We start from the raw sequence: 72089 nt of genomic DNA, 5'->3' as shown, positions 1-72089 counted from the left end.
AAAGTATCCTTGTTAGTTGTAGCGAAAGACCCAGGATTATCTTCAGTACACAGATCTTCAACTTCATTTGTGACCATCAAAAAAAGTGATTCGCCAGACGCGGCACTTTTGAAACATCAAGACAGCCAATCAGCGTCAACGTACCAATACACCCACCAATCAGGAAGTTCGTCTGGTGTTGACCGCACCCAGTCACGTGGTATCAGTGATACGCCAACTGGCCAATCATCTGGAAGTTACCACTACAGTAGCAAACGTACATACACGTCACCTGGAGGGGGAGGAGTACGACATGGTCAGCAGACTAGACAGAGTAAGAGTCCGTCTTTTAGGTAGCAACTGTATAAAGTTAAAACAATTGTTTTGTTTAACGACAATGGAGCACATTGATTAATTAATTGATCATTGACTAGTGTATGTCAAATATTCTGAACATAGCCCTTAGAGGAAACTTAATTTTTTCGTTAGCAGAAAGGAACCTTTTATATGCAATGTCAATCAGACAGAACATTACATACAACGGTCATTGATATACCAGTCGTGATATACCCGAAGTGTTTGCCAAAGTGTATGACTCAAGCACCTTGGCTGAGCGCCGTAAAGAGCTAGATCCCCCCCCCCCCACCCCCCTCCCCTGGATAAAGTGTTTCAAAGCCAAAATCTTTTCAGCTTAACTTGTCTAGAGAAATCTGATATGAAACAAAACTTTTCTAAACAGAGAATGATTTCTTGTTCAGTTTTTCAACTGTTTTACGGGTGCAAATATAAGAGGAATAGCAAAACAATTTATTATCGCAACCAAATTGTACGCTCACACGGTCAATTCACACCTGCCTATTTGTTGAAAAATTTACTTTCACTTCAACATGTACGATTTTAAGCATACTAAATATTCTAGTACCCTTACCCCCTTTGTCAAATTATAGATATTCTATTTTTATTTTATCTATATTTTTAATGAATGAATCATATCATGTATATACTTTCTTTTCATTATTTATAGGCGGCTCTAGTAAGAAATATGGCACTCCTGGTGTCTACCAGTCGTCAACATCATTTGTGGAAATAAAGGAAGGAGGGACTGATGATTCTGCGCTCCTTCAACAGAAAGGGAGCCAATCAGCGACCTCGTATCAGTACACTGGCAAATCACAAGGCAGTTCACAAAAAACGCAAACACGCAACCTTACTCAGCATCATTCGACACGTACCCAACAGGGTGAATATAAATTAAAGCGCCAGGATCTTATTCTTATATCTAAACAAATGGAAGTTAAAATTAATTTGCTAAACATGCACCTTATTTATATCACGTTGCGCATATGTAGCATATTCAGTATCACATCGTTATAACTTAATATTTTCTGTCGATTCCCCGGATCCTTTTATTTTACCCTACTGTCACCATACCTTTCTCTCTTTTGAATTTCATCTCATTTCTTCCCGATCTGGCAACTGCTCCTATCTTTCAACTTTTGTGACTGTCCACCACATCCACACACCTGTCATTTCCCATCAGTTTAGCTGTGGGCTTAGTCTGAGAGTTTTCAGATCATAGTTTGAAATTGTCAATGGTCATTGGTGTGGCATTGCATTTATATACGATTTTTGAGTTAATATTGCTCATTGCATTGTCATTATCTTGTAAACATTCCCTTCATTACGTGAAATAATACTTACTTTTAAATTGGCTAAATAGTTTCAAATCAGCGATCAAAGCTGAGCTTCATTTTAACGTGAAGTTTCAATTTGCGATTGTTTGTGCCTTATTTAACAAAATATCCCATAGTTAATCTTTTACAGAGATACGATTTTGGAGGAAATAACGACTGTTGTTGTTGTTGCTGCTGCTGCTGCTGCTGCTGCTGAGATGGTTTAGTAATCCGCTTTTTTCCCCTTCATTAGGATGCACACCCTGCACGGTAGACGGAAACACATACAAAGGTCACTCCAGGTTCGAGTACACTTCTGGCTGTTACAAGATGCGATGCATATGTAACTGTGACGGGTCATACGACTGTCCATCCCAGCACACCGTTAACATATGCTCTACTGAAAGAACAAGAGAGCGCCAACAGCAGGGTGAGTGAATGGGTAAAATGACTGATGGTAATGGCACGCTTGAACATTCTATTTTCTCTGATTATTGATGATGATGATTGATGATTATGATGATGATGGTCGTGGTGGTGGTGATGAGGATGGTGATAGTTATTGTGACGTTTATAATGGGGGTCATGGCCCTCGTCGTGATGGTGATGATGATGATGATGATGATGATGATGATGATAACCACGACAATCATGCGCAGACATTGGTAGATTCTGTATACCCAATGCTTGTATAATACAGAGAGAGCTCAGCTAATAGCAACAATGCAATATGACTGTGTTGACTGGTTCCGTATCAAAATTGAAATGCCGTACCTTGATAATTTATGCTATATGCATCATATACATGTATACGTCTCTGATTCTTTGAACACACGTCTCTTGTTATGTTTGTTTGTTTTTGAAAGGTGTTGTTGTTTTTCCCACAGGAACTCATTCCAAATACGACCAGTCGATGGGAAACCGCGGCGAGTACAGTCACCAGATGGCTAAAGGTACAAGAGGCACGCAAACAGTGTTTGCAAAGATGGAATACGTGGCCACACCAGACGACACAGACGCTGAGTCACGGGTAGACCGCCAAGAGAGAGAAAGACAGCAACAAATAGAGCAGCATCAAAGAGAGCAGCGACTAAGAGAGCAGCAACAAAGAGAGCAAAGACGACTAGAGATGGAACGAGTTGAAACAGACAGAAGGCCTAAGCCATCCGGGGAAGGTATGTACCTGACAAACTGATATAGACTTAAACCATTTGATAGCAATAAATATCTTGCAAGATTTCGGCCTATAGACCTCAATCTCAGGTAGTATAAGTATCTGACAAATCCAAATTGCTCTAAATCATTTTTATTTATAGTAGAAAATATCTGGAAAGTCATTAGAACTCTAGTAGTAGTTGTACCTGACAAACTTGTTTATAGTAGTACATATCTGAAACGTTTGTATGGACCTAAATATCACTAGTATAACTCACCACACAAATATATAACAGCGTTAAAGCCAATAGTGTGTTTTGTCTATTGGTAAATCTGCTGAAATGTATTTCTTTTAATGCTCGCATTGTTTATAAGTATTTTCATTTTTAATGCATGCCAACCAATTAGGGGTAAGTAGTTGGCTACAAATGTGGTTTTGGATGAACGATTCAGACATAATTGCTTAATTCAACAATAATAACAAAAACACTCACACAAATACTACAAGCACATAAATTAATATTTCTAATTAGCATATATTATATGTACACGTCATTTAACTGGAAATGATCAACGTGATTCACTGATGGATATGGATATCACAACCCATCGCACAGCTACCCTGTTCTCTACAATATCATTATAATCAACTGTTTTAATCATTCTTCTCATATGTTCTTGGAGCAATAAATCATAGAATCCATCGCCCTTGGCGGACATAACTGGTACACCAAAGGCTGTGGTATGTGCTGTTCTGTCTAAGGGATGTACATATAAAACAATCTCGCATTCCTTAGATCAAGTTTCGACGTAACAATGCACAATAGTCATTTGTTTACTCATGTATTGAGGTATCGTTAAACAAATATTCCTTTCTTTTAGTATGCACACCCTGCATGGTGAATGGGACTGCTTACAAAGGTCATTCTCGGTTCGAGTACATATCCGGCTGTTACAAGAAGAAATGTATTTGCAGTTGTGACGGATCATACAGCTGTCCATCCCAGCATACCATTAACATATGCTCGGTGGAAAAACGAAAACAAGAGCGCCAACACCAAGCCCAGTCAAAAGGTAAAATTAGTAATATTTAAGTCTTGGTGCCTTGAAACAATATGTAGTTATAGTACGATTAGTTGCTAGAGGTAAAGCTAGACTGTGAATTCGGACCTAATGACGTAGTAGGTTTTGACAATGGAAATATTATAAACAAAACTGGGATAGTTAAAGATACACTGACATACTCAAGTCAAAGGCCTTGAGGACCAGGTTTCCCTTCATATTATATCATAAATTGGATTATGATGAATAATATATATATTTGTTTTCGACTCTTCCGTTTTATATAAAGTCCGTTTTTGTTTAACGACACCACTAGAGCATATTGATTAATTAATCATCGGCTACTGGATGTCAAACATTTGGTAATTCCGACTCGTAGTCATCAGAAGAAACCCGTTACATTTTTCCATTAGCAGCAAGGGATCTCTTATATGGACTTCCCCACAGACAGGAAAGCACATACGGCGGCCTTTGACCAGTTGTGGTACAGTGGTTGGAATGAGAAGAAACCATTTGGTTGAATGGAATCACTGAGATAGTTCTATCCTGTGACGCAAGCGCCTCAGGCGATGATCAACCTACTGAACTAAATCCCGCCACCTCTACTGCATGGCGAGATACCATTTAACAGTTGTGTGTTATAATAATTAAGATTATTAAAAAACACACATTCTTATCGAACACAAAGATTACTATTATCTTGTGTAAAAAATAATCAGTAACGTTCAAGACTTCATTACAGTATTTATTGAATCATTCCTTTTTTTTATATATAAAATAAAATATTGAATCTAACTTAATTTTGATAAGCTTTTAAACTTTGAGCAGTAAAGAAATATTTAAAGTGGTTATTTCTGTGAAATCCATGAAAGTGTTACCGTATATAAATTTCGTGATATAACTTAGATAGAGCTATATTAAAATGGTAGGTGGACATGGGGTCTAAACGAGAGGGCCAATAAAAATGCAAGTCATAAGGAAGACTACAAACGTTTTGCCAAATAGTTCTCATTTCACAAGAGGCTAGGGAGTTGTATGAAAACTACAAGTTACGCGTTACCACCTGGCATCAGATTCACATGTCACTGCTAATTAAGTGTATGTTCTGTTTTAGGCTGCACTCCCTGTGTGGTAAATGGAACCTCATACAAAGGACACTCCCGCTTTGAGTACACAAGCGGTTGCTTCAAGAAGCGATGTATCTGTCATTGCGATGGGTCACACACGTGTCCATCCCACCACACAGTTAACGTGTGTAGACAACAAGAACGAAAGCAAGGTCCAGTTCAACAGGGCAGATCCACCTGCTCCACTTGCAGTGCAAAGGGGAAAATAGTCAATGGCAATTCGTATTTTGATCTGAGAGATGGGTGCACACAGTACAAGAACTGTATCTGTCGATGTAATGGAAGCTGGAGCTGTTCGCCAGACAGGGCAGAAAACGTATGTGTGACGCCAGAGAACCAACCCGTGTGTAGAGAGTGTGAGGTGTATGGAAGCTTCTACCCAGGAAACAGCAGGTTCAAGTATGAGGAAGGGTGCTACGAATACAACTGTGACTGCAAATGTGATGGCTCTTGGGTCTGCCCACCTAACCGCACCAAGGACATATGTCACACAGGATGTGGAGAGTGCGAAGTCCAAGGTGAGTTCTTTGAGGGAAATGCTTACTTTAGGCAGGAGCGTGGCTGTATTGAGTACACGTGTTTCTGTCGCTGTAACGGAACGTGGAACTGTCCCAGTGATCAGGCCAGGAACGTTTGCCGATCAGACGGTGATACAGCTTGTAGTAAATGTCATGTGTCGGCCGTTGAGACTCATCCTGGTAATTCCACGTTTGATCTTCGAAAGGGCTGCATCCATTACCAGTGCACATGTAACTGCGATGGGAGCTGGGATTGTCCCGGTCAACTATCTAAGAACGTATGTAGATCAGAAACACCAGGGAAATGTGTAAACTGTCAAGTTTCAGACAATGAGTACTACACAGGTGATTCTGATTTTGAGATGAGGAAGGACTGTATTCACTATCAGTGCAGATGTAACTGCGATGGTACCTGGAACTGTCCAGGTGAAAAAGCCAGGGATGTCTGCAAAGGTGAAGTACCAGGAGGTTGCAAAAGCTGTAGACTGTCCGATACTGAATTCTATAGAGGAGAAACAGATTTTGAAATGCGAAAGGAATGCATACACTATCGGTGCCGTTGCAACTGTGATGGAAGCTGGAATTGCCCAGGCGAGGACGCGAGAAATATTTGTTTAGGAGAGGTCCCTGGTGGATGCAGAAGCTGCAAGGTCGACAACAGTACTGTCTATCCTGGTAACTCAAGATTCCAGCTAACACGAGATTGTAACAGGTTTGACTGCATCTGTAGATGTAATGGCTCGTGGAACTGCCCTGGTGACACTGCAGTGAATGTTTGCGACCGGAAACCAGACAGCACAAATCCAGTCACCTGCACAGACTGTGTTCTGGAGGGGAAATCTTACGAAGGTGGCAGACAGTTTCAGTTAACTCGTGGCTGTTACGCTTACCAGTGTAAATGTTCTTGTGATGGAAAGTGGACATGCGACACGAACAACGCTCAGAACATATGTACCCAACCAAGCCAGTCACCAGTGCAGTGCAGCACGTGTGTAGTTCATGGCAAAGAGTACGCTGGAGGGTCAGATTTTCGCATACGAAGAGGCTGTATATCATACCACTGCAGGTGCGCATGTGACGGCCGATGGGAATGTCCCAGTGACAGGGCATCGAACTTCTGCCCAGGGTCGAGAGAGCCGACTGAATCGTGCAAGCCGTGTATTGTAGATCAGAAGAATTACACTGCTGGAGAACATTTTGACATGAAACGAGGTTGTGTAAGGTACAGATGTCGATGCAGATGTGACGGATCGTATGGGTGTCATGTTACCGAAGATACTGCGTGTGGAGCAGGAGAATTGCCAGCTAAATGTGGAAACTGCGTTATTGATGGATATGTGTATCCAGGTAACATGGGCTTTCTAACACGTAATGGGTGTATACAGAAGGCTTGTCGGTGCAACTGTGACGGAACCTACGACTGTCCACCTGATGCCATTCAAAACATCTGTACAGGCGAGGGCGCAATTCAGAATCCAGGGTCACAGTCTCTGGGACAAGCAGGTACACAGTCTCAGACTCAAAGATGGAGTTCGGGCACAAGCCAGTATGCTGCGACAGGCACACACAGGGGACAGTTTATACCTGGTACAAATGTACCTGCCTATACAAACACAGGCAGGTACTACTATACAGCTGGTGGTCAAAAGGTCCTTGCACGTGGTCAGTATGTACCGCCAATTGCTCCTGACGGTACACAACGGATTGTGGCTAATGCTGGAGGCCAGTATTTTATGCCAGACCACGTTCCCGTTTCTGCACTGCCAAGTGCGAAAGCAGGACAGTATTACTACCAAGGAGGAAGGCAGTTCATACCAAGAGGTTCAAGGGAATTTTACAGCAAAAACATTGCACGCCCTCAATCAGTCTACACCCAGACTGTACACACTCAGACAAGTTCCGGCATCAATAGCCGACCATTTCCCCCTTTACCAAGGGGATATCAGACATATGTGCAGTCAAGGGAATACTCAACCGGCAGAGGCTGCCATAATTGTACTATTGAGGGAAACACTTATGCTGGGAATTCGGATTTCCAGATTACAAAAAAATGTATTCAGTATCAATGTCGGTGTGAGTGTACTGGCACATGGACCTGTTCTGGCGAGTATTCTTGGAGTTGCACACCTCGCAATGGTCCACTCTCTGGAGACTGCCGTAGCTGCGTTGTTAAAGATGTGGAATACCCACCTAACCACAAATTCACCCTCCAGCAGGGATGCTCGGAGTACGAGTGTCAGTGTAACTGTGATGGAAGGTGGTTCTGTCCTAATCAGAAACCCAAAGATATATGTGGTCCTAATGCTCCACAGCACGAACAACCTTCAACGTGTCGCAGCTGCACGGTCAAAGACACGGACTATCCACCAGATTCGGAGTTCTTCCTCAACGAAAACTGTAAGCAGTACACTTGCACATGTCTGTGTGATGGAAGTTGGATTTGTCCAGATTCCAAAACCATCGACATTTGTGACAAGCAGCCCAAGAGTAAGTCAGGAAAACTGACTTCACCTCTGAAAGATAGCAAACCATCATGTACGCACTGTCAGGTTAATGGAAAGTCGTACATGGCAACGAAGGATTTCCAGTTCAGAGAAGGCTGTTCTCAGTACAAATGTCACTGCTTCTGTAATGGCACATGGGAATGTCCTGCGAACAACACTGTCAACGTGTGTCGTTCTCCCGATTACAGGATAGACGGGTGCAAAAGCTGCCTTGTTCAGAATGAAACCTACCCTGGCGGAACCGGCTTCCGATACAGAGAAGGATGCTGGGAGTTCAACTGCTTCTGTGCCTGTAATGGTGAGTGGGACTGTCCTGCTGGAAGGTCCACCGATCTTTGCAAGACGACTGGGGGCGTGTCATCGCGGTGCAGACCTTGCATCATTAACGGCAAAGTGATTAAGTCGAAGAGTGTGTTCAACATGCGACAAGGCTGCAGCGAGTTCCTCTGTGACTGTAAGTGCGATGGCAGCCACGAATGTCCGCCGGAGAGGTCTCTAAACGTCTGTGAAGAGGGACGCCAGTCAGTTCAGACTGCTGTGAAGTCTGATTTTAAAGGTAAATATCCATTCACATCTTATTAATAAAATAATAATTATTAAAACAAAATTGTGCATCCATATCTTATTAATAATTATTCATAAAAAATATGCAAAAAAACCTCTCTGCCTTAAAATCTATAATTAAAGAAAAGTTGGAAACTGAAAAATGTATCTTATATAAAAATGGTAATTATGAAGATTTCAAGACAAAATGGGAGCAGTGGTATAATTTAATTCAAACTATGTCCTTAGTCTCCTTTTGAATTTTTCATACATGTATGTCTGATTGTCAGTCACATATATTCGATCTTAGCTAAAAAATCTCCTTAGCTACTTCGGGTTTTTTTGTGTGGTTTTTTTTTTTGGGGGGGGAGGGGTTCATGTGGATCTTTTTATCATATGTACTGTATACATCTGTGTGTGGATATCATGTCAATAAAAATGGGAATAAAAAATAATAATAATAATAATTTAATTCAAACATAAAAGCTTATTAAATCTATCAAATATTGAGATATATTTATTTCTAAAATACATTCTTCGCACTTTCTATTTCTTCACATACCTTTTCATAATACTTTTTTATCAATATTAATTCCGTACATAACATCTTTTCCTTTTTCTTTTCTTTTTTTCCTTTTCTGCCCCAGATAATAATAATTTTTAAAAAATCAGCAACAAAAAACAAACAAAACAAAAAACAAACAAAATATCAACAACAGCAATATACGTAACGTGTGTGGATTATATCTATTCATGTGTATATATTTTGCCATTTATATATATGTATATAAAACTATGTATATCATGTAATGTAAAAATAGTGTGAGACAGTGAGCTCAGGGCACCCGAACCCTGACACTGCCATTTTATATTCTGGGGACAATAAAATATTTTTAAAAAAAATAATAATAATAAAATAAAATAATTATTCTTAGAAACTTAATTCGCATATTATAAAGATTGTAAAAACAAAAACCTATATGGACTCAAAGTGACGATTTTAGTTACGGTATGTTTAACCTATAAGGGGTTAAATGTATTTGTATAGTGACTTGCTTATACATATAAATAGCTTTACTGTTTTGAAGTCTAATGTTATGTTTAGCTCTTAATATAACATTTAGATACAATCTGATTTAGCATATTGAAATAATTAATTTGCACTAAGTGGTACAAAGATAGTTAAACAATAAGAAATACAATATTAACATTGTTTAAACTGAAGTGATTCTGTTTGTGGATGGGTATATGTGTGGTTTTGGTTTATTTTGTTGATTTTTGTTTGTTTGGTGGGGGTTTTGTTGTTTTTGTGGAAGCTGGGTAAGGGTAGCAGGTGTTCAGTTATACTGTGTGACATTTTGTAGCCTATTGTTACAGCATATTGATATTCAAATTTCCTTGCTTGTCAATAGGTCTGGTCGAATTTGGAGTTAAAAGGGGATGGTCATGAATGTGTGTCTTCCATTTATATTTTTGATTCAAATCTGAACAAAAGGCCATCAACAGATTCAAAATCATATCTACACGAGTAAAAATCCAAAGGATATTTTGACACGGTCACGAGTGCTCCCATGATATACAGGCATCAGTTTCAATTTTATTTTTGATACTTGCCTAAAAGGAACACAATTTGTATTGAAAAGCCATCTATAGTTGTAGCTGTTTATGTTTGCAGGTTGTGAGATTGGCAACCGCAAGTTCTTCACACGCCTGTTCGTATACATGGAGGACTGTATCCAGTATATGTGTATCTGCTACGACAACGGCGCGTGGAAATGCCCACCCCAGAAGAGTCGGAGAGTGTGCTAAATTGGTCGTGTTTACAGCAAACGATCAACAGACATGAACTATGCACGAACTGAAATCAGCTCTAACTGGCCATTCCACGCTGGACGTTTCTGTCAGCAGATCTAACCAAAGCCAATGCAGGCGCGTCTCCAGATGATCTTTCATTTGACCAATCACAACAACGTTGTAATCCAGTCACGTGTCCAGTCGACCTTTCATTTGACCAATCATAACAACGCTGTCGTGAACCTGGCAACAGCGTAACTCACTGAGAATGATGAGATGGAATTAGCTCAGTCAGTAGTGCGTTCGTCTGAAATGTCAGCGTACCCACTAGGTTTTTCCCGGTCCCGACGAAAGGTTTCCTGGACACGCAATGGCATTGGTTTATCGTAGCGGAGATCTCCAGGGCGGAATGGACAGTGTCGTCCGATTCTAACCAGACTGGTACTACTCGTATACTGTCGTAATAATCACTTGTCCATTGTAACGCTCAAAACATATATTTTACATTTTGAGAAAGCAAACCTGATTGTTCATGCCAATTCAGCAGATGTGTATATGAACACAGATTACTGTACGTGAATTAGAACGTATCTGACGTGCCTTCTTTAACCAGGTGGTCGTTATTCAAGGTGTTCTTTATATTTATGATTTTCACAAAAGGTGTCTTATTCGTGTTTTGTCGAATCAGGATGTTTGCAAAGAAATGTTTGTTTTTTTAAATTGTAGAACAATGTCTATGTTAATATTTGTACGGGATGTTACATTATTGTTATACAGTAGGTTTCTTAACCCCCTTTTAGTCTCATTTAAACTAACAATGTTAGTGAGCATGTACAGTATTGAATGGATTAAAAAGAAACTCTGTAGAATTTAAGTTTTTGTGCAAATGATTCCTTACATTTTAATATACATGTATTCAATTAGGCAAGTAGCTAAGCCAATTATTGGTTGGGGAAGGTGGAGTGGTATGCTATCAAGAGGTAGAAAGCAAGGCATGAAATTTAGTTTTCACATGGTGTGGGTTTATTTGGGTTTTTTGTTCGTTTTTTTTTTTTTTTTGTATTTTTTTGTTGTTGTGTTGTTGTTTTTTGTGCTTTTTTGTTTTTGTGGGGTTTTTTTTTTGGGGGGGGGGGGGTATGGGTTTTTATTTGTTTGTTTGTTTAGTAACACGACCTGAGTGGAGATCAACTGCCATCCAATATATTAACTATGACACTTCTGCGGTAAAATACGACAGTACACACTATAGCTTTCAAATATAAAGGCCGTCTAAATGTACATATAATTTGTCTCAAAACAGCCACTATGACCAAGATAATGCAATTATAATGACACTCTATGGCATGTCTCTGTCGTATTTCTGTCATATCTCATTATTCCGATTTTTTTATTCCTTTGTGAAGAATGGGTGACAAATAACTGTTCGTGGTTGATTTTAGATAAATGAAAAATTCAAAATGATCGCCATATTTGATGACGTCATTATGACGACTTGCCAAAAATTCAAGACTGGCACCAACAATTTTCTTCATCTGTGAGGTATAATAAACTGATTTATGATTGTCCTGTGCTTTCTTAAAAAACATTTCCACGGGAGACCAAACAAAAGGCAGTAGACTATCAAGACAAATTAAGATTGAAAGGCCGCTAATAGTTAGTGTTTCAGAATATATAATGGATGTCATTATTATTTTGGCTGGCTCGGTGGAAAAACCTTCAGTTTTGTTCAATGCATGCCATGCATATCCATCATTATAGAAAGGATGCACAGCCTGAAATGGTGGGACATTGTCCAGCAAACATTTGATGCAGGGGTGGTATTGGGAGTGTTGGATGGGGGTTTTTGGTGGTTTTTGTGTAGGGGTCTGGACATGGCGTTTGAATTTCAAATCAAGATACAAAAAAAGAAGATATAGCTGATACAATCCATAGAAAGCCCACGATAAGTTTCCGATTTTCTCATCTTTAAGTATCGACCATCGCTTCACAATGCCATCAATGTTTGAAGGTGATTATTTAGAGCTAACACGGGTTTTTTTCTAAAGCTTCCATTTAATGCTACATTGTTCTTAAACTTACACCTTGATCTAGTTTTTTAGTTGTATTGTTTGTTGTGGGGTTTCAGTGATTGTTACATATACTAGGAATGAAAACCTAATAATTGAGACGGCTCGAATCGGTGTACCTGTAACTAGGACTATCGTTTAATAAAAACACTTGAAAACAGTGATACACATTTTATTTGTGATTAAGAGCAAAATTCACAATATATCTAACGTTTATGGTTAACAGTCTTGCGTGTACAAGTATTGGTATCCATTTCACGCAGGAAATTACGTCGATAAGGAAGATGGTTGACAGTAAAGATAAAAGAAAGTGATTTTGTTTTCTAAATGTATTATATGTACTGTTTGTAATTATATCAATAGTTTTTCAGTCGTAAATATACGTTCATGTGAAAACGTAGGCTATAATCCACGATAAAAAAACAAAAACAATGCTTATAATTACAGTAATACATAAATAATTTTCTTTATTGTAATCCAAATCCAAAAATTGCATAATTTTTTGCATAATCTAGATACTAAACACGTAAATTCCCAGCTGTTAACCGTAAACGTAAACTTTTTGTCGTCTACTAAAACATTTGCGTCGCCACATATATTTCACCGAATTTGTAGTAAGTATAACTGAACTACAATTAAACATTGAAAGTCACTTCTGTGTTTATTGTGTCTATACCTATTAAACTTGTACGGTTTACTTCAACATAAAAATAACAGTTGTTTATGACCTCGAATGGAAGGCACATATAATTTATTTTTATTATTCAATAGTTATTTGCATAGTCACCATTAAGGGATGACTTCCAATAGAGCATTTCCCTTTCACATATTTCCATCATTTCTCCATTTTATTCTGACAGGACAAACGCTTTTAACTTGCCGTCGAACAACCCATCCTAGTTCCACCAATTGCAAATGGCGATTGTATATGTTTTTTTGTCACCAGACAATTTATCACGTTATTTTTCATAAGCCTTTGCTGTAGTTTTAATCGAGTTACTTTGGAGAATGTTGGGTAGTAGCTCGCATTGCTATTTTACTAAAAACACTTCTGTTACTTTCGCCAGTAGTATTCGGTAGTAACTTCCATGCCTTAGGGGTTTTTTTTTACCATACAGCAGCGGGTTATGCCGGAGGCTTGGCATTTCTCTTCAGTTGTAGCGATGGATAGCACCCTGCTAACATTGTCCCTTTGTCGTATTTTGCACCCGAGACGGCATGCGTTTCAAATCTTTCATAAAATTGTAATATACTTAGTTTTACATGTAGCCTATACTTGTTTCAAGCACAAGGGTACTATCACATTCATTACTCATTGACAGGACTGGTGATATTAACTGCTGTAAACTATTACGGTAAAATATAAATGCATTAAGACTGAGAGGTCTGGTTATAGTATGTCAAGAAAAGGTAGATACAAAAAATATGCAAATATTCAGTGTACATGTTATAGATATAAAGGTATGGGGACTGCATACACAAATGAATGATAAACATTGGTGTCGCCAGGAATCTTTGTAACATTATATGGCTAATATTGAATGTTTTCATTGTAAAGAACTGCAAAAAGGAAACATAACTACCAAAATCGGTTCATGTGCATTTCCCTGAATCACTATTTCTCGCTCCAGCCAGTGCACCACGACTGGTACATCAAAGGCCGTGGTATGTGCTATTCTGTCTAGAATGGTGCATATAAAAGATGCCTTGCTGCTAATCGAAAAGAGTAGCTCATGAAGTGGCGACAGCGGGTTTCCTCTTTCAATATCTGTGTGGTCCTTAACCATATGTCAAACGCCACATAACCGTAAATAAAATGTGTTAAGTGCATCGTTAAATACTAGTAAACCATTTCCTTCCTTCTTCCCTGAATCATTGCCAAAAATGGGTTTATTCGTACCCACCAATCACCGTGCCCATGTTCACACACACGCTTGATAAATAATGAATATATCCAATGTGTTAAATGCATTAAGTGTAAAGAACTTATATATTTGTTAAAGTTCTTGTTTTTGTTGGTTGTCCTCAGAAGATGAAACCTGAATTACAATTTTTCCAGTGTTTTCATTAGCTTCCATCATACGGTGAGCTTCGGCAAGGTTATCCAATGGTAACACAGTATGAATTAAAGTCTTGAGGGCGCCAGATTCAAATCGTGGCAGGATCTGTTGCGTGAAATTCTTCACTAGTTCTTTTTTATACTGCAATAGAGTGAGTGAAATAGTATTAACTATTCCAGACATCAGCTTCGCTAAACAAAAACTGTATTTTATTAATGAATATTAAATAAAACAAGCTATAAAGATGATGCTGTTATCATGTGCGCATGAGATGGGCGGCAGACCCAACACTACCACCACGACTTGGAAATTGACAATTTTGTTCAGGATATAAAATGCATTTTATCTCTAAAGTTTTAAGGCACATTTCGTCTGACATCTCTCCACCACCACCACCACCCCCCGCAACCACCTTCATAAAGTGAGAATTCATGTTCATAACTACAAAACATTATAGTGATTTTAAAATATATATATATATATATTATTTATGAATACCGATATTTTATATTTTACTGATTGGTTGATGCATCATTGACATACAATATATGACCAACAAATGAATCAAAGTGAATAATGCAGAAAAAAACTGTATTCATTTGTATATTTTAAATGTCACTGGAGAATAGTCCATTTTTTTACATTCTCCAAAGATAAATATTTTTCAATTTCTCTAATTTCTGTAAATCAACAAAGCTTATTTTAAAAGTAATGTACCTTTGCACATTCGTAAATATTTTAATGTTATAAGTACATATAAGTGTGCTACATACCGGCAGAGATCTGGCTCGAAGAGTGGTTCCTGTAATAGTTACTCTCTTTAAGAGCAACTGTCTCAATATATCGCCATTAATGGATCCTCCACCTGTCAAATTAAAAAACAAAATGCAGAACGTTTTTATACAGGTCTGTTGTGGCATGAATTGACCCACGATCAAATTATACTTTAGATAAAAACTTTTAAAACACATAATGGACCACGATCAAATTATGCATCTAATGATAGGTTGGTACTGTACATGACAGATTTATCACAGCTGTTGATCACAAAACATTCCTGTGTTACATGTCAGAGGAATTAAAAGAAACACCATATTTTCAACAGTGATTTTATAATCAAGTTACTTAGAACAAAAAGCACACTCATCCTCGGGTAACTGGCAGTTAAAGGTACTTTGCCCTTTAAAGGAAGAGTGTTTTATTGAGTGAATCGACGATAATCTACTGCCCAATAATAGGTGTGCACAGTATAATAATTCAAGCAAGGAACTAAGTATTTTAGAGTAATGTTGCTTATGTCATTTAGATGAAGAACTCCCTTTAAACAAAACGAATTAGGGTGCAGTAATATATGGACTTTTTCAGCTGAACAATCGGAACTCCTTTTGAGCAGAACGAATTAGGATAAAGTAATATAGGAACTTTTTTCAGCTGAACAATCGGAAACCTCTTTAAACATAACGAATTAGGGTACAGTAATATAGGAACTTTTTCAGCCGAATAATCAGAACCTAAACGTTCAGATGCCAACTTTTGGACTTCAATACAGAAAAGAATCCAACCTAATAATCCATATACGACCCACGTTCCATCTACAGCTATGCACTTGATGTTTTGCTGGTAGAAAGATGCTCCAACACAGTCAAGTATTAACTCAACTCCTTTTCCTGTAACGAGACAAGTGAGAAGGTGATAATTGTGTTCGCAAAATTACTCTTGACATTGACAAACCAGCAATGATACAGGCTGGGGCGTAGCCAAAGAGGAAAAACGCCGAGGAAAACCCAGACCTGTAAAATAAATATCAGTGTCATGGAAAAAATAAAATCCATTTTGGGAAATTCCAGACGAGGCAAGCGCCTCGTCTGCCTCATACTGGCTACATTATTGACACGTGTTTACAAAATATAAGTAAACCGTATCAAAACGTTGTATTAATAAGTATAAGAAAGATTGTCAAAAGAAGGTATTATATGTATTTCATTATATTAGTAAAAGATTAATAGAATACAGATAAAATGAAGCTACAAATAGTGTTAAAGGGACTTTCCTGAGTTTTCAACACACACCCACAATTAAATAAACACAGATCCTGCTTTTATTGCTTTTTAGACAATATTTTATCTTAATGTGTTTAACATATTTAGCATTATACAAATAAATATATTTGGAATTATCTTTGGTAAACTTATTTCAAATTTCGTTTAGCCGTTACAAGAAATAATAAACATTTTAGGAAACAATAGATACTGAGATACTGCAAAATTATTACGATGTCCAAAAATGCACTGGCTATAGTTATATTCATATACTAAGCAAGAAAATGTAAATAAATTGTAATTTTAATAATGTATTCGTATATTGATACTGTAAAATGTTTCACATTTACCTTCTGTTGCATTGAGCACCTTGTCGGTAAACTCTTCTTGTTTGTAGTTGAAGCCTGCCACTGCCCCTAGCGATCTGGCTACTTTTAGTTTCGCCTCACTACCAGCAGTAACTATCGGCCTTGCATGCGCTAACTTTACCAACTGAATGGCTGCGGTACCAACTCCACTACCGCCTCCGTGTATGAGGACATGGTCTCCTTTCTTGACCTGGCCTGAAATGAAGGAGGATTCTTGAAATAATGACATAAAACAGCAGGAGCTAATCCAAAAATGTTTTAAGGGGATCATAAAATTCTAAAAAGAGCAGTTTGAGTTTACCTAAAGCAAATGAGCTGAGCTCCTAAAGGAAGCGAGATTAGTAAAGGATTGGGAGAATGTTCCTCTGGAAATTTAGAAATAAAGATGTAGGCCTATAGAGACGCTAGAGACGGTATAGCACCATACCACCCCCCGCCTGTTACCGATCTTGGTCGGACTGCCGGTGCTCTCTTGCACCTGCAAGTGCAGGCGGTCCCTTCTCTCCCCACCCCCACCCTTTCCTGTCCTGGACGGAGGATCCGGCTGAGGTCGACACATGTGCCCAGGACAGGCGTGCGCTACAACAGCTTGCTCTGAATGTGCACGTTAAACTCTCTGACCTGACCTGAGTTGATAGAGCACTTGAGACAAAAAGTCAATCTCGCCTGAAATGTTTTGCGTTCGGTGGGTTTATAATAGCCTATTGTTAAAACACATATTTAATGTATTCAGCGAAGTGCAGAACCCTGGGTATTACCACATTTTAAGGAACCGTCTCACTTTATAAAAGGACCCAATTATTCTTGTGCATCAACCTCGCTGTTATAGTCGGTTAAGCCATCAAACTTAAGGCATCTTGGTGCGGGCTCGTACCCAATACTAAATACTAAAACCTAAACAGTAACCCATTGTCCTGGACAGACAGTCAAGATAGCCGAGATGTGTGTGCCCAGGACTGTGTGCTTGAATCTTAATTGTGTATAAAAATAAGTATAAACAAAGAACAAACTTGTGCATGGTCAAACCATTATGATAACATAAAGACATTATTTTTAATTTTCTCTTGCATTGGTCATAAAACTGGATAATTAAGTACTTGAATCAGTCATAAAACAGAATAATTAAGTACCTAAATCAGTCATAAAACTGGATAATTATTACTTAAGTACCTATAGTATGTAGCAGTTGATAAGCAGTGAGCCATACTTCTGGAATGGCAGCAGCCGTCACAAAATCCAGACTGTCTGGAACTGGCATCAGCTGTTCTGCAGGACTGGCTACGTATTCGGCATTACCGCCTCCTGGAAATGAAAAGCCTTGATACAAGGTAATGTTGATGAGGGTTTATTTACATAAATATGTAACAGATAAATCAATCTTCAGTGAGAGGATCCGCTTAACAGCTGAGTTAATGAGGAATTTCCCATTAGTTGATACCAGCAGGGAAACATTATACCAACACTGTAAGTACAATATGGTACTCGCGACTCGTGGCTTTAAGAGTACTAGTGCCTTCCGTGGAGCGATACTCGAACGAGTCAAGGATATGACCTCACATTCGCTTTAATTTCGAAGAGTGTAGCTTTGACCCACATTCCACGTGTTGCCGTATATGTAATACACACTGTATAAACAATAAAAAATATCACCACTAAGAGACGAATTTAAAAAGCCTGCTGATGTCGTACACGCGTGTCACAACATACATAAATATACAATGCCTAAACACATGCGTTTAACAAAAGCGGACTTCGTAAATTCGGTCCTAAATATTTAGGCAAGAATTATCAATAGGACAATTAGTGTGAGAAGATGACAGCGACTGGGGGGGGGGGGGGGGGGGGAGCTACATATTAATTTGATTTTTATCGGGGGAGGGGCAATGTATTATCTTCTGAGTTGAGGGTTGCTACCACCCCTCCGCTTCCGACTCATGCTTTGAATGATAGCTTTTTATGTAGCCTATCGACGCACCAATAAAGTACACGTATAAAACATTTGGCACTTCACATTTTAACTTTCTTTTAAAAATCATTTAAATGTACAAATTTAAACAATCAGCAATGTCAGAACTGTTGCTATTTTTACTCCGTTGTCGGTGCACCTCAAATTGTGACACGGAACTCTGAATCTGGTACAACGCAACCTATATTTCATTTCATTTCAACTTATTTTCGTGCTTAAATCCAATTAAGGTTCAAGCACGCTGTCCTGGACACACGCCTCGGCTATCTGGGCTGTCTGTCCAGGACAGTGGGTTAGTGGTTGGTGATTAGTGAGAGAGAAGAGGGTGTAGTGGTCTTGCACATACCCACTGAGTAGTTAAAACTCGCTCTTGGTGGGAGCCGGTACCTGGCTGCGAACCCAGTACCAACCAGCCGTATGTCCGATGGCTTAACCACGACACCACCGAGGCCGGTCGCAACCTATATAATTAGCATGTGATGAACCAACCTGACAGAAGCGCCATCACTCTGTCTCCCAGTTTCCATCCCCCGTCTACCGAGCTCCCTATTTGTTCAATCACTCCGACTGCCTCTAGACCAAGAACATCGCTGGCTCCTGGAGGAAGTGGGTAGAGTCCTTTACGCTGGGGAAAAAAAACAAGAAAACTTTCTGTAGATGCGTGTTCAGAAGGGCAAACACTCACAGCCGCTTACGATCACTTAAGTATCGTATATATCAAATTTAATCTTAGAATAGTCTAGGACTGGCACATAACCTCTCAATCAAATAACCAAAATGCCATTTAAAGTTCAAGTTTATATATTATAATTTGTAGATGACATTCTGTACGTATGGATCAGCTTTTAACGTGTACATGGAGAGCATACATTTATGATATAAAATGCATTTCCGGTTTCTACATCTACGTGTAAGTTGTGGAAGAACATGTTTTGAATCGCAACATCTCTGTTACTTGAAGGGGGTGTTTTTTGTTTGGCTTTTTTGTTGTTGGTTTTTTGTTGCTGTTGTTGTTTTTTAAATAATAATATTCCAAGCATGAAACTATATAACTATCATTATTTACCATGCTCCATAAAAATCTATATTTACCACAAACATCGTATATTAAAGTTCAATAGGGGAACATGTCAATTTAATGAAATCATGAACGACAAACTATTAGTGTACTAAAGTTTGCATTTCGCAAGTCCAAAGGATGTTGTGAAAAGGTCATGACTGCTAATACGTTGTCAGGTATTTTTGTCTATAAGAAGACTGCTATTCTTATGGAAGATACGTTATTTCTACTGCAGGTATAGGAGGACTACCACTCCTATGGAAGATACGTTATTTCTACTTTGCGTATAGGAGGACTGTCACTAATATGGAAGATTCGTTCTTTCTACTTTGGGTATAGGAGGACTCCGAGGACTGCACAAGACAAAGGACTCGTGTATACGTACCTGTAAAGTGTCAGCTCTGTTGACAGCAGTTGCATACACCTTTATTAGCACCTCGTTATTCTTTGGGACTGGTACCGGTACATCTCCAATGTACAGCTTGTCCGGACCCCCAGGGGTAAACTGGGCAGCTCGCATCATAACCTGAGAAACATTGTGTACATGTTAAAGGAAAGGAATATTTGTTTTATCTTAACATATTTTTAAACTCCTGTTATTTGGTGTCTAACATTAGTTATATCGACACGGTTTAGAGCAACAGTGAAGAAACCCGATGATTCCACATAGGATACTCCAACCGATAATTAAAGCATTAGGATATCTTATATGTATTTTCCCATAGACAAAACTGTACATAGTGGTGTGCCAGTAACTGTTGTGGGGCACAGCTTTGGAGAAGATAACACACGAATACCTTAAGCGCTTTACCACTGAGCTATCTCTCGACACGTTACAGATGCAGGGCCGAAATTACAAAGCTTGTTTAATGTTTGGCGTACACCTACCTAGTAACGCCAACTCGACTGTCGAGTCGGCAGTAGTTTGAAAATGTGCACCTGCACACACCAGCCGATGCGACAGTCTAATCGGGGTAAAACTGGAGATTATACGGCTCCATATGTTTAGGGGGCGAGACGTAGCCCAGTGGTAAAGAGCTCGCTTGATGCACCGTCGGTTTGGGATCGATCCCCGTCAGTGGGCCCATTGGGCTATTTCTCGCTCCAGCCAGTGCACCACGACTGGTACATCAAAGGCCGTGGTATGTGTTATCCTGTCTATTGGATGGTGCATATAAAAGATCCCTTGCTGCTAATCGAAAAGAGTATCCCATGAAGTGGCGACAGCGGGTTTCCTCTCTAAATATTTGTGTGGTCCTTAACCATATGTCTGACGCCATATAACCGTAAATAAAATGTGTTGAGTGCGTCATTAAATAAAACATTTCATTCTTTCCATATGTTTAGATTTATGCGTGTGTTAAATCATTGTCGTAAAGTGCCTATTATATTTTTAAACACTGATATTTATTTCAGCAGTTGTCCGAGTGTGCCCTACACTACATCCTTTTTAACCATTCCAAAATATTGCATCGAAGTGTTTACAAATACTGGGGCATTACACAAAAGGATGTTAACAAACAGAAAACTAATGATACTGTGTATTTCATGGGCCAATTATTTCTTCATTATTTAATGTAACAAACAAAAATCACCACCAAATTACAATAGTTATAAAGACGAATTTTTATTTTTGAACTATGCCGTGGTAAACCCGGAAATAAACAGTAAAATGCTAAATCTCTAGGAATAGCAGGATAAGTAACACTCTAGCAAACCCGGAATGTAAGTATACAATGTTGAATCCCCAGGAATTGCAGAATATGTGTAACACCTTAGCAAATCCGGAACCGGCCTCGGTAGCGTCGTGGTTGGGCCATCGGTCTACAGGCTGGTAGGTACTGGGTTCGGATCCCAGTCGAGACATGGGATTTTAATAGATACCGACTCCAAACCCTGAGTGAGTGCTCCGAAAGGCCCAATGGGTAGGTGTAAACCACTTGCACCGACCAGTGATCCATAATTGGTTCAACAAAGGCCATGGTTTGTGCTATTCTGCCTGTGGGAAGCGCAAATAAAAGATCCCTTGCTGCCTGTCATAAAAGACTAGCCTATGTGGCGACAGCGGGTTTCCTCTAAAAACCTGTGTCAGAATGACCATATGTTTTACGTCCAATAGCCGATGATAAGATAAAAAAATCAAAGTGCTCTAAAACAAACTTTACTTTTATCAAAACCGGATATATCTTTAAAGTGTTGCCCTTTCAGCAATAAATCGGTTTACACTTACTTGGAAACTCGGAATACATACAAACACGATTAAAAGAAAGAAATGTTTTATTTAACGACGCACTCAGCATATTTTATTTACGGTTATATGGCGTCAGACATATAGTTGAGGACCAAACAGATATTGAGAGAAGAAACCCGTTGTCGCCACTCCATGGGCTACTCTTTTCGATTAGCAGCAAGGGATCTTTTATATGCACCGTCCCATAGACAGGATAGCACATACCACGGCATTTGATGTACCAGTCGTGATGCACTGGCTGGAAACGGCATAGGCGTACAGGCTCCCATTTCTTATGAGAAACGGTTATACACAGGGTAGTACATACCTCGGCCTTTGATATGTCAGTCGTGGTGCACTGGCTGGAACAAGAAATAGCCCAATGGGCCCACCAACGGGGGTCGATCCCAGACCGACCACGCATCGAGCGGGCGCTTTACCACTAGGCTACATCCCGCCCTCAATAGTTATAGAGACGAATTTTCATTTTTAAATATGCCTTGGTAAACCCGGAAGTAAACAGTAAAATGCTAAATCTCTAGGAATAGTAGGATGAGTAACACCCTAGCAAACCCGGAATATAAGTATACAATGCTGAATCCCCAGGAAACTGGATATATCAATAAAGTGTTGCACTTTCAGGAATAAATCGATTTACACTACTTGGAAACCCGGAATACATACAAACACGATTGACGATATATATGCACGTGCTGCTGATGTGTAAATCCAGATTCGAAAAAGAACGAGCCATTTTATATAAAATGAAATTCAGATTAGAAAAAGAACGAGACATTTTATCTAAAATGTTGTTGGTAAAAATAAAATTCAACTAATCAGATTTCGTATACGATCGTTATAATATTCAAATATATTTTATGGACAGCTACAAATTAATTTAAATGTTTCCTTGATTACACATTTAAAACCAGCAATCTGAGTACTGCTAAAGCAATACATGTCCCCTAGCGGGCCTAACAAATTTCTTCTAAATTCAAGGACCAAAACACTGAAGAAAAAAAAAGTAAATCGTCATAAAAGTTAAACTTGATCTGCAACAGTACATGATAAAGCTATATATAAAATTGGATCCACGTCTAGTAGTAAACGCAAATATTTTAGACTTCCTAGAAACAATCAATAGCTCGTTACTTACTTTAGGTGAAACGACACCGACGAATAACGACCGTTGTCTTTGTATATACAAATTCTTTAAGATCAATGAACATGACTTCATATTTTGTAAGAGCGGCCATTGTATCATATTTATATCACAAACTTATCACTTCATTTACATTTACGACAAAATTTTATTCCGTCCTTTCTCAAGGCAGCAAGCGATGAAAGATTCAAGAGCATACATATATATAATATTGTGTTCGGCGTTTTCCGCGAATTTGAGTTTCTTAGAAATATTCTAAGTCAATAAACGCCAGAGGTCATTAAATAGTAGACATTTAGCATTAAGCAAAAGTTTTAATGTATTACGCGGAGCAGGCTGCTGTCAAGCAACAGTTCAGATTTTATTTACAGAATGTTTTAACTTCCGTGTTTTGACTGACATAAAAACAAGAAGGTGACAGTTTTGCTATTAAAACAAAAAAAAAAAACAAAACTGAACGCGCGAACATAATGATTCCCTGTCCCATTTCCCCTTGCTACCTTGCATTTATTTTACTACTACTACTACTACTACTACTACTACAACTACTACTACTACTACTACTACTACTACTACTACTACTACTACTACTTCTACTACTACTTTTACTACTACTACTACTACTATAATTGCTACTGTTGTTGTTATTGTTGTTGCTGCTGCTGTTGTTGTTATTGTTGCTGTTGCTACCAAATATAATACGGATATGAAATTTTCAAAACCATGAACTGAATCAGTATATATAATAACTGAAAATATTAATACTGAAACTTGATTTAGAACAACCAAAAGTGTCCATACATTTACATTTACATGTTGTATTTGTGTAAACATAATTAAAAGGAAAATATTAGACTAGTAATCTAGTTAAACCGAACATAAGATTGCGTCCCCCACCTCCATAAAACTAAGACTGTCATGGTGTAGACCCCCACTCCTCCATACATTCCTAGGTCGACCCCACCCCCACCCCCACGATCCTAGCTCGAGTCATTTCCAGCCCTAACCCTTATTGATATTGATATATTACCCCACATATCAATATCAATAAGGGGTAGAGCTGAAGGTGATTCGGGATACCCTGATCCAAGCAAATTTTCTTTTCTTAAAACATATTTTCCGGGGGAGCATGACTCGACACCTCATGAAACTTCGCTCGCCATAGTCTAGAATGCCCTGCATGAATTCCTGGTCGAACCCCCCCCCCCCCCCCCCCCCCCCCCCCCCCCCCCCCCCCCCCCCCCAGCTGCAAAACATTTTTTCTTTTCTTTTTCTTTTTTTCGACCCCCATAAAACTTTACTCGCCAGTCTAGACCACCCACCCATCATAAATTCGTCAACACGCGGCTGTCTAGACCTGGCGGTGTTTATTTGGAACAAGTAATTTTTGCATCAAATAAACATAACTGAAATTACACCGACTTCTCTTTCACTAACCACTAAAAACTACGTTCTAGCCAGTACACCACGACTGGTATATCAAATGCCGTGGTATGTGCTATCCTGTCTATGGGATGATGCATATAAAAGATTCCTTACTATTAATGGAAAAATGCAGGTTTTCTCTCTAAGACTATGTCAAAATTAACAAATGTTTGACATCTAACCGAATGCAATGCTTTCAGAAGATATTTTATATTTAACTCAAAACAGTTGTACAAATAATGGCTGTTATAATGTCAATTAAAAAGCAGTTGTTAAAATTGGGGGGGGGGGGGGGTAAAAAATACAATTACAATAATAAATGTTGCTTGGCGAAACAGTAGAACTACATTTAATTGTATTAGACTGTTGTTTATCTACTTCATGAGAACTCAGTAGGTGTAGAATATGTGCTTAAGTAAAACGGTGACACGGCTTTCGAACAGGAAAATAAATTTATCAAGCAATAATAATAACAACAAACATACCGGGATTTGTGCAGTAACACCGGGACTCTGCCACGTTAAAGTGAAATAACCGAGAAAGAGACTGATAATGACCGTGAGACCACCGATACTGACGCGTGTGGCCACTTCACTGCATCCAACATTCCACATTTAAAGATTCCAGGTCTGCACAGTCATGCGGTGTTTATCTCCCTTTAGTTTACCATCCGATCAGAGTATGTAGCTGAGGGGTATCTAGATCGCTCGCCTGAAGTGTGATGGGTTGCAGGGTCCATCGCTATCGGTAACCTTGTTGGCGCGGGAAGCCCAGAAGTATTGGCAAGGCCTATTTTGACTCTACCATGTGAACGATATGAAATAATACCCCCACCCATTTTTTCTTTATTTAATTAATTAATGTTTTGGGGTGAGGTTTTTTTGCTGTATTCAGGGGACAATTTGAAACAGTGTAGGCCTGGCGATACCCCGAACAGGATTAATTAATGTCATCGTTAATGTTGTTGTTGGGGTTTGGGTTTTTTTTAATTTGTTGTTGATGTTGTTTGTTTTGTTTTTGTTTTTTTTGTGGTTATGGGGTGGGGGGTTTTGTGTGTCTTGGTGGGTGCGGGGTTTCTGGGGTGGAGAGGTGGACGTTTTTAATTAGGTCAAACATTACCGCTTTTTACGGCCTTGATGGGATTTTTTCCCCGTTCCAATTAGTTAAAGGTTGTGATATGCATTGTCCTAAAAGAAAGTGCATATAAAAGATGCTGTTTATTCGGTGTCACAATAACCATATCTTTGGCAACATATAGCCAGTTAAAAATCTGGACACACCCCCCCCCCCCCCCCCATTACACTTCTTTTTGTCACACCACTTTTTATATTTGCCTGTCGCCCCGTAACACGTTAAACATACTCACAGTGTGCCCCCCCCCCCCCCATAAAATCCTCGATACGCCATATGCAGTGTGAAATGTGTTAATACTGTACAAGCCCGTATTGGGGGGGGGGGGGGGGGGGGTCGGGGGATTCGTCCGAACCCTCCCGCAAAAGTTGAGGTCCACTTTTTTCTGTTTTGTAATAGGCCCATTAAACAAATACTTGAATGTAACTTTTGCAAGTTTTTTCATAAAACAATATAAGTTGTAGAAGCATCACGAGGGGTTTTGGCTTTTTATGCCCGTATTGGGGCGAGGGGGTAAAAGAACACACAGAGGGTACATAAAAAGCCATATTCTTCTACATTTTAAATACTTGCCGAATGTTAAACCATATAGCCAAATAATCAAAATAACGCCCCAATAATTGTTAACAATTTATTAACGGAGCCGTACCACGCGGACGCTCCCAGTGACGAAACATAGTTCCATCGATAAACGAGTTTTTAACTTCAAATGTTTTAATACGAAATTGTCTGAAACAGATATTAATAAATTTTAAAAAAAAAAACTTCAAAATAAAAAAAACAACTGTTGCTAATCGCGCATTAATACAATAACACCACGACCCGTAATTAGGTGGCCGAGTTCAACATTGCAGCTTTTAAAAGTATTGAAATAGTGTACTTTATAGTAAAAATTAAATTAATTATGTATACTTGATTGATTATCAATGTTATTTATAATCTAATTATTGCTTTAGCATTAACTGGGGCGGCTGGAAACTGTTGGAAATTACAGACGGGGCTTTTGGCTCCGCCCACAGGGGCAAAGGGATGTTCCAACTGCAAACAACCAATGAGATTTCCCCTTCAATCCCCTTACCAAAGCTCCAGTGTATACATGATTCAGAATTTCTAACTAATCTGGCAAAAAAAAAAAAAAAAAAACCTACATGCAGCAAAAACATTTAATTATACTTTCTGCTATATTGATGATCTCGTAGCATTCGATAATTAATTACATGGCAATGACAGCAGTTCACCTTCCATTGTTAGAACAACAGAAAATAATCCGGACGTAGCCCAGTGGTAAAGCGCTCGCCTGATGCGCGGTCAGTCTTGGATCGATCTCCGTCGGTGGGCCCATTGGGCCATTTCTCGTTCCAGCCAGTGCACCACGACTGGTATATCAATGACCGTGGTATGTGCTAGCATGTCTATGAGATGGTGCATATAATATACCCAATCTAATTAAAATTAGCTCCACTATTACATGTGGATCTAACAGCAGCCAGTTGGAGCTCATGTCCACCAATCAAAACCTTACTTGCAGAATCATGCCAGTGATTTAAAGGGACATTCCTGAGTTTGCTGCATTTTAAGTTGTTTCCGACTGATAAAATATTTCTACGAATAAACTTAAATATTAAATATATTTTCTTCTTTAGAATATCAATGTCTGTACATTCAATGTGTTTCTGGTTGTCTTAATATTTGTAAGAAGCCCAAACTGGATTTTGTCTTCAAATAATTTCGTACGTACGAAAAAAGTACATTTTAGGAAATAAAATGAAATTTAACCTAGTACAAATATTAGAACGATCAGAAACACGTTTAATATACAGCCACTAATATTTTATGCAGAAATGTAATTACAATCGTTAAAAAGTCTCTGTTAGTCGATAACATCTTTAAAATTGCAGCAAACTCAGGAATGTCCCTTTAAAAATAATTTGAAAACATTCCGAATTATCCTGAGGGTATACGACATGTTTCGTGTGAATTACGAATGCCTTAAAACATGTTTTATTTTATAAAATAAATAATTTGTAATGTAAAACTGAAGACTGATTTAGTTGTGTTTTTTTATAAATAAATAAATAATTTTTAATGTAAAATTGAAGACTGATAACCCATCCCGTACGTATTGGTATGGTTCGCTGTACTGCGGCCACTATAGGTTGGACTATACCAATTCAAATCCCATAGGCGACCATGTTAACGTTTGTGTTTAAAAACACTATATGCAATATATCAACCAAACTGTGACCCATAAATATCAGTACTACAACCCCTACCTCAAAGTATTAACTGCAGAAAATGGTACCTTTCATGGCTCATTTTCGGTATAACCAGATGTTTCTGCAACACCCCTAGTTTCGCACAAAATTTTAGTACTTTTTTTTACAGGTACCCCATACATGTTCCAAGCACAAGGCTACTTGACACGGTGGTACTACATCAAATAAAATTGCATACATTTTTAGCCCAGATGAAACTAATTTTTCTTACAACCAACACACTCACATTTATAACCAATCACAGGACTTGTGGTGTTAACTTCTCTATCAAAAGTTCGGTACACCTCGAACTTCGACCCAGCCGGAAATTAATTGGTATAGTGCAACCTAAAATAGACTCGCCTGATATTTTTAGAATTTGTATGCTCCCAAATAACGTTATAAAAGGCGAAGTGTGATTGGTCAATATTTAAATTATTATTTACAGACGAAATGTTACCTGGACATTGGAGACTACGCAGTGTTGTTAGCAATCCGATTAAAATTAGTTCTACTGGTCTAAATAAGGCATTCGTAATTCACATGAAACATATCGTATACCCTCAGGATAATAAGGAATGTTTTCAAATTATTTTTAAATCACTGGCATGATTCTGCAAGTAAGGTTTTGATTGGTGGACATGAGCTCCAACTGGCTGCTGTTAGATCCACATGTAATAGTGGAGCTAATTTTAATTAGATTGATAATATCCCTTGCTACTAATGGAAAAATGTAGCGGGTTTCCTCTTTATGACTGTGTCAAAATGACCATACGTTTGACATCCAATAGCCCATGATTAATAAATCAATGTGTTCTAGTGGTGTCGTTAAACAAAAGAAACTCCCGTTAGGTCAGATCAAGTTATAGGTTTTATATTAACGAACATTCAGACCAAGCTCTTGTAGCACGCCCATGGCATGGACGCAGGTGTCGACATTTTCTGGCTGCTCCATCCAGGACAGAAAAAAAGGTTTGGATTGGGTAGGAGAGGGGGTCACCTGCACTGGCTTGTGCAATAGAGCACAAGTAGCCCGACGATGGTCGGTAGCGGGCGTGGCTTGGTTTTGGTGCTATTGAATTTGCAAATGTCCCGTAGGATTAAGGCCATTTAGAAAATGTTGCGTACTTTCTTGAATGTAATTTCGAAGTATTTCAAAATTTTTTATGGCCAACATGTAGATGCCATTTTGATGATATGAGGCATCAGTGACAAAAAATGAAAAATGAAACGGGATGCAATACCTTTTTCTGAAAACGTTTGAGAACTACGCCTGTACTCTTAACCAACAGGATGATTGGTGATGATACAATTGTTATGAACGAATGTGTTTCGTTTTTCATAAATATGTTCATTATTAACGGAATTGGTCCCTTTTAACATATACCTCGGGTATACCTTTAACTCGTGTTGTTTGCTAGAATTTCATTATCTTAAAAAATAATAACAAAATAGTCAAAAATAGTTGTTTTAAAATATCATTTTGTAAGTTCCAGATGCCAGGAAAACGCGTTTTAAGCTTTCAGAGATTTCAAAATTTCCGGGGAGTCATGCCCCAGGAACCCCATACAAAGTTTTTTTCAATCAACTTCATATCCAAAATTACTTAGTCGAACCCTCTCACTCGAAATGCTGGCTACGGGTCTGGGTCCCGTTCCACGAAGCAATCTTAGCCCTAAGATTACCGTAGGCGCATAGCTACCCTATGCACTTAAGTTGATCTTAGGGCTAAGATCCCTTCGTGGAACGGGGCCCTGCTGTACAAGGCTCAAAATTCGTTTTGTGGAATGGAAAGCGTTTCTTTTGACATTTAATCTGGAAGCAAATGATAAAAATTGAGAAGTAGTTCTAATCCACTTAAATGAAAAGTATCTTCTTTCAGTTTACGATATCTAATTTAATAGAGGTATTCCTACGGCTAATGTCGACATACTGAACCGGTATAAAAACGCAACACTAACAGTGCAAAATATTTCATAATTATTCAGTATCATTTTTAAAAATCTGAATATTGGGCACGTGGTGCATATTCTAGACATGGATTGAATCACACATCGGACGGTGTCTCGGGTCTGTTATTCGTGGACCAGGGTCTGCTTCAAGTATATTTTCCAGAGGAGCATGACTCGATCACCTCCACTATAAACTTCGCTTTGTAGTCTAGACTGCCCCGCCCCTTGCTAAAATCCATGCACACACACCTGTAGTTCACCCCAAAGACGTTCGAGCAAGATCTGAAGAATGGGGACTAAAGCGACAACTTTCGGGACAGTAAACATCACTCTGTGGTCAACTATGATATACAATTGGTTTCATGTTTGATACGATTAGTGTTACATTTTTACAGCGGTTCAGTATCAGATTATGTATGAAACTGATCATAAACAGAAAGCATATTATTTATTTTGGATGTCAATTGCCTCTTGCTTTCTTTCAGGGGCGGGACGTAGCCCAGTGGTACAGCGTTCAATCGATGCGTGGTCGGTGTGGGGTCGATCCCCGTCGGTGGGCCCATTGGACTATTTCTCGTTCCAGCCAGTGCACCACGACTGGGATGGTGCATATAAAAGATCCCTTACTGCTAATCAGAAAGAGTAGGCCATGAAGTGGCGACAGTGGGTTTCCTTAACCATATGTCTGACACCATATAACCGTAAATAAATGTGTTGAGTGCGTCATTAAATAAAACATTTCCTTCCTTCCTTGCTCTCTTTCAATAAAGTGCTATATAAACCACAAGACGTTTTTGGCCATTTAATTTTTCTACAGTCTGGTGGTTTCAGATAATACCATTTGCCATTCTTACACCCAACACAATGAATTTTTTTTAATGTCCATATTGGAATACTTTATATTGTAACAATTCACTGTACCCACGCATTGCAAGATCGCATGTCAATACAAATTAATGTTTAAGTTATACAAAATCATGTCTGCCTAAGACACTTTAGTAGAAAGATGAAACTGATATATAACATTGCTGTATCAACCTTTTTTAAATGTTTATTCAGCACTGGTTTTACGGACATATGGGAAAGATCTAGCTCATCATGAGAGTGCTTGCCTGAGGTGCTTTAGTTGTAGAATGGAATCCACTTGCCTTCTTTCCCCTTGCCTTATTTCTCTTTGCCTCCCCCCACCCATGCCAACCAGTACCCCATGGCTGGCATATGAAAACAAATGATACGTTCTGTCCTATCTGTGGGAAATTGGATACAAACGATCCATTGCTGCTAAAATGTAGTAGGCTTCTTCAAAGACTATATGTCAGAATTATCAAATATTTAACATCCAATAGGAAATAATTAAATAATCAATGTGTTCAACTTCTAGTGGTGTCATTAAACTTTTGTTAGACATGAAATTGAAGAGACGTAGATCTATGATTTTTTAATAGAGGGAGAGAACATCATGATGGTTGGTGGCAATAATAAGCAAGACCCCCCATTTCACATAAATGCAAAACTAATTACCTAACCAAAATGGGAGGGGGTGGAGGTGTAGCAACTTGGCTAAACCTCACACCTGCTGAATAAATATGTTGACCCACTGAAATACATAGATCCAGTTATCACTTAGTACATTATTCTTTCATACATTTAGTTTTTTATCGTTCATTCAATTTACTTATACTGATAACCAGACAGCACTCTGTGAGGGACATGCCAACGTTCACTTTATTCATGATTATGAAAGGCACCATTATCCAAGTTGCTGGCATGAGAAGTGTAGCACCAAAATCTCATAAACAAAACAGGTGAAATTCACAAATTGTGTATGCCATCTGAAACAAGATGATGTGTGTCCAATTTCCATCATCCTTGATTTTCTCCGTTCCCAAAACGTGGGTTAAAGTCTAACCCTACTTATTATGAAAATATGCCATGACCGTTAAAGATAGACATTTATAACAACTAGATACTAAGAAAAGTATAACAAAAAACCCAACTAGTTAGGTGATGACTATTATTGACGCAAATTGTTTGGAGGATTGGTGATAACAGTTCATTTCATGATAGATTAATTAACAGGGCTCCTGGCCTGTACAGATATTTGAAAATGGGTTGGAGCGCTGTCAGATCAATGGTCTGGTGGATGTAAATACATGTATTTGAATGCCAGAATATATTGCAGCTCATGTTCCACAGCCCATGATCAATATGCATTCACATACTGTAATCGCTTTGGATATATTATCTTTTCTTGTATTTTTCAAAATCATTCTGGTTTCATCTACGTACATCATGAAATAGTAATGCAGTCATCACCAATCAATCTCTTCCCCTTTACATTTTTTTTTATCTCTAGGAATGTATCAAACCACATGTACGATTTTCCATTTCTGTGTCCTTGTTTCTGAACTATTATTTATTCTGTTCTGTCAAAACTGCATAGTCACTTGTATCGACTTCACTTGCTTTCTTTTACGTCTGTCTACCACAATCATTTCTATATGGCCTCTGATATTTGCTGTCATCAGCAAACTGTGACATCATCACCTATAGCGATTTCGGTCCTGTCTTGTGTCCCTGTGTCTGTCTGCATCATCTCTGTTCCGACTATAAGTTTTATATTCCTCTGGACTGTAACTTCTCCTTCTGTCTCTTTTATATTCTTCTTTTTCTCTTCTATAATCAAGTTTTTCTCTTTCCTTCTTGGAACGATCTCGTGATCTTGATCTGGATCTTGATCGTCTTCTTGGAGGACTACTGTTCTTCCTCGATTTCTTCTTTTTATGTTTTTGTTTATTCTGCCAACAAACAAAATTGAAACAGTTTTACAAAGAACATTATGAATTTTGAATAACAACTACTATTCAGCATATTACAATTGTGTAGCATCCTCTGAAAATTGCATAGTAAATTGTCATGCAATACTGAACAAAAAATGTCTCGTTTCATTAAAAGTCTTCTAACAATTATTTTTATACTGCTACAAATACAGTACCACATTTCAGTTGATAATCCTTCCTTCTTTTCCTATTCCAAATCAAATTCAATATTTACTGGAAGGTTTTAATCAGAGTAAAATTTCTGTATTGAAAGCTATACACAGTAAAATTCAATTATGCTAATTATTAATGAAATTGTGTATTTTTTGATCACATGGATGTGGCAGGAGTTAACAAAATAATTATGATTATTATTTTGTGTCTGGTGGTATGTTGCATTTATTGTATTTTTTGGCTAAATGGCTTACATAAAATTTTATTTGATGGTTAGCAGGTAGGTATAAGTGTCACATACCACCTCGCACCATGTGATAATGTTTTGGAAAAGACGTAAGAAAATGTTCAGTAGGGTCATTAAATGGTAGCCCAATATAGGAGGATCAGTGTCTTAAATTTGAGTTAGAAATAAAACAAGTCAAAACAGCTCATACAATATATAAATTATATCAAACTTATCATTAAATGGTAGCCCAATATAGGACGATCAGTGTCTTTTAAACCTGAGTTAGAAATAAAACAAGTCAAAACAGCTCATACAATATATAAATTATATCAAACTTATCATTAAATGATAGCCCAATATAGGACGATCAGTGTCTTTTAAACCTGAGTTAGAAATAAAACAAGTCAAAACAGCTCATACAATATATAAATTATATCAAACTTATCATTAAATGATACCCCAATATAGGACGATCAGTGTCTTTTAAACCTGAGTTAGAAATAAAACAAGTCAAAACAGCTCATACAATATATAAATTATATCAAACTTATCATTATCTCAGTTTTTGTTAGGTGTCGTAAAGTGCTGGTTAATAATTTGGCAACCACCATCTGCAGTTATCTCTTTTAAATCTGGGTTACCCCACGAAATTTTCAGAAATCACATGCATACCTCACTTGAACACTGTGCAAACTCATTTAATGCTTTACATATGATAGAGATTTTCTTATGTAATAGAAAGAAAGAAATGTTTTATTTAACAACGCACTCAACACATTTTTATTTACGGTTATATGGCGTCAGACATATGGTTAAGGACCACACAGATTTTGAGAGGAAACCCGCTGTTGCCACTTCATGGGCTACTCTTTCCGATTAGCAGCAAGGGATCTTTTATTTGCGCTTCCCACAGGCAGGAGAGCACAAACCATGGCCTTTGTTGAACCAGTTATGTATCACTGGTTGGTGCAAGTGGTTTACACCTACCTATTGAGCCTTGCGGAGCACTCACTCAGGGTATGGAGTCGGTATCTGGATTAAAAAATCCCATGCCTCGACTGGGATCCAAACCCAGTACTTACAGTCTGTTGACCGATGGCCTAACCACGACGCCACCGAGGCCGGTTCTTATGTAATACTACATGTATCTAACTTGAAATTGCAGTATACAAGCTCTACGAAGTCTAACCTTGCCATTATCAGATGAATTGCTCTCACTGCTTGCATGTCTATGCTTGGATTTTTTCTTTTTCATCTTTTTATCTGAACCCCTGTGGCTTTCATCATCTTCAAAAACTAAATCATATCCACTGTAAACAGTTAAGGAAATGACTACAGACATTTTAACTGATCTTGACAATAAGATCTAAAAGATCTAAATCTAAATGTTACAATCACTTCTTAGTTTTTCAACTCCTTGATGAACAATTGAGTCAGTGAGCTGGTGCATGGATGATTAAATGGTGAAGAAAAGGATTGATTAATAAATAAATAAATAAATAAATAAATGAATCAGTGAATGAATGAACAAAAAAATCCAAAAATCAAAAGTCATAAGGAGTCATACATAATATGGACATTAGGTATCTTTTTACTTTACAGAGGTGAAATCAGACATGGTATAAACAATAAAAGAATGTTGAAGCAGTGGATGTTATAAAGAGGCAAAGCTATTTGGTTAATAGCACGTCAGCAAATTTTAAACTATGTTTTTTTTGGTGTCTAACACATGATTCTTTTCACACTTGGTAGAGAGTGACGGAGGAAACTCCTTGCTGCAACAAATGGTGTTTTAGTTCAGATTTTTCCGTGGGTTTTTTTTTTTTTTTGGGGGGGGGGGGGTCTTTGTTATGGTGAGGGGAGGGGAGGTTAAATTAAAAAATTACTACAGAAACAAATATGATAGTGTCAGGGGCTTTTACCAGAAAAGCAGCATTACTCGGTTTATATACTTTGTTATCAACCAAATTCCATGACTTTAAAGGCATTTTCCATGACCATTTCTAAAAGATTTTCAGGGTTTTTTCTGTGAACATCAACACCATCGAATAATATTATTGTGTTTTGTGACAAATTGCCGATCTCATTTTGTGGTATTATTAATGGGGGCAAACAAATTATTAAAATAATTACCATAACTAATTATTTAATATTGCATGATATTCAAGGTCTGAAGAATGATATTTATAAATTCCATGATATCCCAGAATTTCCACGACTTGTAAGAACCCTGCGTTATGTGAGAGAACAGCAATTAAAGGATACTCTTTTCTTCTGCCCTTGTTCTTCAGAATCAGTGACTGGCCAGCAAGTTCAAGGTCTCCTGCCTTCTTCCCTAAATAATACAATGCAAAAAAATATATATATATCACATACTTTGTAGTGCACAATAAATTCACTACAGTGAAACTTCCCAAGACCGGACCTTCTATAAACCGGAATTCTCTCAACACCGGACAATTTCCACAGTCCCATGATTTTCACATCTTTTAACACTAAAGTTTGGAGAAAACATGGGAGTGTTTTCTCTTTTGTAGATACATTACCTGTCCTCTACAAGCGCATCCTTGAGGACAGGTAATATTGAAAAGAAATGAAGAAAACTTGGAGTGTTTTCTCTTTTATAGATACATTACCTGTCCTCAGGGATGCACTTGTTGAGGACAGGTAATGTTGAAAAGAATACCTCTCTAAACCGAAAACCTCTCTAAACTGAACACTGGATGATTATTTCAGTCTCAAAGTGTTCTTTTAGTGTAAATAGTACCTCTGAAAACCAGACGTTCAAACTATTATCAATCATTATGGTGCTCTAAATATCACTTTGGCTGGCTTACCTGACTGTGAACTCGACTAGTGTAATATGTGCATGCTCGGGTCAGCCGACAGAAGGTTATCACCATTCCATGTGGCTGGGCAGTTGGCAAATAACAGTTAAACAATTAAAGATCTGTTGACAGTTTTAATATATAAGTAACTAGTATACACATATGAGTTGTGTTTATTTGCAGTTTTGTTGTAAATTTAGTTGAGATAGTCTGAGTTAGGTTTTGAGTTAGGTGCTTTTAAATCACAAATGTGATTGAATGCCAATCTAATTAAAATTAGCTCCACTATTACATATGGATCTAACAGCAGCCCGTTGGAGCTCATGTCCAGTTGACCTTTCAATCAACTAATCAAAACCTTACTTGCAAAATCATGCCAGTAATTTGAAAAGAATTTGAAAACAAAATGATTCGGGTGAATTACGAAGTATGCCGGAAACTAACTTTATATAACATTTTATATAAAATTTGTTTCAAGACAAAAAACAAAACCGTGTTGGTATTGCTATAAAATCTGTTTATACTAGTATAGAATCCATAGTTTATTACTGCATTTTCCCCCCTGTTTTTAATGTTGAAATAGACAAGTTCGCCTATTGCATAAATAGTTTCGCCCGATATTTTTAGAATTTGTATGCTCCCAGATAACGCTATAAAAGGCAAAGTGTAGCTAGTCGATATTTAAATTGTTATTTACAGATGAAATGTCACCTGGACATGGGAGTCCACGTAATGCTGTTAGATCTACTGGTAGACCAGTAGAGCTAATTTTAATCAGATTGGATTGAATGCCATTCAAAAACATGTTCCTTGACAAACATATCTCATGATTTGCTCCAAAGATCGACAGAACAACAATGAATTTGATGCACTGTTTTCATATTGTTTGAATTTGTTTTCCTTTTAAAAACATTTATTTAGCAAAATAAAAAGTAATTGGTTTTGCGTGATAGAATAGATGTCAGTGGCATTTCATTTCCATATCGATTTTCAAGATGTCGGAACGTCCAGCAAAACATTGTTGTGTTCAACTACCACTCGATAATTAACGTAAAAATCATTACACAATTTGAAAGTTTATCTTAGCCAACATTAAGGTCACTAAGTGAAAACTGTTGGAGATATCAAGAAATGACATGAACCCCCACAAATTAGACACCTCTGAATACCGGACATTTTATTCAGTCCTGTGGCTGTCCGGTTTAGAGGGGTTTCACTGTATAATGTTTTATATTAAACTGCATAGTACTTCCTTACAATATACCTTTGTTAATTTCTAAAATCTATTATTTCTCAACTTTCTTTTATGCTAGGAACTGAATATCTACATTCATAAATTCATGAAGTCCAATTTGAAGATTCTATCCATTTTGTTAAATTTAAAGTATATTAAAAAAGCTTTCAATTGAGATTAGGTTTACATGTGAAATTATTTTCATTTATGAATCCAAGGGGAGGGATTTAGCTCAGTCAGTCGAGCGCTCACCTGAGGTGCTTCCATCACAGGATCAAACCACCTCAGTGGATCCATTGAATTGATTGTGGTTTTTTCTTGTTCTAACAAGTGCGCCACAACTGGTCAAAGGCTGTGGTATGTGCTTTCCTGTCTGTGGAAAGTGCATAAAAAAGATCTCTTGCTGCTGATGGAAAAATGTAGCAGGTTTCCTCTGTTGACTACAAGTCAAAATTACCAAATGTTTGACATCAAATAGCCAATGATTAATTAATCAGTGTGCTCTAGTGGTGTCATTAAAAAAAAAAAACTTTTGTAAATCCAATTTCATTGCCATTCAAACATTTCAAAATCATCTACCTTACACTGTTGTCTTTGGCCAACAATAGCTGACAAATGAAATTTAACTTGGCATGAAATAGTAGCAAGTTTAATATCCTATAAGTGTGTTTTAAATAATGTGGCTCACTGAAAGTAAGGAATGGAAATTAATAACATACATCTTCAATTCCAGTGAAAGAAGAGGAGAGGAAAGAAACAGCTCATATATTGCACCACTTGGTCTACATAGAAAGGAAATACACTACTACCACATATGCTACTGTTATCAAATAGCAGACAAATCTGAGGCCTGTCAGGAGGGTTACTGGGCTACTGGGTTTTATACCTAATGTTAGATAGACGCAATGTAAAGACGTAAAACGTTTCTGTCATAGTTCTTGTTTCCTCCTCTACCACTACTATATTATCAACACCATTACTACTTCTAACATTATAATCAATTAATCATTCATTCTTAAATACATTTCTTTATTTTGTGTTTTCTGATTTAATTTTAATGTAGTTTTCTACCATATTTTATTTAGATTATATTTGGACATTATTGTATTAATAACCATGTGATGTATTTTGTATGTTTTAGCCAATGGCTGATTTCAGCTTTGGCAAAATAAACTGATTGATTGATTGATAAATATGATGGTACCCATTAAATTGTTTGCAAGCACTCGGCCTCCTAAATAGGTCACTGATAACAGTGTGATGTTAGCCTCAGTTGGACATTATCACTCTGATATGGTTAGGATTTTTTTATACTGAAGAGTAATAAACATCTTATATTTAATTTTACACAGACCAGCAAAGATGATGTTGTGGACCAATACTAACTAACCACTGTTTAGTGACTAAGATGACCTGCAGCAACAACACTGATCACATATAATACAAATCAATGCATGAATACATTTTGTGAGTGGGATTTAGCTGAGTATGTTGAGAGCTTGCTTGAGGTGCTTGCATCGCAGGATCAAACCACCTCGGTGAATTCATTCAACTGATTGGGTTTTTCTCGTTCCAACCAGTGCACCACAACTGGTCAAAGGCTGTGGTATGTGTGGAAAAGTGCACATAAAAGATCCCTTGCTGCATTAGGAAAAAATGTAGCGAGTTTTCTCTGATGACTATGAGTCAGAATTACAAGATGTTTGACATCCAATAGCTGATGATCAATGTGCTCTAGAGGTGTCGTTAAACAAAATAAACTAACTGTAATACATTTTGTTTTTTTATGTTAAAAAGCCAGAGACCAAGAGTAAGCATACTGCAAGAACAGATTTCAATGGCTAGGTTCAAGACAAAATGTTTAATAGTTAACAACCAACATAGTCTTGTAAACAAATGAATAATAACCTTTCTTATGGTACATTTTGGAGACAGACTGGCTGAAGTCAACATGAATTCGCCGGTCATCTATCAACACATTGTCCATCTTGAAGTAAGCATTTTCACAATCCTCTTCCTGGAAAAACAACATAAATACAGACTCTAAATCAGATCCATGTTGAAGTAAGCGGACTCTAAATCAGATGCATGCAAGTTTGACAAAATGTGCTTGCAAGATATTCAATTTGGCAAGGCGATATTTTTATTTTATTTTTAAATTTTGTATTAAAAAAACAGATTATTGCTAAAAAAGAGAAGTATGTTGGCAATCTTTTGGTCTGCCGAGTTACAGTAAACACTATAAGTTTTAAGATTTGGCTGTGAACATCTTAGGGTATAGTCAGTGTTGTTCAGACAGAAAAACTTACCTTTTCAAACTCTATGAAGGCATACTGCAAGGATTCACCTGTTCTCTGATCTTTTATTACTTCACAGCTAAAAGTAGAGGGATATAATAAGAATCACAGCTTTAGTAAACTGTGTGTGTGTGTGTGTGTGTGTGTTTATAAGTTACAGCATGGCCTATTTTTAGCTATAGTCTGTTTCAAAATTATCATTGATTGTCCTATATTTCTAACAAACACTATTGTGCTCATTTGCACAGTTAATAACAGACAACTTTTGTTAAATAATGATCATAAATTTTGATATTGACTTTTTTTATATTATCATTTTGTGTTATCTAAATTAAGGAGCATGGAACACCATTTATATTTATCTCATTTGCATAATAAACATTTCCTGAAACAGACTATAACAGGAAGTGTTTGTTGTCTGGAAGTTACAAAAAGTCTGATCCATTATCTGATGTTGCTTCTGTGAACATTAGTGACAAAAGTGGTTGTTTTAATGTTTGCTGTGCAGACTTATGTGCTGTCATGCAGGCCAGTAAATACAGGCCATGGGGTGCGACTGAAAATGTGCTCATTACTTCAGTTTAAAAAAATTTAATTTTTTAATTAAAATAACTTTCAGTAGTAACACATTTATTGTTCCATTGTACTGTGGTGGTAAAACAAATATTTTTAAAGAACGATTTTAACTTTAAAATATAACACAAATACTTCGGTGTGCAGACGTAGGTGCCACCACTGTACATATAAATAAAATGTATTTACTATTTTTGTTAAATTTTTTTATAAAAGGGTACTATAACACTACAATTGCACATAGGTATATGGGCAACCATTTTTGTAAGGGGCTGATTTTTGCCCGAATTAAATGAAAATGCCCAAATCTGGATAACTATATTTATTCATATTTGCATTACTGCCAAATAGTTATATAGGGTTGCAAATGAATCACAACACATTTTTTACATGATTTACAACTAATGTTGTGGGTAGAATGATGGAAATACAAGGTGAAATGATTTCAGGCCAGCTCATTTTGCCCAAGTATTTCTATAATTTTTGCCCGAAGTTGAGGATTTGCTCCAGCACTGGGAAGGGCAGTTGCTCCCCCAGCCCTACCCACCCCCCCCATCTCATATGCTTATGCAACTGCACCTGATAATCTCTCCGAATCGTGAAAAGATAGTCTCGAGATCCTCAGACGTGGTCACTGGGTTGAGTTTGCAGACAAACAAGACGTTATCCGGAGGCTTCACATCCTGGCTGGGGAGATCTCCAACCTAATAGCGAAACAGCAAATAAGGAATGTATATATATATTGTTCATTCAATAGTAAGAATCCAGGAAGGAAGGAAGAAGTGTTTTATTTAATTTTATTTAATAAGGAACTCAACATATTTTTAAGTACAGTTAAATGGCATTGGATATTAAGTATCCAGGATGTTTTAAGGACGTTTTAATGCAAAACAGTTCTATGCAGAAATATAATATACAAATCAGGGCTCACACTGGGAAATTAGGGCTCACACTGGGAAATTTTTGGGTTTAGCCAATTTTCAGAAATGTAGAGTATTTCCTTGAAAATCATTAAAATGTGGCTAATTTGAGGAATATTTTATTAGCCAAAGTCTAAATTTGGTAGCTATTTGGTATAAAAATTAGCTAATCTGGCAATGTACAGGGTGAGCCCTGCAAATAACAAATTTGTTCTATAAACCAATATGCGATCAAGGGATTCAACTGTATGTTTAATTTGTTCCAAAAAGCATGTTATTTAACCAGCGCCACAGCCTTCATAATCCATATAGCCCTGCTATCAATCTTTTCTTAGATCATTCAATTGTGGCTGTATAGACCAAATAATGTCAATAATTTTTATCTAGTACTAGCTGTTTAAAATGATTGAAAAATGGATCAGAATAGCCAATGCCAGCTGAACAAACATCATCTTGGATTTTAATAAAAGACAAGTTAACTCTACTTATCAGCAAATCATGACCAACACAGTCCAATGCACATTACAGAGATGAAAAATTTCCCTAACAATTCTAAATTTCAATGTCACCTGACAACTCTTCTTGCCCTTGTTCTTTGATAAAGCTCTTATAATTACATAACTGTCAGCTGTTTTCCAGATCCTCCATCCAGAGTAATTTTATCATTTACCAAGGAACATTTTGTTCAGCATCACATTGGGATTTGCTATGCAAGCTTTAAAACATTAAACAGTAATTGCTACTCAATTTTCAATAGACCAGAAATGTTGCTAACTAAAATGTTGACAACAAAATGTTCCCTATTTACACTTTACTCCAGCATATAAATACTTTAATATGTAAAAGTCCTGAATAAGATGCCTTTCAGAAAACAATAACAGATAATCACTGCTTACCATTTCAAGAAGTTGGGCATTGGCTTTAGCTTCTTTCTCTGCCAGCATCTCATTAACCTCATGTTCTGATTTCCCCTTGGTGTCATCAATCTCTTCATCAGCGGCAATTCTGCCACTCTGTAATCATACAGGAAACACACACATCAGTAATACAGTCATTACCAGGAGACTGCCCCGGAATTGGTCACTGGCGAAGTCAGAGGCTAAGTCTGGGGTGGGCGTGCTTGAATCTAACTTTGGATATGGGCATGTTAATAGAGTTCCCATACCCATTACCATGAGCAAAATCAAGGTGAGCTGATGATCACTCTCTTGAAATGATCCTAGGCGAGCAGTCACATGAAGTTTCAAATAAAAGGTATTAAAATTTGTATTACGCGGCAATCAATTTGCCACACTATTAAAACTTCTCAGAAGTGTGTGAAGGGGAGTGGGAGTGATCGTTCATCTTTCCTGGTGAAGACTGTAATAAGAAAAGAAAGGAAGGTGTGTTCAATGATGCCTCAGAAAGAAAGAAAAAAGAAAGAAATGTTTTAGTTAATGACGCACTCAACACATTTTATTTACGGTTTTATGGCGTCAGACATATGGTTACGGACCACACAAATATTGAGAGAGGAAACCCGCTATCGCCACTTCATGGGCTACTCTTTTCGATTAGCAGCAAGGGATCTTTTATATGCACCATCCCACAGACAGGGTAGTACATACCATGGCCTTTGATATACCAGTCGTGGTGCACTGGCTGGAACGAGAAATAGCCCAATGGGTCCACTGACGGGGATCGATCCCAGACCGACCGTGCATCGAGCGAGTGCTACATCCCACCCCATGATGGGTCAGAATATTGTTTAATTAGCAACTATCAGGCATTTAAGATATAGCAACTGAGACATTTAGACTAGAGAATGAGAAGAAACATTAGTGGTTTGTATGAGAAAAGTCTATGTAATGATTTTACACCTCCCCATTGAGCCTTTAAAACTCACTTGGGGTGAGGTTGGTAATGGGATGTGAACCCATTACCTGCCTGTCTTAAGTCTGATGGTTAAACCACTAATCTACCAAAGCCAGTTTTAAAAATACGTAGGATACAGTTCAGCTATAGTATTCGAACAGACGTTTAGCCATGGTAAAAATGGCCTTTGATGAGTACTGCATTATTTGTTTATAAACTTTCATATACAAAGTGTTCTTTGAAAGGAGTGACACTTATCAGATTATTTAATTCATCAACTGTTAATAACAGATGTTAAAGTTGCCTTAAACTTTTATTAAAATCTTATAGAATAAATAACCTATCCTTAGAATGGAATGTTTTCAGAACATCTGTATTATGTAGATAACAAGTGCAGGAGCAGAAGGAATAGTACTAGAAATGTAAGTAAACATGACCCATTCTTACATCAAGCATCTCTTTTGTTGGTTCTGGGGACCGGTCTGGTATTTGTAGGTCTGGTGGGTCATCAAAGGGGTCATCGATAATGATTGTGTGGTAGATTCTAAAAATATAACAGAAATGTGGCTAATAACAAATCAGTGCCTACAATATATCTCAAAAAAGGTCAGTTTTATGTTTATGTTACTTTTCTCTATTTTTTGTATTATGATTATAGAAAACAAAATGATATTAAACTGAGTAGACACAATTTAATTGAATCTGTCAATTTGAAAAAAACAATGAAACGAAGGTACACAAAGTATTTATCCCTTAGTCAGGTGTAACTTTCCTAGAAAAAAAAGAAGAGAGAAAACTATTCGATAAGCATGCAATGATCCCTTTTCTTAACTTTGGCTCATAAGACATAGTGTATTGGCTGATCCCTTTGGGAGCTTGGCTAATTTGCCTGCTCTTTTTAGAACTTTGTGAAACACCCTCTCCCCCCTTACAACATTCTGGATCTGCCCAATGAGTGGCTATAAAACACAAGTACCTTGTGTCAATGTATGGTTTGTGTTCGGTATCACAGAACACTTCATTGATCTTGGAGAGAACATCCAATCCCTCAGATACCTCACCAAACACTGTGTGCACTCCATCCAGATAATCCAAGCTATCGGCCAGAGTGATGAAAAACTTAAAAAAGAAAACGATTAAGGGCTAAATTTACAAAGCCTATTTTTCTTAAATGCAGGTGTTTAACTATTGTAAATGTATGTAGTTACAGCATGTAAAACATAAACATGCTTTGTAAATTCTGACCCTTAATGGTTTTAGCACAAGACCAAAAGAGAATACAGATCAATAACCTGGGATAAACACATACAGTAAACGATTTCAAAAAAATTTTATTCAGCAAATATTAATTCCAAATGTATTATTCCTACTGTTAGTGCTCTGCCAGCTGTACCTCGTTTGCTAAATGTAGTTATGTGATAACAATGGTTTTTAGTCCTTTCCATGCCTCATACTCATCCAAACACAGAAAGTGGCTATTCCACACTTGCCTTTGATTATTTTGCTTTATTATTTATGTTACTTAAAATTTTACTTTAGATGTATGCTCTATATTTGTTTTAAATATGTGAAACTGCTCTTCTTATTTTAAAGTTCTCTCTTGAAAAATGTTATTATCAGGTGCTCCTGCTTTTTGCTCTCCTACATTTTGCAATCTCAGAGGCCTGGTTTGGGTTAGATCTACCAATAAAGACCTAAAATGAGAGTCGCTTGTAAGATTGGAGAGAAAAAAAACCCAGCAGTTGTATGTACCTGTGATCCATGCATTCCACTACCATTGTTAACCATAGAAACAGTTCCATGCTTCTTGTGTTTAATCCGAGGAGTAGTCTCCATGTCGAAGAACTTGGCTTGCTCACCATAAAGTTGGCTGAAAGGAAAATAAGTGTAAACTGCACATAAGCTGAATGTTTTAAAACATACATCTATGCCAGTTTATCAGAGAAAATTAAATGTTTGTTCAATGACACCATATCACACATTATCAGAAACTATTATTATGTTTCAGTATATATATTTATATAGTAATTGTGAAACTTGGCCTAAAATGATAAAAGAAACTTTCTTGCCACCATACTTATTATCAGTTAACAGAAAAGGAATTTTCATATGTGCATATTGACATTCTAGATGGGGACCATCCAAGGTACAGTGAATGGATTGCTGAATCATGTGCCTCTCCACTGAGGGAAATCAATTCAAAGTTGAATTACTTTATATTTTGTATGACAAATCAAACATAAAACATAATCTTTATTTAAATATATCTAGACCTACGCAAACAAAGATTCACCACCACGTCCAGTTCCAGTAGGATCCCCTGTCTGAGCGACAAGATTCCGCTGAAATGATAAAATTCAAAACATATTGATTCAACCAAAATTATTGGTGGTTTTGGGTTAAGAAAAAACTACATGTTTGATAGGACAAAACAAAAGTTATATGTACATGTATATATTTTATTTATATTTAGAAAGGATTTCAAGTTGCTAGAGTTCTTTTATATATACACTGTACAACACAATGAAATTAATCTTAATGTTGCATAATGAAAATTGAAAATATATGGTATTCATTTAGGGGATAATATCACTGTGTTTCGTTGTTAACTATAAGGATTTATCACCAAATTTGGATCTGCCGACGAGACAAAGTCGAGTCCCTAAATCCAAAAATTTTGTGACAAATCCTTATAGTGAACCACAGTGATATCATCCCTATTCTAATACTACACCTAAGAAATTTTATTGTGTTTTTATAAAAGAAATGCCACAAATTTTAAAAACCTAAGTATCTATTCTTCTTACTTATGATATTCAATGAAAACCCTTGTACAGTTGTAGTAAGTAAAAGTATGGTGTAATATTTGTTTCTTTCCTTTGACATGACATTACTAACTTAGGAGCGAAGCAAAGGCAAATTTATTAGTATTGTAGCCTGCCTGTATTTTGAACATGATTTCTTATAAAACAGGATACACTACAACTATATTTTCGTTTGCTGTTAATTTTTGTTGCAAAACGTAATATGTCATGATATGATTGGACTTTACATTTGTGAAGGGGTGTTTCAACCTCTTATTATTGAATTATTTCGACGAATTTTCCTGCATTAATTTTGAACAAGAACCATGTTGATGGGGTAGGTCTACAAGTTTATAACTTTTACTAACATATTTTCACTTATTGCTTTTATAAATACATAAAATAATATTCATTTACAAAATGGTAAGTATTATTTAAAAGAGTTTTTCAAAATGTTGCGATATTTTAAAGCAGTTAATGTTGTTTAAAATTTGCGTTTACAAAATCAAGAGTTTATTTCCATCTTGTCTTCTTTATCAATTTTATTTAGTGTTTTCCCTAGCTTGTTTTAGCATGGTGCGGCACCATGCCTCAATAGTCTAGCACCATCTTGCCTTAATCAGCACCATGCTGCCCTGACATTAAACAAGCCTTTTTCAGTAATTAATTCTAAAATTGCCTTTATAAAACACCCAAAAAGGTATTATTAATTAATAAAATATACCTTTTATATCTTTTACCATTCACTTATTAAAGCAAGCACATAAATTACATTAATGTTTATTTCAATTAATTTTTGTGTATTTTTAATGAAATACAAGTGCCCCGAAAATGGTGAAAATGCCCAAAAAATGTTTGGTCTACCATGCCTTGCCAAATTTCTATGGAAACCACTATTATTGTTCCAAAAAGTATGTTCTAAACAAAAATGGTGTACTTCAGATTGTCATACAATTATTTCTGATGAACCCGCTTGTGTCATTTTGGAAACACAGACTAGACACATGGTCGAATTGAAAGAACTGCGATCGATCAGGGACCGGATCTTACTTGGGGAGGGTGGGTGTTCATTGCTGCTAACGATGTGTTAAAAAATACAATAGCACAAAATAATAATAAAATAAGAACAATAACATCATTTTCATCTGAAGTTAGTAATTTGTTTGAAAATTATTTATAACGATGTTTAAATATAACGGAAGACGCGGAATTAATATACCAACGAAAACACCACCTGTGAGGTTAAGTGACAGCATATCGGACGAGTTCTAGGAATTTTGTCATCATGATAAATTCTGGTTGCCCATGACAGCGTACTTCTATCATCTGATTTATCATGAAAAGTAACCATTGAGAACAAGGCTTATATGACAGTTGTATTAGAATTAATTTTAACATTAACAAAAAGGTTAACACTTAAAAAAAACTATTGGGTATTGCTGTGAATGTCTACAATACACACCTGCATTGTTAAAAATATTGAACTGTACCTAAAATGTATACTAACAAAATAACTCTATTGACAATAAGTGTTATTTAAGTATACATGTACATACATGTATATATAAACCTAAAATAAGCACATGTAGATCACAAGATGTCCATGTACAGGTAAATTTGTGCACAAAAAAAATTGGTACTTTACTAAACTTATAATATAAACTCTCCTACATATACCTGTATTGAGTGGAAGAGAGAAAAATTGTAATACTTGATCTTGCAGAGCTTTAGAAAATTTAGGCAACCTGGAGAAAAGAAAAGAAAGGTAAGTAATAGTGAGATCCATGCATATTTATAGTATTATACATGTATTATAAGTTTAAGAACAGGTAAGACTTTTGGCTTGCGGTGAACTTGTATGGAAAACTTACTCGTATGGGGGAAAATGCAGTGAAGTCGTATGGAAATCCACAAGTGAACTTGTATGGAAGACAAACTCGTATGTGGGAAAATGCAGTGAACAAACTGATATATCCATAACTGTATAGCAACTTGTTTTAATTATAGGTGACTGCCGTTGACGCACAAACTGCGGTTGACACGCAAATAGTTGACTGATGGGGACATAAATAAGAAGCATGTATACAAAACAAGTGTCAAAATACACATTTAAGCGAAATATCAAAGTTAGTATATCTGCATATCCATACATCCCCATACGAGTTCACCGTTATTTTTTCCATACGAGTTCGTTTTCCATACGAGTTTTCCGTTAATACGAGTTAGTTTCCATACGAGTTCACCGCATCCCAGACTTTTACTAAAGTTTAGTGAGTTCTTAATTTTTAATGTTAGCCATGATAGCTCTCCATATAAAATAATATGAATGCAATACTGTCAGAGGTCTTCACAAAACACTCAGGTGTTCATAAAAATATATATATATTATATTAATTATTATTGTCTGACCAAGGTAACAAACAGTAATTACATTAAACTGATTAAAGATCACAGATATTTTGATACAGGTTTGATCACAGGGATACTACATGTTACATGTATATTCTGTACAAACAAGTCTCCAAGTCTTTTTTATAATTTATGTGTCATACAGTTAATTTTTACGAAGGAGGGCGAAGTGACTAGATTTTTTTCTCATAAAAAGTATTTAATTTTGATATATTACATATATTATGATGCCAATGTGATTTAAAATTAATGTTAAATTTTTTCAGAGATCAACTGTGGTTCTCAAGTTCTATTTGGTAGAATGTAACAGAACATATGTGAGCAATCACAAGAAAAAATTCAAACATGAATGATGTAAGCAGTTACACTTACAGTTACAGGTCTCACACTGGAAATAATTGTAGTTTAGCCATTTACAGATATATGTAGAATATATCTTTGAAAACTAATAAAATATGGTTAATTTAGGTAGTATTTTATTAGCCAAACATTAAATGTTGTAGCCACTTTGTACCTACTCCATGGCCGCGTTTTGCACAATAAAAGTAAATGAACATCGCCGAAACGAAAACTCAATCGCATCGAAAACACCTGTCCTGAGATACAAAGGCAATACGTTTCGACTACGAGAAACTAAAAACCAAAAATCCATAGTTGCAGCTTACATCGCGGTCTTTCGTCTGTGTAAAGATCTATAGTTAAATCACCAAGCGATGTTTCTAATATTACCGCCATCGTTTAAAATTAGTTTATAATAACTAAATTTGATACATTTCTCTCAAAACGGAAATGCAACACTTTCATTTCTTTTTGAATTGAAGAGTTACAATTGAGTGGCGTCCAAAGTGATTTTAGAAATTTGGTTGTTATGTAAAAAGTCATTTTCGGTGTTATATCCACCCGCACCCCTCTCCGCCACCCCCCTTTAAATTTGTATTATTATTAATTTTTGATTTTATAATAAATTTATCATATTAAGAAATAAATAAAAATGCATTGTTTCGTAATTAATTAATTTCAAACTTCAAAGTTGTTGTTTTGTTTGTTTTTATAAAATCTTTTTACACACACTGACACAGCTAACAAGCCAGCTAGATAAACATTAGTGGTATGTGTTGTCGTGTTTGTTGAAATCCAAATGGGCTATACCTCCATACCTTCAGTTTCCACTGAACATATATATATTTTTTTTGATAAATTCAGTTTGGCTTGATGTAAAAATAAAAGGAAAATGTTTTCGAAAAAACGTTTATGTGTGCAGTTTGTAAAAACATTGGTGGATTTTTTAATAGAACTGTAATACTTATAATTTATGTAGCGCTACCAGTGTTGAAGAACGTATGGGCCACAAATAATGAAGCTGTATTTACTTGATTTGTTTAAATATTACGTGCATAAAAAAACTGATCTCGATCCAGTGAAAATAATAATAATATATATATATATATATATATATATATATTGTCAACGTCCCTAACTGCGTTATGCTTCCAACTCCGTTCACTTTGTTTCCTCGTGCACGGTTCGCGCACTTAACATCCGATTTGTTATCGTCTGCTTGTCGTTCATTTGTGAGGTTTTTCTTCACAGTTCTAGAACATTTTCATTAACAGTAAAGTTCAAACAAGTAAGTATCTAAATACAAAACTTTACACTCCTAAAACCATTAATTTTACTAAGTCGTTTTTGTTTATTCCTTAAAATTACCGATATCGGGTCCACTTGACTCGTAGAAATTGACTTAAAATGGAGAAAGATGAGTTAACATTCGGTGCGTGTCACATGACTTCACACGTGCAAGACCAACAGGGCCAAAGCATTTAATTTTTATGATGTTTGACACCCCTGTTGTTAGAATTTGTTTTCAGTTATTATATTCGATCTGCAAAATGTATGCTACATGTTTGTGCTTCTACTTTAGTGAATAGTATTAATAATCCATTGATAACAGTTGTAAATTATATTTAGTATATAAATTGTGTTAATTAAGAATCAATTTGTAAATAAAATGATATTTTACAAACTATTCACTGGTATGAACGTAATGCCTATCAGAATTGACAATAAGTGTTAGCGGTGGGTGTTGGTAAAACGCGGACTGGACCAGAACGCTTGACAAATTGAATGTTTCCTTGAACACAGAAACGTCGCACTCTTTCCTGTTTACTGGAGGGTGTTTCACTTTTATTTACTAGAATGGATTTGTTTTACGCCCACGTTTCACGTATCGTAGCTGAAAAATGTAGAATAGTATTTCCGTAAATATCGTATTCGTGATCTTGTCGTTAGGTGAACGCAGTTTAGGACGTCGATGATATATAGATATATATAGATATATATATATATATATATATATATATATATATATATATATAGATTTATTATATACATAGCAATGAAATATATAGATCTACGGAAACCATAAAAGTCATATCCGGTGAAAAGTCATATTTTCACTATTTTAGCTACAGTGAAAATATAGAAGTCGTATTTACTTTTTTGTAGAAGTGCATGATTAAATTATCTCCCTTTGTCTCGGTTCTTCGTATTTAAATTTGATGATTACCAATGCATCTGATCGTATTTGAAAAATAAAAAATGTAATTTAAACAACTGTACCTATAAAAACGGGATACGAAGTGCAATTACGATAAAATATATAAAACAAATTGAATACGAAGCTAAATAATGATGACACAATGTAGTGTCATCGAGTGTAAGTGTAAGAATTTAACGGCGTTCGACTCGTTTTGTTTTTGTGGGAGTTTTTAGAGGATCGCTTTGTCAGGTATGTTTGCACCGCAGTATTGTTAAATAAATGTTAATAAAGATAAATTTTAATCAAATTTCTTTTTAAAAGTCTATGGTAAAGTAAATTTTCTGGCAAAATTCCATAGGAAGAAATATATCATGATGTTACGTGTTTTCGATAGGATAAGTGAAAGATATTACCAAAGAGCGAAAGATATTGTCAAAAATTAGGAAATATGTATATAATAAATAGACCATTTCATGGTGTTTTTCCGAATACAATTTTTATGTCAACTCGTGAAAATATGGTTTTCACACATCACTCGTTGACATAAAAATCGTATTCGAACAAAACCATGAAATAACCACTATATATAGATACATATATATATATATATATATATATATATATATATGTATCTAGATATCTATATATAGATAGATAGATATATATATCTATAGATAGATAGATAGATAGATAGATATATAGCACAGTCTGGATTTGTTGTCTACAATTTCTCTGGATACCTACATGAATAGTCTAATATTGCGCTTCAAAAAAAATGTTTTAGCTTCAGCAGGGGCAGTCGTCTAAATCCTCCCAACCCTATGCCCCTGAAACAACATTCTTCACTATGGGCAGATATTACAGTTTTATTTATATCTTGACCAAGGTTTGGGTCACTGGTTGAGACCATCATAGGGGACATTCTGCCTCCTATTTTACAGACTGAGAGGGAATGTTTAAACTGCTAACTGTGATTGAAGGAGGCTTTCCCTCTCTCTGTCTCCCCCCCCCCCCCCCCCCCATCTCTCTCTGTCGCTCTATGTGTCTCTCTTTCTGTCTTTCTCTCTCTCTCCCGGTCTCTGTCTCTCTCTCCATCTCTCTCTCTCTGTTTTTTCCTCTCTCTGTCTCTCTCTCCCTCATACACACACACAAACGCCCTCACATACACCATTAACTTATGAGATATGCAGCCAAATCCACACCCAATTTTATTTTTCATATTTTATTTCTATTGTTTTAATATGGCATCTATATTGAGAACTAAAGAAATGTACCATACTTAACCAACAATTGTATTCATTTCAGCAACAGGCAGCATGTGGGACTTCATCCTTGAACTAGCAGGTGGATGTGAAAAGCGGTTGATAAATTATATTTCCTACATAATGATCATTGCCGCTATTTTTAGCAGTGCTGTATTGCAAGTTATAAATGTACCATATGGTCGGTATTCAAGATGTGGATGGGGCATTTTATTGGATGCCAGAATTGCATGGCTCATTCAAGAACTTCCATCCTTGGTCATACCAATTTATCTAATGTGCTTTACACAATGTCTACAGCTTTACCAGACGCCAAATCAAATTCTTCTTGCTCTGTTACTCATACACTATACTCAAAGGTGAATACAACATATTTTTGTGAACTATACTCAAAAGTGAATACATCACATATATTTGTGAACATGTATAGATCAGGTATAGTGTGTAAACAATTCAAACATTAAACTTGAATAAGAGTAATTTTGGAACATTATTTTATTTTATTTTATGTACCGGTAATAAAAGAGCTGTAAGATCTATCTAAATACATGTATATATATTACTTAGATTTTCTTTAAAATGTTACAGCTACGTTTTATGAATACATATTTCACAATTCAAAGTTAATTTAAAGCAAAGTACAATTTCAAACAATGAATATGTACATCAAAAAGCCTTATAATTTTTTGTCCAAGCCAGAAATAAAAATTCCAAGTTTGTTGAATAGAGTTGAAAAATGTGTTCAAATTGAACTATCTTTGTCAAACCAAATACAAATAAATATGTGTGTTTGAATAATGTATTAAATATAGATATCCTCTCAAGTAAGAGTTGGCTTCTTAATATTGGTATTTGGATAATACTACCATAGTTTAAATAATGTTATTAACGAAATATGAGATTCATTCCTTTTAGATGTTGGACTGTACTTTATCATGATCAGTATTGTTTCATTATATTCTATCTTTTCCATTTTCAGGACTTTAATCTATCCTCTGTTAATTAATGGAGGCAAACCAACATCATTTGTTGTATTTGTGATGGCCTTAGGTTTTTGTTCAGTTAATGGATATCTACAAAGTGCTCATTTATTTCGATGGGCCATCTTTGGACCAGATGAGATTTTTAGAGCTCATTTTATTTTAGGTGAGTAAATAATTTGTATGAAGATAAGTAGGTCAATAAACAAACATTTAGCACAGCCAATATTGAATGTATTGGCATAGCCTGGAGTTTATAATGGGGAAGGGGCATCCATATTGGATCATTCTTGGCTTTCTTTTCTAAGAGGGCAGGATGTAGCCCTGTGGTAAAGAGCTTGCCTGCTGTGCGGTCAGTTTAAAATCGTTGGGCCAATTGGGCTATTTCTCAATCAACATGATTGGTATATCAAAGGCAATGGTATGTGTTATCCTGTATGTGAGATGGTGCACATAAAAGATTCCTTGCTACTAATGAACAAAAATTACAAAACGTTTGACCCCCAATAGCCAATGATTAACAAGTTAGTGTACTCTAGTAGTGTTGTAAAACAAAAACAAATTTTAACATTCTTTTAGAAGGATGTGGTATTTTAGCTTTTTATCAGATTTTAGTTATTTTCATGTAAAATAATTTTTTAATCTTGATATTGTGTATTGGGATTTTCAGCTTATAAAACATTTCAGCTTTTATTCTTAAGAGGGTGTTCGATCCCTGTATTTATTAACAAGAATACCTTTTTTTATTTATTTTGCAGGTGTGATAACATTCTTTATTGGGATGATCATCAACATCCACTCAGATTCCATTTTAAGAAATTTGAGAAAACCAGGAGAAAAAGATTACAAAATACCTAAAGGTGACAACTATTATTTTGTTTGTATCTTGTTTGGTGGTATTATTGGCAATCTGATTAAAATTAGCTCTACTGGTCTACCAGTAGATCTAACAGCATCGTGTGGACTCCTATGTCCAGGTGACATTTCATCTATAAATAACAATTTAAATATCGACCAATTACACTTCACCTTTTATAGCGTTATTCGGGAGCATACAAATGCTAAAAATATCGGGCGAGACTATTTATGCAATAGGCGAACTTGTTGGTCTATTTTAACATTAAAAAACAAGGGAAAAAGAGCAGTAATAAACTCTGGATTGTATACTAGTATAAACAGATTTTATGGCTATACCATCACGTTTTGGGGTTTTTCATCTTGAAACAAATTTTATATAAAAAAAATTATCGAAATTAGTTTCCGGCATACTTCGTAATTCACCCGAATCATTTTGTATACCCTCTGCATAATCCCGAATGTTTTCAAATTCTTTTCAAATCACTGGCTTGATTTTGCAAGTAAGGTTTTGATTGGTCGAATGAAAGGTCAACTGGACATGAGCTCCAAAGGGGTGCTGTTAGATCCACAGGTTATAGTAATTAACCAGTGGAGCTAATTTTAATTAGATTGTTATTATTGGTAACAGTTTATTGCTTAATCAGGCATGTGTCATGTCAGGTATGACAAATGATGCCCCGTTGACACATTTCTCTCCGACTCATAGTGATATCTAGGTGCTTAAAGATTCATTATTCTTTTTGCAAGTACCACCATTTAGTGTTTTTACATATACATGTGATAAATAACCTTGAATTAATCGATTCCACATATAATTAATTCTTGAATATCAAAATTACAATTTGTGTTTTGTGGAAATTAAATCTGTTTGCTGCTTTTTCCCAGGCAAATCAGAGATGTAAAAATGTTTTTAATTTATTAATAATAACTAACAAATAAGGAAATACATGTAATAGATTATATATTATAAGTGTTTTCACAAGTGTTTTCACAAATGTGCTCTTTACATTCCAGGTGGCATGTTCAATCACGTATCTGGAGCCAATTTTTTTGGCGAGATTTTGGAGTGGTGGGGATTTGCTTTGGCTGCTTCCAGTCTTCCAGCTCTTGCATTTGCCATCTTCACAACCTGCAACATTGGACCAAGGGCCTGTCAGCACCATAGGTATTAGTAGTTTATAGCTGTGATCTTTGGTTACAAATGCAAAATACAAACACAAGTGCACTTTTGTTAAGCTTGTCTGTCTTCGCTATCAGCAGATTTTGTCAAAAGTCTACACAAATTGCTGGATAGTGGTATTGGACATAGTATAAATGCCAAGCAATTGTCAGTTTCATACAGCAGGTGTGTGTGGATTTGTAGGGGTCTTCTCAAAAACAAAATTGAAAATATTGCACTATATAAAGAACGTTAGGCCAAGTGTTGGGATACTTATTGTTTGAGCATTATCGACAACTGTACATTCTTATAATTAGAATATTTTATTAAGTGTATTAAATTTCAAAGTTTAGTTTGTACAAAAGATAATAACATATTTTTATAGTAGACAATATTGCATGTTTTCATTGTGTAGTTTTACAAATATTAAAATCAGCAATTCAAATAATATATTAACAGTTTCATGTGGAAAGTGGGGGAGGTTTGATTCTATATCCAATATGAAAAGGAGACATGGTATTGCTTAGTGGAAAAGATATTGCCTCAGGTAAAGTGGGTAATAGGCATGTATCAATTGAAATAAGCATTTAATTAGACAAATTTATACATATTAGTTACTTTTAAAACTTAAATTGTGTTTAAAGGAGCTCAGTCACGGATTTAGTGGGCCTTGTTTCTCTAAATAGGCATTATAAATGGAAATTACATTCATTTGGAATACCAAACCTAGTTACTGTATGATCCAAAACATTTTAATTGAACTACGATCGAGGGAATTCCACGACACGCTTCAATTTTAAAATTTGGAAGTCTTCTTGTAAAAAGTCATAAAAATACGGAAAAACAGACTCGTAGTGATGAAGCTATATATACGACAACTGTATAATGTATTTGTGGATTTTATATAAATGATCGCCATGTATAGAGACTTGGCAAATGAGGGCCGGCTATATACATGGTAAATAATAAAAAATATATTATTTCATGACGAAAATAACCGCGAATATGCTGGGGAAAAAAAAATAAACAGTCGGAACATGAACTCACCATTTATTATTATTATTATTATTATTATTATTATTAGGCACGTGTGCAAATTATTTTGACTGGTTCACAAAGTGGTATTTCGGTTTTAATGTATAGCGTAAAAAAAACAGTGTACTGTTGCATGTTTTGTCGTAGTAGTAGTAGTAGTAATAATTGTGTATTATTATTATTATTATTATTATTATTATTACATGTATTATAATGTTGGTAAAATCATGTCGCAGTGGGGTGGGTGGGGGCGGTTGTTACAGAAACATTACATAAATTTAGAGGGGGACCCGGGAGTGGTCTAAGCTTTACTAGTAGCCTATAAAAAAAATGTATTTTGAGTTTTATTGGCCCTTGCGATTTTGAGCATTTGAAATGTGACTAAATACAGCAAAATAACCTTTTAGTCATATTTATTTACGGTAAAATTAACTTTTTTACAAAATTTATGTAAGCAGCCTCAAAATTGCAATCAGTGAAAAATTATTAAGTTCAAGCCCTGTTGTTAGTTTGTGTACTGTCCGTAGTTAGTTTCTCTTTCAGTTAATCTACCTCAGCCGCTGATAATTTGTAATTATTATTTTTATTTATTTATTTATTTATTCATCGTCATCATTCCCAAACAAAAATGCATGCTTGCGGCTAGGTTGTTGCAAGGTAGTTACAAGGTTGTTACAAGGTAGTACAAGCAATGCAAGCTATTTGCAAGCTAACATTTAGCTCGCGTAAGGTAGTCAGTATTTCTGCAAGCTTGCCGCATGCATGTTTTCATTTGTGAAAGCATGCGCAAGCTTGCTGCATGCATATCTTCAACTGTGCAAGCTTCCCGCAAGCATGTTTTCATTTTGCAAGCTTGCGCAAGCTTGCTGCATGCATATCTTCAACTGTGCAAGCTTCCCGCAAGCATGTTTTCATTTTTGTAAGCTTGCTGCATGTATATCTTCAACTGTGAAAGCATGTCTACACTTGTGGAGAAAAAGCTAAGTCCAAATAATTTTCATGGTTATTTTTTTTTAATTCATAACTTCTCATATGATTTATCAATTCAGTGGGAACAGTGGCTAAACAACCAACATACATGTTACATATTTAGATAGTATTTACAATAATAATTAAAACAAAATTAATATTAATACATTCGAATGATAATACAATATGGTTAAAACAGAATCATCTTGTAATAATTGGATTTTCAATTGGCCCCAAAAATAATAACATATGCATGGCCATGAGAGGATGACATGGGCCATGTTTGGTTGAAATTAGCCTGGTGGAATTTGAGAAGATGTTGAAAATGTCTGAGCCAATCAGAGGCCAGGGTGGCCATCTTGGATTTTGAATCAGCCACAAAAATAACAACACTTAGTAAGTCATGAGAGAATCATTTGGACTAAGTTTGATTGAAACCTGCCTGGTGGACCTTGAAAAGAAGCAAAAAAAGGTCTGTCAATCAGAGGCCAGGGCAGCGATCTTGATTTTAAATCTGCCCGAAAAAATAACAAACTTGGTCAGAGCCATGAGAGGATCATTAGGAATACATATGGTTTAAATTTGCATGGTGGAACTTGAGTAAAAGTTAAAAATGTCTCAGTTATTCAGAGGCCAGGGCGGCCATCTTGGAATTTTTATTGTCCTGAAAAATAACAACACTTGGTCAGGTCTATAAGAGGATCATTTGGACCAAGTTTGGTTGAATCCTGCTTGGTGGAACAGGAGAAAAAAGAAAAACAAGAAGAAAACAAACAAATGACTTTACACCACAGTGTGGATCTCCAGATAGTGGAGGGAATATAACCTAAACAAGAAGAAGAAGAAGAATATGGACCAGGAGATTTTTAGCATATTTTTTTTTTTTTTTTTTTTGTTTAGTCAAGACTATCCCACATAAATGGACCATGTCTATCAGACAGGTAAACTAATTTTGTAGCCTAAGTATCTGACAACATGTAGCACCTATTTTTTTGTTTTAACTGTTCATGTTTTTCACTTTAAAACCATTGGGTTTTTTTTAAAGAATTATACAAGATGCAAGATGGCTGCCACTTATGCAAGCTTGTAGGTAGATCGTCGCAAGCTTGCAGGAAGCTTGTTGCAAGCTTGCGGGAAGCTCGTCGTAAGCGTGCGGGTAGCTCGTCGCAAGCTTGCGGGAAGCTCGTCGCAAGCTTGCAGCAAGGTTGTAAAAAGGTTCCAAATACTAGCTTAAACTGAATAAGCTTGCGGGAAGCTTGTCGCAAGCTTGCAACAAGCTTGCGGGAAGCTCGTCGCAAGCTTGCGGCAAGGTTGTAAAAAGGTTCCAAATACTAGCTTAAACTGAATAAGCTTGCAGGAAGCTCGTCGCAAGGTTGCAAGAAGCTCGTCGCAAGGTTGCAAGAAGCTCGTTGCAAGGTTGCAAGAAGCTCGTCGCAAGCTTGCGGCAAGGTTGTAAAAAGGTTCCAAATACTAGCTCGAAACGCGGTAGTTACTACCTTGCCGCAAGGTTGTTACCAGCTATTTATTAAGCTTACAATTTTTGTTTGGGAATTATCATCATCATCATCATCATTATTATTGTTATTATTATTATTTATTATTTATTTATTTATTTATTATAATTAATTTTTTGTTAGTACTGTAGGGACAATATGACGCTATTCATATATCTATGGAAAACATACACAAAAGGGTCCGCTAAATTCATATACTCCCCCACCCCGTCCCCTGTTCAGAAAATGCACTGTAGTATGTATTCCTCCTGTTCCAGATGGTTCGGTAATATGGACCAATCAAATACATGTACTTATTTACCGCCTATATACATTTTTGCTGTGAATATAGCCAGCCCTCATTAGTGGAGGCTATAGACACGGCCTTCGTATATATAGTCACATCATATATAAACACCGTCTAGTTCAGAGTATTCTTTAAAAATGTAACAATTCCTATCCCAAGTCAGCTATTATGGCATATTTTGTATAATAATGAATTTGCATCTATAGGTAAATTTATCGTTAGTCGTACGCGAAAAACTCTAAACATCTGGATCAAAAACACCGTCATTTTCCACCTTGTCAAATTCATTATTATACAAAATATGCCATAATAGCTGACGGTGTTTGTGATCCAGATGTTTAGAGTTTTTCGCGTACGACTAACGATAAATTTACCTATAGATGCAAAGGCCTAACTAGTCGGGATTGTCGACGTTTAACATGCTTCTGTTACTAAAATAAATGAATGTATAAGCTTAATATCATTCAGTATATGTTTTTATTAATTTTTAATAACTTATTTTCATTGGGTTTTTGTTTTCTATTTACCCTACGTCGCAGAGGATGGCCAAGCGTTCTCGTTACACGAGCTTGGTAAATCGTTTTGGCATTGCGGTTATTCGGGGAATGCCCGTCACGTGACTCAAAATAATACATCACACCTCTGCTCTCCAAATAGCCATTATCTTTCTCAGAATTATGGACCGTACCCATAATTCAATTATTTTTATAAAATATCAATAATAAGTGTGATATGGTGGTTATGTAGATGGTTCAATAAAGTACTTTTAGGTACAAATCAAATGTATATATTGTCATATAATATTTTGTTGGGTCAGTAATTAGGCCAACCATCTGTGACAGAGCGCATTTAATACTGGATGATGTGTAAAGTGATAACATTTTAGTGTTGAATTATGTGCTCCATGGCACGTTTGAATTATTGTAAAATAAAACAAATGTGTATTTTTATCCACTGTATTTTTTACTGTTTTGTAGATGGTACCTTGAAAAGTTTGAAGATTACCCTAAGTCAAGGAAGGCATTAATTCCATTTATTCTTTAGAAGATTCTGGTCTCCATGGTAACAAGCATCGTCCTTGTTTACTTATGCCTTATGTCTTGTGATGGGGAATAATGAGTTTTATTTTTTTATTGAAGTGAACATAAAACGTTACATTCTGCATTTTATGTGACTACTTGTTCAGATGTGCCAATATAAATAAATGTCTCTACATGGTCAGATGTGACTATAAATGGTCAGATGTGACTATTCATATACTACTATGTACAGATGATCAGATGTGACAATAGGTATGAATGTATGTATTGTTGCGACTGTGTGTACATATGTAACTATAATTATGTACAGCTGTAACTAACCGAACATTAAAAGAAACAGAAATATCATTTTTAGCTGTAACAATGTTAGTATATTACATTAAATTTTTTAAAGAAGAGATTAAGACTTATTGGTATTCAGGAGTTTTACAGGTCGATATACTGTTTATCACATCACAGAATTGAACATCTGTTATCAATTTAACCTACAGACAAACAATAACCGTGATTTGCATTTATTGTGGTCTCCAGTATACAAGTAAAGAATCTGATGTAATTAGATGTGACTGTGTACAGATGTAACTACATGTATACGTACAGGGGAAAATAAGTTATATTTGCTTAATGGTAACTCAAACAATAGGCACACAGGCTCACATTAACCGAAAATGCCTGAATCTGGATAACAATATTTATTCATATTACCGGTAGTATTATGCCAAACGGTTATATATACGGTTGCAAACTAATCACTACACATTTTTACATGGATTACAATTAATATTGTGGTTAGAATGATGAAAATACATGGTTAAAAGGTTTCAGTCAGCTTTTTTTGTCTAAATATCTCGATCTCTTTTGCCCGAATTTGAAGATTTGATCAATAATAGTTGTATTAATTGAGGACTCTGTACTTTACATTGTTATGTTATTGTATTAGATTATTGTACTGCAACATTATATTGTTATTAAATATATTTTGTTTACATGTTGGTGTTTAAAATGTTCTCAATTTTTTTTTTCATATCTCTAATTCTGTACACTCTGTGGTACCACTTCAGTTAGTGAGAGTCAGCTCAGCTGACAGAACATTGGACATATAATATACAAAAGGTTGTTGGTTCACACTTCTGTATTAGACGTTGATTTTACATGTGGAAGGAAGGAAATAAATGTTTTATTTAACAACACACTTAACACATTTTATTTACAGTTATATGGCGTCAGACATGTGGTTAAGGACCACACAAATATTGAGAGAGGAAACCTGCTGTCGCCACTGCATGGGCTACTCTTTTCGATAAGCAGCAAGGGATCTTTTATATGCACCATCCCATAGACAGGATAGCACATACCACAGCCTTTGTTACACCAGTTGTAGAGCACTGGCTGGAACGAGAAATAGCCCAATGGGTCCACAGACGGGGATCGATCCTAGACTGACTGCACATCAAGCCTCGTCTCACCCCTGTTAATGTGGAGACCAAGTACTGCTCAGCTAATTAGGAAATTTCTACTCACTGAAGCCAGCACTATGACATATTGTATCTTTAATTTTATTACTCATGGGCAGTGAGGGTGAATATATTTTCTATCTTTCTCTAGGGAAAGATAGAAACTATCTTTCCCCGCTGACATCATGACGTTAGTTTGGTGACATCATCGGTTTCCTCGACTGTCAAGTCTCTGGTTACTTTTCTTTCGTGACATCATCAGTTTCCTCAGACTTTCACGTCTTGTATATTGTATAATTTGTGTCATATAAGAAGTTTAAAGTTAAAGTTTATAAACTATTTACACTATGGGTAATAAATACAATAACCCACTCGATACTCGGAATTACAGAGTATCTGTCCCTCATGAAATTAATGTGGTCAGTCACTCGCTAAAGCTCGTGACTGACAACATTAATTTCACTCGGGACAGATAATCCGTAATTCCTCGTAACTCTTAAGTTATTGTCTATATAATACCCAGCCGACCAAGATGATATATACATCTCTCTGACAGACATTTTAAAATACGAGGAAGATGTGCATACCCCAACATCATTCAGTTGAATCTGTACCACCCTTACATTTAATAACTTAACCACTACACTAAGGCCAAGTGAAGCTACATATGGGTTCCCAATACATGGATCAATAGGGTTTAACCAGGACGTCAAAAATTAATACAATTTGGCAAATTTGATCAGAAAATCTGTAGCCAAATTCAAGTAACATTTAGCTAAACAATTATTTTTCAAAATAGCTATACACCTACAAATGACACACGACACACGGTTTTGTAATTAGCTTTTTGGTAAAATGGTAATGACATTTCCTGGCCAAATTCAACTACATGTAAAATGTATTTGGCGAACAACAGTTTAAACCATGCCATGGATCAATAACATTTGGGCTGTAATGGGTTCAGAAATGATTATACATAATTGTTTTGTTTTTTTGTTTTTTTGGGGGGGGGGTTTTGCTACTGAAGAAACCAGTTAAAGCATGGGTGCCTAAAGTAATAAATATTTGCCAAAGGCAGGGTTTAAGCTCTCATTTGCCAGACCAAATGCAAATTAAACTTGAATTTGGCATTTATATTTTATTACTAATTTGCCAAAATGTTAATTCAAAAATTGTATTTTGTGTGCATGTCTTCAACCTGCATGTCCCCTGCGTGTAGTGTATTTGGACCACCTCAAAAGGGTTTTCACAAAAGATTTTTTAAAAACTAATACAGCACTTTCATTGATATTTTATTTGTCCGTAATTAAATTTTTTATTTGTTTTTTTGCACAAACCTTTTCCAAATTGCTAATAATTTTGTGTGTCCAGCTGAAACCTTGCAAGAAGTTTGAACATGGTACTCTCTTGGGGTCTATAACCATTGATTCTAATTCAACCTGTATGTGTTTAGTAACTTGGTTCAAAAAAAAAGATGTACAGCCAAATTCAAGATCCAATGAACCAAACAATATATGACACCAATTTTTCCTATTTAAAGAATTTTATTGTCCAGATTTTCAAATAAGAAGTTTGATATGGTACATAAAATGCTTGGGGTTTATAAGCTTGACATTTAAGTTTAATTACTTTTTGTGTAATTTGGCAAACAACAATAGACAGAGGCTAAAAGTTGAGTTAAGAACATCTCCAGTTTAATTACTTTTTGTGTAATTTGGCAAACAACAGTACATTGACTCCAATATAAACAGTTTGTTTTTTCATTAGCATCGAGGGATCTTTTATATGCAATTTTCCATAGACAGGACAGCATATATCATGATCTTTGAAATACCAGTCGTGGGGTCCTATAAACCATCAAGGTCCAGTCTTATGAAAACAGTTTATCCATATTAGGTTATTTTGAGTACAACTACAAGTTCAGGGCTGTACATAGTTGAAAACAATAGCGGGAGAGGGTGGCAGCTAGTAGTTCATTAAAATAAGCCTCAGGCATATATGTATGCCAAAGGTTTATTTTAATGAACTGGGGTGGCAGCAACAAAACAATTAAAGCACAGTAATAGAAGGCCATCTTCAGGTAGATAAAACGGTCCCGGTCCCTTTTTAATATATATATATATATTTTTTTTTTTTGTTCAGGTAGATAAAACGGTCCCTTTTTAATCTGAGGTTGCAACTTGATATGGCCATGAAGCAGTAATTAGAGTTTTTAAATTCAACGAATAATGTATGATACAATAATGTACTCAATATTAATTGCAGCTAAATGTTAAATATACACAAAGAAAAACGTTAAGCACCCCCAGAAATTGTACAATGACTAATAAAGCAAGTTATGTCATGAAATTACTGACAAAATGAGCTAAGAAAAATTAATGTGAATTGTAACAACCTTTTGACAATAAGATTGTATTAGATTTTAGATTTTAACCGCAATATTGTCGCATAAGCACTGGCGCGGTTTTACACCAAAAACATATCATTTTCAAGTATGGAGCTGCAGAGTTCATAAGACTTCATTATTTCTGAGAAAAACGTCACTGTAAGTCCATAGATGACTCCCGTAATCAAAAGGTTCACTAACGAGTAAACCCGCCACGTGTCTGGATGATGGTCTGCGCTCGGCGTCTCATCCCTCCGGTCAAACGTCGGATATACTGATGAGGCAACTGCAGCCATTCCTGGTGCAAAGCTGCTTCAAATTCATGTACATTCTGTACGGGTGGCTCCATTGTCCGTATATGATGTCCCAAATGTGCTTCAGTGAATTCGATCAGGCCTGGTACTTATAAAACTTTTAGAGTCTAGACGAGACTAAGTCTGAGACACTAATGTCATGACAGCACCATAGGCGAACATCGGGGAGGGGGGGGGGGGTTCGATGGGTTCGACCGAATCTCCCCTCCCCCCCCCCCCCCCGAAATAGCTTTTTTATAATTTAATATATCTGACATTATATTTACTCAACATAGAAATATATGCCCAATATCTCTGCAATCTATTTTGGAACCCCCCCTTTTCAAAACTCAACATAGAAATATATTCCCAATATCTCTGCAATCTATTTTGGAACCCCCCTTTTCAAAATCCTATGTACGCTCATGAGCACCATACAAATTGTATGGGTGTGACGTCATTAGAGATTGAGTCTGGACTCTAAAAGTTTTATAAGCACGGGCCCTGGATTCATGGCTGGCCAAGGCATAGTCGTCACAGCGTTAACGTTGGTCTGGATGTAGGCTGTTACTGCCCGGGAACGATGAGGTCTGGTGTCGTTATCCATGTAAACAGGCCTTGTGGCGAGTGAATGGTTGTCGGAACAACAACTGGTTCCAAGACATCTTAAATGTACTGATCACCTGAGATTACATTGTGTGGCGACCAAGTCCAGTTTGTAATCATGTGAGACACCCACACCCACACACCCTCCCAAACAATTAACGAACTTCCCCTGTAAAGGACAGATGGTCTGATGTTTCTGGGTGTATAGGCCATATCTCTGTGCCTCCAGACTCTATCGACTATCAGTGACCAGGAATCTGGCCAATGGATTCTCCGCTTTATCCTCAGATTCTAAACCTGTCATGTAAAACGTATTCTCTGATGGTGGTCGTCGTACTAACCGAAGCAATGCTCCGTCTTCACGCTAATTACGTTACGCGAGGTCGTCCAGACCGTGGTCGGTCCTTCACATCATTGATTTGCCCATGTTTTCTTACCAGTCGACTGATGACTCTAATGGTAGCCCAGTTGATGCCCGATAGCTTACAAGGACATCCCTTTAGAATGCATTCCGATTATTTGCGCTTCTGATATCCTCTTTCACACCATGTTCATAGAGAACGATTGAACAGTGCCAGACATCACGTTAAATACCCAAATTTGATGCGTGATTATACTGAATTTTGGGGAAAAGCATGGGAGGCATGGTGCACTTGCCTGCCATCATGACTTTAAGCTGTATCCTAACCGGACGCGAGCGATTATTTTGAAAATCATTGATTTCAACTGTCGCATTTGAACCGCATGCGTGCAACACGACAAATGTATATGTCGTACGGTACGCGTGCGGTTAGGATAGGCCTACTGCGATTGAAATCAATGATTTCTAAGATAGTAATCGCTCGCATCCGGTTAGGATACAGCTTTAGTCGTTACCGTCACACATGAACGGTCTCATTCTTTCTATGGAATACTATTTCAGGGAACATTTTGTTTTAAAAAATCTTCATTAGCAATACATGTATGTGTATTTCTAGTCAATTGAAAATTGATTAACAGCTACTGTTTTATGTTTTTAATGTTTTATATGTAGGATCTCCGAAACTCGAGTCATACTTTAGTCATTCTTGTAATAATAATCACTGACATTACAATTACAATTTGCAATTACTTGCGACCACTGACGTTGCCAGGATTTTATGGGGGGGGGGGGGGGGGGGGGGGGGGGGGGTGGGGGGGGGGGGGTGGGGGGGGGGGGGGACCCACACTAATAGTATATGATTTTATAAAATTTGATATATTAAAACAAAATTATTGGGGGCGTGGACCTCCCCTCCCTACGCCACACTGCTTGTGACATATTGTAATCCATTATCTCAGAGGGTGCTTAATTTTTCTTCCAGGTACATACATTGAAACGTGGATACCGTATGAAAACTGTAGCAAGAGTTATGGTCCTTACATTGGAAATAGTAGAAAAGAGGGCGCCTCTAGTATTTTCGCAGATTTTCAGAAATTGGCAGATTCCGAAGGTGTGGTTTTGTTGCATTTCCGTCAGTTAATCTTATCTCCAAGAATTTGCAGCTGCTCTTTCCACAGGAAACCTGTCTTGGAATATCATCAAAATGGATAAAGAAGACGGAGGAACAAATTTCCGAAGTAAAAACGCTCCGAATGTGTCAAAAGGCACGCCTTCCACTTTTACCGTGGAGAAAAACAAGCACAAAATGGCTGCAAAAACAAACAAAAAGTGGGTACGACTGGCCACTGTTTTGGCATATGTTCTTGCAGTTTCGCTAGCAGCCATTGTCTTGGCAACATACTATAGTTTGATATGGAAGCCTGAACTGAAACTGCCATCAGCCACAACCACGCCCCGATCTACTACGAGTATGGGTGGTGGACATGTGAACACTGACAATCTGGGAACCACACCCCAGAATCTCAACTCGACTGCACCTGGCACAGGCTGACCTTAAGCTAATACTTTTTTTGTGATAACAAATACTGTATAATAAGGTGTGTATGATTTTCCTTTTATTGCGGGGGGTAGGGTTGGAGGCCAGGGCTAGCTCTGGCACCCGCCAAATTCACCAATTGCAAATTTTTAAAGCAGTTGGCAGATTATATTTTAACTTGGCAAAATAATTTCATGTAATAACTGACATTTTGTTTAGGAGATAACCATATGGAGTTTTTAGATTTGCAGGTGTTATTGTCTATTTGATCCCGCAAATGTCATTTTTGACCGAAGGTGTTAGCCTGAGGTGAAAAATGAAACATTTGTGGGCATCAAATCGACAATAACACCCGCAAATCTAAAAACTCCATATGGTTATGTCCATTGTAAACTGAATCATTTTTCTACAGAACTAACTGTATATTTGGCATTTCTTGAAAAAAATACCTGGCTACAATCTAACTGTAGAACTTTGAATCGTCAACTTCGCCTGTTCCAATTGCTAATGACGTCATTAGCTTTCCAGGTGTTATTTTCATTTGATCCCGGAAAAAGAATGTAATTAAGCAATCACAATACAGAACACTCCTGTCAGTTTACAATAGAAAATAACTTGAGTTTTTGCAATTTTATTTAGTAAAATTATATTAACTTACTGTTAACATAATTAAAATAATAATTAAAAGTTACGATATTTTTACTAAATAAAAAAAATATATATTTAGTTATAATTAGATATGTCACCCAGAGGGAGATAAAGGTTAAATGTACTAACATTGGGTGCTGGGGTGGGGTCAGGATATTCATATTTACAAAATAGACTTAAAGGGAGAGTAAACGCAAACATGAGCCTGTGTGTTGGAAAGATGCATACCCGGATCACCAACATATACTGACACTTTAACAAATGAAAAACGCATAATTTTAGAGTTAAAGGGACATTCCCGAGTTTGCTGCATTGTAAGATGTTTTCGACTAATAAAATATTTCAACGATTAAACTTTCATATTAAATATATTTTCTTGTTTAGAATATCAGTGTCTGTATATTCAATGTTTCTGGTCATCTTAATATTTGTAAGAAGCCCAAGCTGGATTTTGTCTTCAAATAATATTTGTACGTACGGAAAAAAGAAATTTAAGAAATAAAATGAAATTTAACCTAGTACAAATATTAGAATGATCAGAAACACGTTTAATATATAGCCACTAATATTTTATGCAGAAAAATATATTTTATATGTAATTACAGTCATCAGAAAGTCTCTGTTTGTCGATAACATCTTTAAAATTGCAGCAAACTCAGGAATGTCCCTTTAATAAAAACAACGTGATTATCAGTCCTTGGTTTTTGAAAATTACAGGTGAGTGGAAAATCGCACATCTCAATATGCTAAGGCGAGTGAAAAATCACTCTCCAAAATAAATAAAATAGGTGATGTAGATTGGATTTTGACTGGTACATCTACAAAATTGTCTATTATTAGTATTAAACCTGTATTTCCCGATTTGTTCAACAAAGAAAAATACCAGTTTAACGAATGCACGGAAGCCACTGTCATGTTTTTAATTTTTATTGTTTTAATAAAAGGACTTTCCTATCAGCTAAATGAGCTATAAAAACTGTTGATTTTTGTAAACAGTGGAAATAAATATACCCATCTATTTTACATGTGCCGTTTGTTGAGTGTAACGTGTGCTGTTTTTCACACTCATCAGATTGAAATTATGTGAGCTGAACGAGCGTGGTCGCACCCGCGCACCTTAAAAAGCAAGGTCTGGATTATTCCTGCTGACTGAGGGCAGCCATTTTCTTTTGTTTTCGTGGCGTCCGGTACTATAACTTGGGCCAAAGTGACGTCAGCTCCGACCACCTCCTGTATACACAGTGTAAACAAATACTCTAATTTATGACAAGGCACTTCACTTTCATCAACCTGACTTGTAAAACAACATTAATGACTTGATAGTATAATAAAGTATTTAACTAAATAAATTTCAATTTGCATCAATAGAACAAAATGGAGTTGTATAGTATTTTTCTTTCTTAAAAAATCCAAAGAAAAAATGCATATTATTAGGCCTATTGGTAGAGTACGTTGGAGCAAAAACGATCACTCACGATACTCATGTGATAATTTTCTTTTCTTTGGGACTATGTAATTGGTAAGTTTTGTGATTTTAGATTGGAAAGTCTACTTAAATCAAGGGTTTTACAGAATGATTTACAGTAATAAAGCAGGACGGCTGATAATGTCCATTATCATTTTAGGGTTGGCAGGTTATGCCACAATACCCTGTGATCTTAAAAAACAGGCAAGTAGTCTTTTTGTGTCTAGACAGTGGGAAGTAGGGTAATTACCTTGAATGGTGACCATACAAATATACACCTGCCAATCAGGAACCACGGGTACAGGCCATGGAAAGAAAAGACCAATTAACTAAAAAAAACCCACAACAATTATCATTTCAGTGCATGGGTTATTGTATGGACAGAACATAATACAGTTATTTCGACACTTTCACAATGGTGGTTTATTTTGTATTGAAAAATCTACTCATTGCTGGCTTACTGGGATGGATATTACAGAACACTGCAATGCATGTATCTGCAAAAATCAGGTATGTGTGTGTCACCAGTTCTAAGACCCATACGTGAAGTATTACGTAACCACCGACTCGCCAGAGGGCTTCATCACTGGGATGGTACAAAATGACTGCGCCTGTTATATATAATACTGTAACTGTCGCATTTAACCTTTTTATTGATTAAATATAAGATGATACTTGTTGATATTAAGCAATATATATTGTTGAATATGCTTACCAGTGCAAAAGCCTTGCTTAAGCATTCCTTTAACTGCAACATTTAACTTTTTTTTCACTAGTGGTCAGGCATGGTAATAGTAGATATTTACTAACCCAACATTGAATATCACTAGCGATGGGAATGGGGATACCATAATCTAGAAGTCCTGCTGCTATAGCAGTGTTCGCACACATCCTGGAAAATCCTGGAAGTGCTTAAATTTTATTTTCATCCTGGAAAGTGCTTAATACTCCTGGAAAATTTAATTGACCTCCTGGAAAGTCCTGGTATTTTATTATTATTATTTTTATTTATTTTTTCTTCATTTAATAATTATTTGAACAATATATTTATAAATAATCACATTTTGACATCTGGTTCCAAACAATATCCTACACACAATGGTAATTATAACACTTAAACAGGTCCACTGCCATTGGTCTGCTGTTAACTTATATACACCGCGAGAAGGCCTGAATACAAATGAACACAACTTGTTATTGGTTTAATAAATTATGTAGGTGTTGGCAGTCTTGTTTCTGACATTTGTGAATTCGAAAATACTGTTAAAGATAAATAAATCAGTAGATAGCTGTAATCTGCACCTTCCAACAAAACATGTACTCCTAAGTCTTATGTCTGCTATGCTTCTGTGCAGCGACTCATGCAGAATTTGTGAACTTGTAGTTGACACATTCTTTTGATCTCCATTGACGTCTCAATACATATCAACACATCATTTTATGGGTTAGTTTTGATATGTAAACTAGTGGTGCCAAGAGTCCACTTCCAAGAGATTATTTTTGTGCAATCAATAAATAAAGCATTTGACATTTACTAGTAGTTACTTACCGAAATGGGTATAATTCCGGTAAATTTTGCATTTGAAACATCATATCACTAATGTGACTAATGAGTTTAAAATAATTTTATATAAACATGTTTATATGATTTATGTAATTTTGCATTAGGTACTTTTCAAAAACCACAAATGAATGATGATTTAAGTACATATATACATGTACTCTATAAGCACCGACGTATAAACGTAATACCGTAAATGTATTAATTAATGTGTTTGTTCTTGGGTTTTTTAAATATTAAATCTGGATATTACTCTTTTTTTTTCTTCTTCATATTTTTGGGTAGAAGAGCTTTTAAAAAAAAAAAATTAAAATTTGGATAATATAAATTGAACATAAAATTTATTTCGTTTTATATAACGACTCCCCAGTACATTGTTTATGCATTTATTGTTTATTTGTAATACTTTAATGGATTATTATTCCAGATAACTATTATTTGTGCACGACTGGTGTTTTGTTTGTTCTGTGAACCCTGAGATCTTGTTAATATAGTAATGTTATTAACAGCTGGTAAAGATGTTGCTGAAAAGCATTTCAAGGTATATCAGTCAAATTAAGCTTAACATTTCAGTGGTATTGAAGTAAAAATATTTACTTTAGTGCAATCTAAAGGTCTGTATATATAAAGTTATATAATTCTGGATCTGAATGCCTTAAAAAATATATCCACAATGTGGTTAGATAGTATTATGGCTATGCAGTGTTTTGCTGCAGTCAAAAAGAATATGCACACTACAATATCTTTTTATTTATGTATTTTTACAACTTTAGCATCCATGTGATATATCTAGATTATGTGTAGCTTACGTTTGAGACATAACAACCACTGAATAAACAGTATATTGGGGTGTTGTTGAACAAAAAATGTATTTAGACTCCTGGGGAAATGTACAAAAAAGTCCTGGAAAATGAACCACTGAGCTAGCTATGGGTGAGCAAAATATTTCGCCAAATTGTCTGTTAAACTTAAAAAATTGCAGAATTCAACAGTTATTTTCAAAAAAATGTCAATTATTATGTGATTTTTTTTCGCCAAATTAAAATAAAATTCGCCAACTGCTTTCAAAATTCTCAGTTGGCGAGTGTCAGAGCTAGCCCTGAACCAAAATAGTGCTTAAAAGTCCAGGAAAATGAAAATGTTTGTAGTGTATGAACCCTGTATACAGTATAGGCATTCATGATTAGTATTATACAAAGTACAGAATTAAGCGAAACCATGACTCTTAACATATTCAATACAGATTCAGCTCATTTGGTTAAAATGTGTCCTCAGCATTCAATTTATTCAATCAATATGCGCAATTTATTTATATCCACAAACCAGTACATGTACGTCAGATAGTGAGCAACTCTGCTGTTCGAGAGCTAGATGGACATTTGGATCACTCTCTGCCACCAGAGATAACTGTATAGCAAAAACACGGAATAGCTGTCTATAACATGGAATGGCTGCCTATCATACAGTAGGCAAAGATTTCCGCTCTAATAGAAAATAGCGCTAAATACCGTTACATTGATGGTTTTCAAGTTCGCAGATAGAAAATATTTCAATAATGTTCCAGTTGAATATGTAGGTGTTGTCGTGTTTCTTCCTGTAGTGAGTGTATTAGTGGTTACTATGTGAAATATTTGTTATCAGCGAACTCGAAAATTATCAGTGTAACAATTTTGCATCAAACAGGATTTTTATTGTATTACAATTTACAGCGGAATAATATGGTAGGGAGCCCATTCTATATTTTCGTTATAGTTATCTTTAGTGGCAGAGAGCGATCACAGTGATAGAAATAAGCAGAATTTCCCACTAGTACACCAGACAGGTACACCTAGAAATCTACTTGTCCACCAGTAGTTTGACTTGTCCAGTGCAAAGACAATGTTGTTGATTGGTCAGAATGAAATAGCATTATACATTTTTACATTA

The 72089-nt window shown here is 36.2% G+C and overlaps 4 protein-coding genes across 11 annotated transcripts in view; 2 read left to right on the top strand and 2 right to left on the bottom strand.

Annotated features, from left to right (window-relative positions):
• Positions 1–13073, top strand: part of LOC121369710 — a 20761-nt gene extending 7688 nt beyond the window's left edge. The window contains exons 5-11 of the mRNA XM_041494762.1: positions 17–313; positions 1004–1219; positions 1906–2082; positions 2540–2827; positions 3690–3881; positions 4984–8574; positions 10237–13073. Coding sequence (XP_041350696.1) covers positions 17–313; positions 1004–1219; positions 1906–2082; positions 2540–2827; positions 3690–3881; positions 4984–8574; positions 10237–10370 — 4895 coding nt within the window. The 3' untranslated portion in view covers positions 10371–13073. The remainder of the gene's footprint in view (positions 1–16; positions 314–1003; positions 1220–1905; positions 2083–2539; positions 2828–3689; positions 3882–4983; positions 8575–10236) is intronic.
• Positions 13074–14163: 1090 nt separating this feature from the next.
• Positions 14164–25360, bottom strand: LOC121372707 (quinone oxidoreductase PIG3-like). 2 transcript variants are annotated; one of them, XM_041499175.1, is made up of 8 exons: positions 25217–25360; positions 20300–20440; positions 19344–19479; positions 18059–18190; positions 16871–17083; positions 16044–16148; positions 15255–15346; positions 14164–14622 (listed from the first exon to the last, which is right to left on the bottom strand). In XM_041499175.1, the coding sequence occupies exons 1-8, from the start codon at positions 25343–25345 to the stop codon at positions 14419–14421; spliced, it is 1152 nt and encodes a 383-aa protein (XP_041355109.1). In that variant the 5' UTR covers positions 25346–25360; the 3' UTR covers positions 14164–14418. The 2 variants fall into 2 exon arrangements, with proteins under 2 accessions (XP_041355109.1, XP_041355110.1); XM_041499176.1 differs by lacking the exon at positions 25217–25360 and adding an exon at positions 23301–23441.
• Positions 25361–30857: 5497 nt separating this feature from the next.
• On the bottom strand, positions 30858–49012 carry LOC121372705 (peptidyl-prolyl cis-trans isomerase-like 4). Its single transcript, XM_041499174.1, has 13 exons — positions 48876–49012; positions 47479–47546; positions 45275–45339; positions 44750–44867; positions 43974–44116; positions 43445–43541; positions 42040–42156; positions 40803–40927; positions 39663–39729; positions 39262–39370; positions 35557–35626; positions 34481–34601; positions 30858–32867 (listed from the first exon to the last, which is right to left on the bottom strand). Exons 1-13 carry the CDS (start codon positions 48943–48945, stop codon positions 32613–32615), a joined length of 1425 nt encoding a protein of 474 aa, XP_041355108.1. The 5' UTR covers positions 48946–49012; the 3' UTR covers positions 30858–32612.
• On the top strand, positions 48998–60838 carry LOC121372708 (3-oxo-5-alpha-steroid 4-dehydrogenase 1-like). Of its 7 annotated transcripts, none has more exons than XM_041499178.1 (6): positions 48998–49080; positions 52055–52370; positions 52991–53157; positions 53750–53851; positions 54864–55014; positions 59790–60838. In XM_041499178.1, exons 2-6 carry the CDS (start codon positions 52066–52068, stop codon positions 59854–59856), a joined length of 792 nt encoding a protein of 263 aa, XP_041355112.1. In that variant the 5' UTR covers positions 48998–49080; positions 52055–52065; the 3' UTR covers positions 59857–60838. The 7 variants fall into 7 exon arrangements, with proteins under 7 accessions (XP_041355112.1, XP_041355115.1, XP_041355111.1 ...); XM_041499181.1 differs by having other exon boundaries at positions 49040–49318; positions 52055–52093; XM_041499177.1 differs by having other exon boundaries at positions 49040–49318.
• Positions 60839–72089: the final 11251 nt, after the last annotated feature.

The sequence above is a fragment of the Gigantopelta aegis genome, chromosome 4 (assembly GCF_016097555.1).
Source record: "Gigantopelta aegis isolate Gae_Host chromosome 4, Gae_host_genome, whole genome shotgun sequence".
Taxonomy (NCBI): domain Eukaryota; kingdom Metazoa; phylum Mollusca; class Gastropoda; order Neomphalida; family Peltospiridae; genus Gigantopelta; species Gigantopelta aegis.
This window is presented reverse-complemented; position numbering and strand designations above follow the sequence as displayed.

Excerpts from the sequence above, each read along its gene's own strand:
- LOC121372707 (XM_041499175.1), bottom strand. The coding sequence starts at position 25,345 with ATGTGGAATGTTGGATGCAGTGAAGTGGCCACACGCGTCAGTATCGGT. Across the intron at positions 20,441-25,216 it reads GTGTTACTGCACAAATCCCG|GTTATGATGCGAGCTGCCCA; the intron begins GTATGTTTGTTG and ends AATGTTTCTCAG. Across the intron at positions 16,149-16,870 it reads GGTGCTCAATGCAACAGAAG|GAAAAGGAGTTGAGTTAATA; the intron begins GTAAATGTGAAA and ends GTCTCGTTACAG.
- LOC121372705 (XM_041499174.1), bottom strand. The coding sequence starts at position 48,945 with ATGGCGGTAATATTAGAAACATCGCTTGGTGATTTAACTATAGATCTT. Across the intron at positions 43,542-43,973 it reads AAACCATACATTGACACAAG|AATCTACCACACAATCATTA; the intron begins GTACTTGTGTTT and ends TTATATTTTTAG. Across the intron at positions 40,928-42,039 it reads ATGCCCAACTTCTTGAAATG|GTTGGAGATCTCCCCAGCCA; the intron begins GTAAGCAGTGAT and ends TTTCGCTATTAG.
- LOC121372708 (XM_041499178.1), top strand. The coding sequence starts at position 52,066 with ATGTGGGACTTCATCCTTGAACTAGCAGGTGGATGTGAAAAGCGGTTG. Across the intron at positions 52,371-52,990 it reads CTCATACACTATACTCAAAG|GACTTTAATCTATCCTCTGT; the intron begins GTGAATACAACA and ends TTCCATTTTCAG. Across the intron at positions 53,852-54,863 it reads AGATTACAAAATACCTAAAG|GTGGCATGTTCAATCACGTA; the intron begins GTGACAACTATT and ends TTTACATTCCAG.